Source organism: Mytilus edulis, chromosome 14 (genome assembly GCF_963676685.1).
Source record: "Mytilus edulis chromosome 14, xbMytEdul2.2, whole genome shotgun sequence".
NCBI lineage: Eukaryota > Metazoa > Mollusca > Bivalvia > Mytilida > Mytilidae > Mytilus > Mytilus edulis.
In genome coordinates, this window is record NC_092357.1 from 6,405,953 (window position 1) to 6,478,041 (window position 72,089).

Genomic DNA, 72,089 nt, shown 5'->3' on the forward strand with positions numbered 1-72,089 from the left:
TATACGTTCTACCTTTTAACTGCTTTATGTCCGTATGTTTGAAGATGGATCTTGGTTCGACGGGATGAAATCACCGTGTTAGCGCTTGCGTAAAAACGAAGATGTGGTATGATTACCAATGAGACAACACTCCACATTAGACCAAAATGACACAGAAATTATCAACTATAGTTCACTGTACGGCCTTCAACAATGAGCATAGCCCAAACCGTGTAGTCACCTATAAAAGGCCCAGACATGACAACCTCATACAATTCAAACAACAAAACTGACGGCCGTATTTCATATACAAAAAAATAAACGGAAATATGTAACACAAAAACAAACGATAACTACTTAATTTCAGGCTCTTGTCTAGGGACAGGCACATACTTACATAATGTGGTAGAGTTAAACATGTAAGCAGGGTGTACATCGTTTCGGAGCATGCTATTACCTTGTTTAATTCGTTCCATCACTCGCTTATAATTCGCTTATGATACGTGTATCTTACGTTGCACCTTTTAAAACATGATTTTCAATTGTTTTGTTGTCTCTGGTGGAAGTTTTGGGCTCTTAGAGGTGATATAACTCTATAAGTGCATTTGTATCCGTTCCAGCGGTCGGATAATACCCTGTTAAATATTCGTTACTAATTCGCTTTTAAAAAGTTTGTTGTACGTTGCACCTTTTAGAAAAGGATTTCCAATTGTGTTCATATCTCTGGTGGTAATAATGTGTTCTTATAGATGAAATACCCCTATAAGCGCATATGTACTCGTTCCAGCGATCGGTTAATACCCTGTTACCTATTCGTTACCTATTCGTTACACCTATTCACTTATAGTACGTTTGTTGTACGTTGCACCTTTTAGAAAAGGATTTTCAATTAAATTCATATCTCTGATGGTAACAATGTGTTCTTAGAGATGAAATGACCCCATTAGAGCGCATGTACCCGTTCCAGCGCTCGGTAAATAACCTGTTACCTATTCGTTACTTATTCGCTTTTAATGCGCGGGGTATACGGTGCACCTTGAAATAAATCGTTTTTTAATTGTGTTCAGGTCTCTGGTGGTAAGAATGTGTTCTTAGAGATGAAATTACCCTATTAGCGCGCATGTACCCGTTCCAGCGCTCGGTTAATACCCTGTTACCTATTCGTTACCTATTCGTTACCTATTCGCTTATAATACATTTTTTTTATACGTTTCACCTGTTAGAAAAGGATTTTCAATTATGTCCATGTCTCAGGTGGTAACAATGTGTTCTTAGAGATGAAATTACCCTATTAGCGCTCATGTACCCGTTCCAGTGCTCGGTAAATAATCTTGTTACCTATTCGTTACCTATTCGCTTTTAATGCGCGGGGTATACGCTGCAACTTGAAATAAATCGTGTTTTAATTGTGTTCATGTCTCAGGTGGTAACAATGTGTTCTTAGAGATGAAATGACCCCATTAGAGCGCATGTACCCGTTCCAGCGCTCGGTAAATAACCTGTTACCTATTCGTTACCTATTCGCTTTTAATGCGCGGGGTATACGGTGCACCTTGAAATAAATCGTTTTTTAATTGTGTTCAGGTCTCTGGTGGTAAGAATGTGTTCTTAGAGATGAAATGACCCCATTAGAGCGCATGTACCCGTTCCAGCGCTCGGTAAATAACCTGTTACCTATTCGTTACCTATTCGCTTTTAATGCGCGGGGTATACGGTGCACCTTGAAATAAATCGTTTTTTAATTGTGTTCAGGTCTCTGGTGGTAAGAATGTGTTCTTAGAGATGAAATGACCCTATTAGCGCGCATGTACCCGTTCCAGCGCTCGGTTAATACCCTGTTACCTATTCGTTACCTATTCGTTACCTATTCGCTTATAATACATTTTTTTATACGTTTCACCTGTTAGAAAAGGATTTTCAATTATGTCCAGGTCTCAGACGGTAACAATGTGTTCTTAGAGATGAAATGACCCCATTAGAGCGCATGTACCCGTTCCAGCGCTCGGTAAATAACCTGTTACCTATTCGTTACCTATTCGCTTTTAATGCGCGGGGTATACGGTGCACCTTGAAATAAATCGTGTTTTAATTGTGTTCATGTCTGGTGGTAACAATGTGTTCTTAGAGATGAAATGACCCCATTAGAGCGCATGTACCCGTTCCAGCGCTCGGTTAATACTCTGTTACCTATTCGTTACCTATTCGTTACCTATTCGCTTATAATACATTTTTTTTATACGTTTCACCTGTTAGAAAAGGATTTTCAATTATGTCCAGGTCTCAGACGGTAACAATGTGTTCTTAGAGATGAAATGACACCATTAGAGCGCATGTACCCGTTCCTGCGCTCGGTAAATAACCTGTTACCTATTCGTTACCTATTCGCTTTTAATGCGCGGGGTATACGGTGCACCTTGAAATAAATCGTTTTTTAATTGTGTTCAGGTCTCTGGTGGTAAGAATGTGTTCTTAGAGATGAAATTACCCTATTAGCGCGCATGTACCCGTTCCAGCGCTATGTTAATACCCTGTTACCTATTCGTTACCTATTCGCTTATAATACATTTTTTTATACGTTGCACCTGTTAGAAAAGGATTTTCAATTATGTCCAGGTCTCAGACGGTAACAATGTGTTCTTAGAGATGAAATGACACCATTAGAGCGCATGTACCCGTTCCTGCGCTCGGTAAATAACCTGTTACCTATTCGTTACCTATTCGCTTTTAATGCGTTGGGTATACGCTGCAACTTGAAATAAATCGTGTTTTAATTGTGTTCATGTCTGGTGGTAACAATGTGTTCTTAGAGATGAAATGACCCCATTAGAGCGCATGTACCGGTTCCAGCGCTCGGTAAATAACCTGTTACCTATTCGTTACCTATTCGCTTTTAATGAGCGGGGTATACGGTGCACCTTGAAATAAATCGTTTTTTAATTGTGTTCAGGTCTCTGGTGGTAAGAATGTGTTCTTAGAGATGAAATGACCCTATTAGCGCGCATGTACCCGTTCCAGCGCTCGGTTAATACCCTGTTACCCATTCGTTACCTATTCGTTACCTATTCGCTTTTAATGCGCGGGGTATACGCTGCAACTTGAAATAAATCGTGTTTTAATTGTGTTCATGTCTCAGGTGGTAACAATGTGTTCTTAGAGATGAAATTACCCTATTAGCGCTCATGTACCCGTTCCAGTGCTCGGTAAATAATCTTGTTACCTATTCGTTACCTATTCGCTTTTAATGCGCAGGGTATACACTGCAACTTGAAATAAATCGTGTTTTAATTGTGTTCATGTCTCAGGTGGTAACAATGTGTTCTTAGAGATGAAATGACCCCATTAGAGCGCATGTACCCGTTCCAGCGCTCGGTAAATAACCTGTTACCTATTCGTTACCTATTCGCTTTTAATGCGCGGGGTATACGGTGCACCTTGAAATAAATTGTTTTTTAATTGTGTTCATATCTGGTGGTAACAATGTGTTCTTAGAGATGAAATTACCCTATTAGCGCGCATGTACCCGTTCAAGCGCTCGGTTACTACCCTGTTACATATTCGTTACCTATTCGTTACCTATTCGTTACCTATTCGCTTATAATACATTTTTTTATACGTTTCACCTGTTAGAAAAGGATTTTCAATTATGTCCATGTCTCAGGTGGTAACAATGTGTTCTTAGAGATGAAATGACACCATTAGAGCGCATGTACCCGTTCAGGCGCTCGGTAAATAACCTGTTACCTATTCGTTACCTATTCGCTTTTAATGCGCGGGGTATACGCTGCACCTTGAGATAAATCGTGTTTTAATTGTGTTCATGTCTGGTGGTAACAATGTGTTCTTAGAGATGAAATGACCCCATTAGAGCGCATGTACCCGTTCCAGCGCTCGGTAAATAACCTGTTACCTATTCGTTACTTATTCGCTTTTAATGCGCGGGGTATACGGTGCACCTTGAAATAAATCGTGTTTTAATTGTGTTCAGGTCTCTGGTGGTAAGAATGTGTTCTTAGAGATGAAATTACCCTATTAGCGCGCATGTACCCGTTCCAGCGCTATGTTAATACCCTGTTACCTATTCGTTACCTATTCGCTTATAATACATTTTTTTTTATACGTTTTACCTGTTAGAAAAGGATTTTCAATTATGTCCAGGTCTCAGACGGTAACAATGTGTTCTTAGAGATGAAATGACCCCATTAGAGCGCATGTACCCGTTCCAGCGCTCGGTAAATAACCTGTTACCTATTCGTTACCTATTCGCTTTTAATGCGCGGGGTATACGGTGCACCTTGAAATAAATCGTGTTTTAATTGTGTTCATGTCTGGTGGTAACAATGTGTTCTTAGAGATGAAATGACCCCATTAGAGCGCATGTACCCGTTCCAGCGCTCGGTTAATACCCTGTTACCTATTCGTTACCTATTCGTTACCTATTCGCTTATAATACATTTTTTTATACGTTTCACCTGTTAGAAAAGGATTTTCAATTATGTCCAGGTCTCAGACGGTAACAATGTGTTCTTAGAGATGAAATGACACCATTAGAGTGCATGTACCCGTTCCTGCGCTCGGTAAATAACCTGTTACCTATTCGTTACCTATTCGCTTTTAATGCGCGGGGTATACGGTGCACCTTGAAATAAATCGTTTTTTAATTGTGTTCAGGTCTCTGGTGGTAATAATGTGTTCTTAGAGATGAAATTACCCTATTAGCGCGCATGTACCCGTTGCAGCGCTCGGTTAATACCCTGTTACCTATTCGTTACCTATTCGCATATAATACATTTTTTTATACGTTTCAACTGTTAGAAAAGGATTTTCAATTATGTCCATGTCTCAGGTGGTAACAATGTGTTCTTAGAGATGAAATTACCCTATTAGCGCTCATGTACCCGTTCCACCAGAGACATGAACACAATTAAAAAACGATTTATTTCAAGGTGCAACGTATACCTCGTGCATTCAAAGCAAATAAGGAACGAATAAGAAGCAGGGTATTAACTGAGCGCTGGAACGAGTACATATGCGCTAATAGGGGTATTTCATCTAAAAGAACACATTATTACCACCAGAGATATGAACTGAATTAAAAATCCTTTTCTAAAAGATGCAACGTACAACAAACGTAATATAAGTGAATAGGTAACGAATAGGTAACAGGGTATTTATCGAGCGCTGGAACGGGTACATGCACGCTAATAGGGTCATTTCATCTCTAAGAACACATTGTTACCACCAGAGACATGGAGACAATTAAAAATCCTTTTCTAAAAGGTGCAACATACAACAAAAGTATTATAAGTGAATAGGTAACGAATAGGTAACGAATAGGTAACAGGGTATTCACCGAGCGCTGGAACGGGTACATGCGCGCTAACAGGGTAATTTCATCTCTAAGAACACATTGTTACCACAAGAGACATGGAGACAATTAAAAAGCCTTTTCTAAAAGGTGCAACATACAACAAACGTATTATAAGTGAATAGGTAACGAATAGGTAACGAATAGGTAACAGGGTATTCACCGAGCGCTGGAACGGGTACATGCGCGCTAATAGGGTAATTTCATCTCTAAGAACACATTGTTACCACAAGAGACATGGAGACAATTAAAAATCCTTTTCTAAAAGGTGCAACATACAACAAACGTATTATAAGTGAATAGGTAACGAATAGGTAACGAATAGGTAATAGGGTATTAAACGAGCGCTGGAACATGTTCATGCGCTCTAATAGGGTCATTTCATCTCTAAGAACACATTGTTACCACCAGAGACATGAACACAATTAAAAAACGATTTATTTCAAGGTGCAACGTATACCTCGCGCATTAATAGCAAATAAGGAACGAATAAGAAGCACGGTATTAACTGAGCGCTGGAACGAGTACATACGCGCTAATAGGGGTATTTCATCTAAAAGAACACATTATTACCACCAGAGATATGAACTGAATTAAAAATCCTTTTCTAAAAGGTGCAACGTACAACAAACGTATTATAAGTGAATAGGTAACGAATAGGTAACAGGGTATTTATCGAGCGCTGGAACGGGTACATGCGCTTATAGGGTCATTTCATCTCTAAGAACACATTGTTACCACCAGAGACACGGACACCATTCAAAATCCTTTTTTCAAAGGTGCAACGTACAACAAACGTATTATAAGTGAATAGGTAACGAATAGGTAACGAATAGGTAACAGGGTATTAACCGAGCGCTGGAACGGGTACATGCGCGCTAATAGGGTAATTTCATCTCTAAGAACACATTGTTACCACAAAAGTCATGGAGACAATTAAAAATCCTTTTCTAAAAGGTGCAACATACAACAAACGTATTATAAGTGAATAGGTAACGAATAAGTAACAGGGTATTAAGCGAGCGCTGGAACGGGTTCATGCGCTCTAATAGGGTCATTTCATCTCTAAGAACACATTGTTACCACCAGAGACATGAACACAATTAAAAAAACGATTTATTTCAAGGTGCAACGTATACCTCGTGCATTAAAAGCAAATAAGGAACGAATAAGTAGCAGAGTATTAACTGAGTGCTGGAACGAGTACATACGCGCTAATAGTGGTATTTCATCTAAAAGAACACATTATTACCACCAGAGATATGAACTGAATTAAAAATCCTTTTCTAAAAGGTGCAACGTACAACAAACGTATTATAAGTGAATAGGTAACGAATAGGTAACAGGGTATTTATCGAGCGCTGGAACGGGTACATACGCGCTAATAGGATCATTTCATCTCTAAGAACACATTGTTACCACCAGAGACACGGACACCATTGAAAATCCTTTTTCTGAAAGGTGCAACGTACAACAAACGTATTATAAGTGAATAGGTAACGAATAGGTAACAGGGTATAAAGCGAGCGCTGGAACGGGTACATGCGTGCTAATAGAGTCATTTCATCTCTAAGAACACATTGTTACCACCAGAGACATGGGCACAATTGAAAAACGATTTATTTCAAGGTGCAGCGTATAACCCACGCATTAAAAGCGAATAGGGAACGAATCAGTAACAGGGTATTTACCGAGCGCTGGAACGAGTGCATACGCGCTAATAGGGGTATTTCATCTAAAAGAACACATTGTTACCACCTGAGACATGGACATAATTGAAAATCCTTTTCTAACAGGTGAAACGTATAAAAAAATGTATTATAAGCGAATAGGTAACGAATAGGTAACGAATAGGTAACAGGGTATTAACCGAGCGCTGGAACGGGTACATGCGCGCTAATAGGGTCATTTCATCTCTAAGAACACATTCTTACCACCAGAGACCTGAACACAATTAAAAAACGATTTATTTCAAGGTGCACCGTATACCCCGCGCATTAAAAGCGAATAAGTAACGAATAGTTAACAGGTTATTTACGGAGCGCTGGAACGGGTACATGCGCTCTAATTGGGTCATTTCATCTCTAAGAACACATTGTTACCACCAGACATGAACACAATTAAAACACGATTTATTTCAAGGTGCAGCGTATACCCCGCGCATTAAAAGCGAATAGGTAACGAATAGGTAACAGGTTATTTACCGAGCGCTGGAACGGGTACATGCGCTCTAATGGGGTCATTTCATCTCTAAGAACACATTGTTACCGTCTGAGACCTGGACATAATTGAAAATCCTTTTCTAACAGGTGAAACGTATAAAAAAAATGTATTATAAGCGAATAGGTAACGAATAGGTAACGAATAGGTAACAGGGTATTAACCGAGCGCTGGAACGGGTACATGCGCGCTAATAGGGTAATTTCATCTCTAAGAACACATTCTTACCACCAGAGACCTGAACACAATTAAAAAACGATTTATTTCAAGGTGCACCGTATACCCCGCGCATTAAAAGCGAATAAGTAACGAATAGGTAACAGGTTATTTACCGAGCGCTGGAACGGGTACATGCGCTCTAATGGGGTCATTTCATCTCTAAGAACACATTGTTACTATCAGAGATATGAATTTAATTGAAAATCCTTTTCTAAAAGGTGCAACGTACAACAAACGTACTATAAGTGAATAGGTAACGAATAGGTAACGAATAGGTAACAGGGTATTAACCGATCGCTGGAACGAGTACATATGCGCTTATAGGGGTATTTCATCTATAAGAACACATTATTACCACCAGAGATATGAACACAATTGGAAATCCTTTTCTAAAAGGTGCAACGTACAACAAACTTTTTAAAAGCGAATTAGTAACGAATATTTAACAGGGTATTATCCGACCGCTGAAACGGATACAAATGCACTTATAGAGTTATATCACCTCTAAGAGCCCAAATCTTCCACCAGAGACAACAAAACAATTGAAAATCATGTTTTAAAAGGTGCAACGTAAGATACACGTATTATAAGCGAATTATAAGCGAGTGATGGAACGAATTAAACAAGGTAATAGCATGCTTCGAAACGATGTACACCCTGCTTACATGTTTAACTCTACCACATTATGTAAGTATGTGCCTGTCCCTAGACAAGAGCCTGAAATTAAGTAGTTATCGTTTGTTTTTGTGTTACATATTTCCGTTTATTTTTTTGTATATGAAATACGGCCGTCAGTTTTGTTGTTTGAATTGTATGAGGTTGTCATGTCTGGGCCTTTTATAGGTGACTACACGGTTTGGGCTATGCTCATTGTTGAAGGCCGTACAGTGAACTATAGTTGATAATTTCCGTGTCATTTTGGTCTAATGTGGAGTGTTGTCTCATTGGTAATCATACCACATCTTCGTTTTTACGCAAGCGCTAACACGTTGATTTCATCCCGTCGAACCAAGATCCATCTTCAAACATACGGACATAAAGCAGTTAAAAGGTAGAACGTATAAAAAACAAGTAAGGAACAAATGCGTATCGAACATGAAGTAAAAGGATCGGTTGAGCACAAACACATATAAATAGGTCATAAAAAGATCATTTTACCTCAACCAATTCAGAACTATTACCATATGTAAGACTATTAACAACTGGATTTGTAATTGCTAGCAATAACGGAAGGTACCCCTTCCCCCTATTACCAGGTGAGCGACAGCCATTTTGACAATTCCAAAGTCAAAGAGAGCATCTACAGATGTCTAGTAACATTTTTGCAAAGTTTCATTAAGTTTGAACATTTTGAATTTTTGATATTTTTGCTGTTTCCATGGTTACGGCGGCCATTTTGAAAATTCTAACTTCAAAATCCAACTCTGCCTATGCCAGTTACCATTCCTGTAAAGTTTCATCCAGTTTGCGGAAAATTCTTATTTTTGAAATTTTTGACCTTTTTGCATTGTTTCCATGGTAACAAGACCTATTTTGGAAATTCCAACTCCAATGTTGCTCATCATTACTGTGAAGTTTCATGAAGTTTTGAGCATTTTGAGAATTTTGAAAATTTTGGTGTAGTTTCCAAGGCAACATAGTAGTTCCAATGATCGCCAAAATCATCCAACACCTGTATATAGTGGGCACCTACATTGTTTTAAAATATGATGATTCTGAGTTGAAGCATATCCAAACAGTTCACCAAAAACCAAAAGCTCATTTTTTTCACAATTGTGCCGTTTCCATGGTAACGGCAGCCATATTAAACTATTCCATGCCATAATTAAAAAGGGGGAAGGATATTAAAAATCAAATAAGTAACGAATAGGTAACGAATAGGGAATAGGGAATAGGTAACGAATAGGTAACGAATAGGGAATAGGGAATAGGTAACGAATAGGCAACGAATAGGGAATAGGGAATAGGTAACGAATAGGTAACGAATAGGGAATAGGGAATAGGTAACGAATAGGTAACGAATAGGGAATAGGGAATAGGTAACGAATAGGCAACGAATAGGGAATAGGGAATAGGTAACGAATAGGGAATAGGGAATAGGTAACCAACTTGACGCCCATAAGTTGAAGAGCATTGAAGATCCAAAATTCCAAAAAGTTGTGTCAAATACGGCTGAGGTTATCTATGCACTAAATTGTTTTGTGTTCATATGAAATTGTAAATGTCTTGGTATTTCTTTGCTTTTTATTTACAATATGGTACTGTCAGCTTTTAGATAATTAAATAGTTTCTATGTTAAGCTTTTTGACCCAGCTTGTAATGGAAAAAATAGCTTTCGTGTATTTGGCCTTGAACAATAACACTTTGGCAAAAAGTTACATCTACTCTATATGCAGGACAAATCAAAACATCATCTTCAATATTATTCTTTTTGCAACATCTACAAATACGATTGTCTAAAAGAAGATTGTTTGTCCTGAATTAAATTTCTTGAAATACAATTCGGGAAGTGCCCGGGGTTCACCACATGAGAAGACAATTGGTACAGTTAAACCCATTTAAAAGTAGTTCAGTATATATCGACAAAAACGATTGATGATTATATTATACATCGTTATTCCGATGAAATCCCTTCACATCAAACGCATAGTTCAGATTGGATACACACATACTATTGAATAAAAACGCTGTTGTCTTGGACCAATGCATACTCTTTTCATCGAGTTGATCAAAGGCGATAGAGCTCTTGCTCCTTGTTGTGTCATTCTTTTTTAGTTTTTGTTAATTCCAGGCTTCCAACTATTTCTGAATACAACAATTTTTGCTGGTGCTGGTTAAATAACCATTCATATAGAAATATGCCTGCTTGAATTAAGATATTTAAATCAGTGCCGGAAAATAAAACTGCTAAAAATATATATTTTCCTGTTGATTGATCATGAAATTTATTTAATTCACTAACTAAACCCATAATTTTATATAGTTGTGAAACCCATACTGGTGTATGGAAGTGAAATTTGTGGGCAAGGTATCGTTTAAATTTATAAAAGAATCCATCTGAAATTCTGTAAATTTCTTTTGAAACTGAAAAGTTCCACACCTAGCTATATGGTGTACTGGGAACTTGGTAGATATCCTTTAGACATTGATATTAAATTAAAAATAGTATCTTATTGGTGTAAATTAGTATCTGCTAAAGAGACTAAATTATCTTCTATCGCATATATATACACGATTAAAAACACTATTTTACTGTTAATAATGTATTAACATTTTTTGGGAGTAAAGTTAAAAAATATATTGGATGACTGTGTTTTTTCAAATATTTGGACTTCTCAATGTTTTGGTAATGACATATAGTTAAAAAGAAATACTAAAGTTGCAATTATAAGACCAATACAAACAGTTGTGGAATACACAATTACAAGAGTCTACAAAAGCAGTAAATATATAATTTTTAAGTTAGAATTTAAGTTTGAAAAATATTTCGAAATCTTGGATATGCACGAAAGTATTAATTTATGTAGAAATATAACCACAAGGCAAAGACTCCCAATAGAGACAGGGAGGTGCAATAATGTTAATAGAAATGATAGAAAATGTTATCAATGTATATTAGTAGCATTGGAGACAAATTTCATTATCTGCTAGTATGTGCATATTGTAACGACAGTAGAAAATTTTATCTTGATAAGTGCTAGTTGGCTCGTGTTAATACACGTAAGTTTAGAAAATTGATGAGCGAATTGAACAAAAAGTAAGAGCTTAAAAGATTATGTAATTTTATAAAGTGTATAAATAAACATGCGGGTCCTCCTGGCTAAAATGTATATTATTGGAACCAATGTATTGTATATATGTTTTATAAATAGATGTTCTTAGAAAAAATAAAACACGCATGTAATATAACTGCAAAGTCTGAGTGTGGACGGTTTCCACTCTACTCCTTTATAAAAACTCAAGTTTTATTATATTTTTCTAGAATAAACTGCCATGAAAAAAATTCTCTTGTTAACAAAGCATTCAAAGTAAATAAGTCTATGTCTGAAACTTGAATTACTTGGTACACTTTTGCAAAGCACTTTTTAAAAGAATTTGATATTGACGAAGAAGAACATGGTGATTGTGTTAACCTTGTAAACTTACAAAGAGTTCATTTAACTTTTAAACATATTGTGAAAGAAAAGTATCATTAAATCACTCTTGAAAAACTTTCAAATATCTATAACAGTTCAAAACTAAACCTTTATAGTAAACTTTAAAACGAAATTAAACTGGATGCCTACTTGCACAATTTAAACAATTTTAATAGTGGTCGGCTGTTAACAAAATCAATGTAAGTGACTCTAACTTGGAAACTAAAAAAGGTCGATATAAAAAATATAACGAGAACACAGAGTGTGTAAAGTTTGTAAAATTGAAGATGACGAGGAACACTTTTTGCTTCATTGCCAAAATCAACAGTAATATTAGAAATCCCGTAAAAAATGCAACTAAAACCCATAATCCTTATCTTAACTAGCTTGACTCAAACTCTAAACTTAAAACTATTTTAGATTCCAATAAGGTCTTAAATCACTAGTGGATATCTGCACTGTGTTGTCGTTTTTCAAATACGCGACAAACACAGCGGTGTCGACTGCCATGTTTACATACAAATATCCGGAAATGCACGAAGTTGCATGTGATAAACCTCACGGAAAATAATGGAAAGGCATGTGATAACATTCCGGATGCAATCTGGTTTTAATAAACATAGTAATACTTTCCTTTTAAATGTTATTGAACTGTAAAATTATGTTATATTTTATACAAGTATATGATAAGGCGACCCGGATTTGTGCCTTTTATTGCATTTCTTTGTAAGATATTTGGTTTTATTTTCATAGTGATTAAGATCATACCACAATGTTGACTGTTGTACCCCTTTGTCTACAAGTTAGAAGTGTAGCTAGCTATCAAAATAGGCTGAGTTCACCCTTTTCTACATAAGGAAATGCCTGTACCAAGTCTGGAAATGACAGTCGTTATCCATTCTTTTGATGCGTGTTAGCTTTTGATTTTACCATTTCATTGTGGATTCTCCACTTTCAATTATCCTCGGAGTTCGGTATTTTTGTGAGTTTACTTTGATCTATACTAAAGGTCTTCAGTTCGATATATTTCTTTTTCATTTATAAAAGCACGGAAATAACATGTATTAATTCATGACAAAAAAATCAGAGAAATATTCAAAACGATTAGCAACTTTTTTGCATTCTTCATTTAAAAGATAGTGTGAAGCCATCAACATGGACGAAAATGCTCACTTCACTGTACTTTCAAGCTTAATTAATATTTTTTTGTTGGTAAATTGGATCTTTGAAATTGTTTATGTCCCTATATATTTATAATTCTAATATGACATGCTTCTTTCGTTTTGCAAACAACACCGTGATAAAATTCTCCATAGATCGATTCTTAGCGCAGACTCAGAGATGAGCATATCGGTGGCTGTTACTATTTACCTCCTACATAAATTCACATTGTTTGAAACATATGAACAATCACTATATCCATTTCGTCATGTTCAAATTGAAAAAAAACCAACAAAAAACAAAAAACAAAAACAAATGGAACTGTTAATCACATTCTAAAGCATTACAAAAATTGAATGCACAAGAGCGTAAAAAACGTATAAAATCAAATAAGATAAAATTCTGCGAATATTCTCTGTGCATGAAGGTTACGTTACGTTTAAGTCATAAGTTCGGGTAATGTTGCATTAAAATGGAGTTTTGAAGTAGGTGTTGTTTCAATTTCTGTTCTTTTGCATTATTCAAACATTTATATAATTCAGCAAGTCAGCATGGTTGATAATAATAGTCATTTTCAAATTAATGTTTATTGTAATTTTGGCTAGTTCCTTCTGTTACCTCTTCTGACATACGACGTTTTTTGTATTTGGTATGCGGTCGCTTAGCTAAACTAGTAAACATTATTGTTTATGAGCCGGCTGAAGCCCGTCTTTCGGGTGAGGGATTTTATCGCTACGTTAAAGATTAATTGGTAGCCTTGGATTGTTTTCTGCTTCTTGGTCAGGCAACTGTATCTTTGACACATTCCCAATTTTCACTATCTATTCTTTCCGTTGAATCATGTCTTACAAGGAACGGACAAAAAACTCAAATCCTTTAGTCCTTTATGTTTGTGCTGTGTTTCTGTCACGTAGTGTTGTCATTTAAGCGATACCTTTTCTTTTTTAAATTGTCATTGTTTGGTTAACCATAAAACCAGGTTTAATCCACCATTTATTCTTAAGATGTCCTGTACCAAGTCAGGAATATGGCAAATGTCATCAAAAAGATCATTTCTATGTATGTTTGCGCTTTTTTTGGCTGCACTTCTGTGTTCCTATTGTTCCTTTGATTTCCTTTTAAAGCTGATTTTCCCCATCGCTTTCGGTTAATGACCCTGATCTGTTTTTTTTCAATCGAATTATGACTTTTGAACACGGGTATACTACTGTTGCCTTTATTTACGTTTATTTGCATTCTGTTTACTGGTAACAACTTTTGAATTCATTCTCTTATTTTGATATGATAAATGTATGTTTGATCTGATATGGATCGGTCCCTTGTCGTTAAATCTATTCTGCAATGAATAAAGGTGAACACTTTTTTTTGACAATTTTGCAACAAAAAAGAAAACGACGGCGTTTATCATCTTCATACAAACAAAAATATAATTACATGTTAGTCGACATATATATATATTTTTCCGATTATAGTTCGAGGAATTGACTTTTGTAATCATGTATAACATCTGTAGAGGTATATCTCGGTTACTTATCTATCTGATATTTGAAGTATTAATTTTGAAAAAAATGCCACGACATAATTTTGATATCAGTTTAAATAAGATTTGGAGCTTTATGTCAGTAACTGCTATAGTGTGTGATAACATTGTGTGAGGGAATTCGACGTTTGATGTACCACTGTTCACTCCAGTGCAATGTATGACAATACCACTGCATCAATCAGAATTAATTTTTTTGCAGTGTTTTAAGAAATGATTTTGCTTTGTTGTCGCGTATTATTTGTGAAACATTCAATGTTTTAAAAAGGCGAATTTTCTTTATAAAGTCAATGATTATGTTGACTTTTGAAGGCCAAACTTTCTACAGCCTTAAACACGCTAATGAAAGATCCAAAAACTATACCAATACATAACGACATGTTTATGAAATTATAACAAATCTATTGGTTAACAAATTTTTACTCGTTATTGCAAAATAATGAACTTAATATATCTGACATTTGCTCCCTACCCAGTTTACCCCTATACATTTTTATGATGTGGACTGGTCATTGTTATTAAATCGTAGGCAATTTGATTGGATTAAGTTGTTATTAGTTTACCTTCAAACTTGTTAATGCTTTTCATACATGACTATTGATTAATTAGAACGTGCATGAAATTGTACGGTAACTAAAATGACCTTCAAACTGGACACTGGACGAGTCAATATTATGTTTTATCAATGAAAGTTAAGGTATGAAAGGTAAGAATTGCCACTTTTCGATTTTCACAAAATTTTCGGAATATACAGTTGAAAGGTTATGTTTTAAAAGCCTTTTGTGAAGAGCAAAGAGAAATTTTACAAATAATACGTTTTGTTCCATTAAACAAGTCATTTTCGTAAGAGAAATACCGAAATATATTTTACGCACGACTACGGCAGGTAAAATAATTATTTTTCATAATAAAAAAAAGCATTTTTCAGTCTCATTGGAATATGTTGATTACAATTAATCCCAAACTTAAGAAGTAAGTAACTAAAGTCAAAATATGTCCGATCTGCCTATTTCTGCACATCAAAAGTCAATACGATCGTTTTAAAGTCAATTTCGTCTACCTCACAAAATCTTGTTAGGCACTATAGCAGTCATGTTAAATTTATGTTTATTTATTATTATCAATTTGTTTAGTTTCTCCTGTTACCAATACTGACATCGGACTTGTATGTTTTTTTTCATTTTTTTTCTTCATTTCTTTGTTTCGGAGTTTAGTTTATCGTTCATGTCGATGAACTAGCAAACATTAAGGTATGAGCCAGCTGAACCTATCGCTATGTTAAAGATCAATTAGTGGCCTTGGACTGTTTTCTGTTCTTTGGTCAGGTAATGATTTCTTTGACACGTTCCTTGTTTGCACTATGTATTCTTTCAATTATATTATGTCTTACCAAGTAAAGAGTTTAATTAAGTTTAATTGTATATGTAAAAAAAAAATCAAACCCTTTATGTTTATTTACATTCTGTTGACTGGTAACTACTTTTGAATTGATTCTGGGTTTTTTTCTCCATTCGATGTATATAATATTTTTATCTTTGAATTGGGTCAACACCTTGACATTAAATCTAGTCTGCAATGAATATCAATTTTACAACAAATACGAAGGCGTGAATCATCTTCATATTTACAGCAATATAATTATATATTAGTCGACATACACAGTTTGTTATCGGTTATAGTTCGAGGAATTGATTGTTTTAATCATTTATAACATCTTTCAAGATATATCTCGGTTACATATCTACCTGATATTTGAAGCAATAGTATGGGGAAACCTGCAGTTATAATGATTACATAATTTTATATCAGTTTAAATGAGATCTTGAACTACATGTCAGTAACTGCTAGCAGTCATTTCAAATTTATGTATATTATTTTCATTTTGATTAGTTTCTTTTGATGTCTATTAAGACATCGAACTTGTATGCATTTAAAAAAAATCATTTGTTTGCTTCGGAGTTTAGTTTGTAGTTCATTGCGCTGAAACATTGTTGTTTATGAGCTAGCTGAAGCCCGCCTTTTTGGGTGAAGGATTTTATCGCTACGTTTAAGATCAGTCAGTGGACTTGTTTTCTACTCTTTGGTCTGGTAATGATCTCATTAATTCGGTCCCGATGTCCACTATTTTTTTGTCTTACCAAGAATAAAGCATAATTGTATATGTGAAAAAAGGAAAACCAAACCCGTTACGTTCATCTACATTATGTCGACTGGTTACCACTTTCGAAGTCTTTATGCTTTTTTTATTCGATATATATATATATTTATCTTTGAATTGGGTCAGCTCCTTGACATTCAATCTAGTCTGCAATGAATGTCAATTTTAGAACAAATACTACGGCGTGTGGTATCTTCATATATACAGAAATATAATTACATGTTAGTCGACATATAAAGTTTGTTATCGGTTATAGTTCGAGGAATTGATTGTTTTAATCATTTATAAAATCTTTCAAGTTTTTTATCGGTTATATTTCGAGGAATTGACTTTTGTAATCATGTATAACATCTGTAGAGGTATATCTCGGTTACTTATCTATCTGATATTTGAAGCAATAATTTTGGGAAAATTACAGTTTGCACATTGCAAACGTTAAAACATATCTTCACAGAACAACGAAAATCTGGGAAATAACATTGAATGTTGTTCGTTCTGTTGTTCTTTGTTTGTTCATGTTCACGTTTCGTTTTGCAAAACTGAATGTTGAAAAACAAGGTTTTATCAATACAAAAGAGAGACAAATTATACCAAGCAGTTTAACATTGAGGATAGAAACAGCTCCATCAACTATTGCTTGTAGTACTCTGTGTTGCCTGCTGGAATCATGTTGCTACGCTAGTAATAACAAGAAAACTAGACAGTGTTTTTTTTAGAGGAATCGTGCTGCCCACAAAGTGAACTTTCAAGAGATGCACTTATGATGAAGAAGTCCACAGGGAGATTATTTTTGCTTTCAAATTAGAATTTTAAACATTTATCTAAATTTGATTTTCTTCTGTTAATTTCCCCCGAACTTAATTATCCAGTGAAAAAGGCAGAGTTAACATGACATTTATCAATATTATTAAAAACATAGTGTTACTGTGTAACTTACATGGCCTTTGGCTGTTGTTCGCTCTTTGACCAGGTTGTTATCTCTTTGACATATTCCCCATTTCCATTCTCAATATTATAGTACTGTTTCTACCATAAATAGTACACTCAATACATACGATGACGTATTACAACTTCACCTTAATATATGAGACTATTTGCTTTGCTTTTGTAGGTGCATACCATCACCCAAATATTTATGAATCTATCAAATCAATTTTTCGAGTTCAAAGAAATGTTTTTTTTTTAAGGTAAGTTTATTCTTTAGTAAAAAAAGGCATATATTAAAAAAAAGAAGTAAAAACAGGCAAATATTATAAAGTAGTATAGTGATTCTTTTTTTTAACATCAATATACATATATACGATAGTTTATATTGTTTGACACTTCGTACATGTAAAAAGTTATATAAAGTGATTTCAAGATTTTGACGATGTTTAATATTATTAGTAATGGAAGAAATTTAAAGCCCAATTTCTAATTATGACTATCCATGTATATAACAATGTATCAGAAAAAAAATTAAACTGCAAAACCATCTGTAATTTTGATTGACACGTCTGAACTAATGCTGCCACTGCTTTTGTATGATTAAAAAAAACAACCAAACAAATCTGAAAAGTTCGAATAAATACAAAAAGATTTACTATGAAAGTTTCTTCTAATATTTTTTTTAAAACAGAGGTATTTGACATTTCGGACAACACAACATCTTTATGGCTTCGTCCATTCAAAATCAGTATTTTGACTTTTGTATTGTCCACTTAATCTGTTTCTGCTGAGCAATTCTATACAGTGTTCCTTTATCTTTGAACGTGCTTTTTCAAATAATTATCCCTCAAACGCCAAAAAACAATTTCCTTTAAAGATATAATATGCAATTATTTATGTTTGTCATATAACATACCACAATACGCCAATACATGGTTACAAGTATACGTGTTAGTGAGTTAATATCAGGTCTTGTATATAGAACTCAATTTATTTCAACTTTACCTTTCGCTTTATGCAAAATTTCGATTAAATTTCTTGTCCAAACGGATAGCATAAGAACGACAATAAATGCTACTACTTCAGTGATGATACAACAAATTGGAACGATGCCAAGGTTTGTACTACTTCATTTAAACGAAAAAAGTACCTAGTGAGGAATATGTGGTTTATTTCCAAGCAATAGCTAGCAAAATTCGAAGACGTGACCACCCCATGTATCAAACCTGTTCTTGTAAACAATATTCTATTGTGAAAATAAATATATATATATATATATATATATATATATACGAGCCTTCATCTAAAGCTCTGAAAACGAATAATATAATATAACAGATACGAATTTTTATTATTTCTTTAGAAATGTTTGTTTTATAGATTAAAAAAAATAATGCACAAATCCCTTTGTTTAACTTTAATTAAGATATGAAGTCAGAAAAGAGTAATGCAATTGTGATACCTTGATTTGAAATATCAAATATAGTCTACATGCGGAGACTATGGTGCTACGCTTGTAGAAGTAATATCAAGTTGTGAACTGGACTTTGTAAAGACAAAAGCAGCTGCATATGCTTCATGTACGTATAGCTAATGCAATCAAATTGAAAAAAAAAACATATTTTACATCTCAAATTCCTTTTTCTTGAGATTAAAATCTAAATGAAGTATTACACGTTTCAAGTTTAAAATAAAGGCAACAGTAGTATACCGCTGTTCAAAATTCATAAATCGATGAAAAACAAACAAATCCGAGTTACAAACTAAAACTGAGGGAGACGTATCAAATATAAGAGAACTACGACACATTAGAGACACAAAAAAAGGCAACAGTAGTATACCGCTGTTCAAAACTCATAAATCCATGGACAAAAAACAAATTCGGGGTAACAAACTAAAACTGAGGGACAGCATTAAATATAAGAGGAGAACAAAGACACAACATTAAAATGTAACACACACAGAAACGGACTAAGCATTAGATAAAATCCAACAACACCGACATGTAACACTTACAGAAACGAAGTATAATGTAACACTGGCATTTTCCTGACTTGGTACAGGGCATTTTATGAAAAAAAAAATGGTGGGTTGAACCTGGTTTTGTAGCATGCCAAACCTCCCGCTTTAATGGCAGTGTTAATTATAACATGAAAATGACAACATAACACGACAGGGTTACAATAAATAAACAGATAAATGGGAGAAAACGTGTTCGTGTACACAAGATATATGCATTACTTAAGATACATGTAAGTTATCAACTATTCGATATTTTTCTATCGAATCAATAACTAATGATTTATTTCGCACTTTTCCTCACTCGGTTTTGAAACTATAGGTTTCCGATAACTCTTTTTAAAAATGTCTTAGACTTTAAACGTTTTCAATCAAAGTCACAAACAAAATCGTCATTTTTAAGAATTATTTTTATTATGAAAATAAATTAAATCATAATTTATAGCCTTCTGGTTAGGCGGCACAAACATAGACAATAAAGACGATTGGAAATGGTCCACCAGTCAGACTGATATCACCTATAATAACTGGGATGTCGGACAACCAAACAATTTAAATGGAAATGAATATTGTCTTCAGATGAAAGTTGAGTATGGTCTGACTTGGAATGACAACCCATGTATGCTAGGAACGCGCTTCATCTGTGAAAAAGTAAGATTTGTATTTCATCGGTAGTCAACATAATTACAACATATATGTTAAAATCGTAACCCTTTCTTGAAAATGTGTACAATATAGATCAACATATTGTTTTAACGATACCAAGTTTTACTAGTAAGATTTAAAAGATACATTCCGGAATAAATGGCATTGTATCAAAAATATGAAAAACAAATCTTAAATTTGCATATTTACTAAAAAATATTTCTAATCATTGTTATATTTCAACATATTACTTGTTTTCTGTCAATTGACCTATTGTGTATTATTATCACTTATAGATTGAAATATATTTTGTTTTGATATACCGAATTTAACGATAACTTCAAATCCGGCAGAATTTGATACTTAGAGTACTAGTTTAACATGGTGCAATTTATAAATTTCCTGTAAATAAACACGCAAACAACACCGACAGAAGCAGATATTCCTTGTATATTATTACATGATACTTGGTTAATAATTATTTGATAGATTTTTTTCGTACCAAAATAACAATCGTGTTCCATTGATACAACCTTCAGAACGAGATATTAAAGATACACCAAACAGGACTTCCTCTGCTTAATATTCAGACTACATCATATCATTACCAGAATTTGTGACTTTTTTTGAAGTATTATAAACTACCCCCACATTGGCACCAATTTACCACTTTTCTATTTGTATGCATCTGATGAGTGCAGCCTTTTTCAACTGAATTTTATAGTTCGTTCTTAAGATGTACTGTTACGCCATTGTTCCAGGTTAAGGGAGGATTGGGATCCCGCTAACATGTTTAATCTAGTCACATTCTTTATGTATATGACTGTCCAAAGCCAGGAGCCTGCAATTCAGTGGTTGTCGGTTGTTGCTATGTTACATTTATTCCCGTTAATTTGTGTGTGCATTAACTTTGCTGTTAGTTTATTGTTTGAATTATTTTAGATTTGTGATTTCGGGTTAAAAGAATGACAGAAGTTTCGTTGGCAGGATATGGGGACATTCTATAATTACCAGTAAACAATGATGTTGTGAGTTCGAACTCTACTCGTGCAGGAGCACTCGACCCTAATCTTAATTGACTAGGATCGTCAGTTTTCCGATCGAAGGTCGGTGGTTTTCACCGGGCACTCCGGCTTCTTCAACCAATAACAACCGACTGCCACGAAATATCCCCAAAACAGTGCTTAAAAGTGGCGATAAAACATAAAAATAAATAATCTATACAACTTTACACCACTCTATGCTTTCAGTACGCTTTACTGCAAAGAGTTCTAGTTTTGATAGCATTTTTAACTAGTTTATCTGCACATCGTGTGGTCTTCTGCCACATATATAATTACTTGCTAAGAATGTCTACTTAGTATTTGAAATGTTGGTAATGGGAAGTCTTTTGTTATCAGCTTCAGTTGAGATATTATTCAATTGTAGCTGATAATATAATATGTTTTAAACCTAATCATACCTTTAAAACATTGAGCATTGACATGTCTTCTTACAGGCTTGTTAAATTGAAAGGAAGCAGTTCTAGGACACATATATGACATTCGTCAAGACAACAATGCCTTGGTAGAATACAAATGTTATTAACAGAGTTTGTAAATACTATTGATTACTGAACTGTACTCTTCACACCATGTTATTGATTTGTTTTATATTTACGATTTATATTATTGGTAGACGTTTTATAGAACTTTGTGTAAAACAATTTTATATGTCTGTTAAAGAGAGGCTAAATAAATAACGGAATATTTAAACTCATAAGAATTTTGTTATATTCCTGGACTTATATCTTTTCAAACATTTAAAGGAAGTGGACGCCTCTTTTGGAAAAAATGTTCCAGCGGTCCTTTCGAATAACAGTAAACTGATATTAACTTAAAAAAGAGGGACGAAAGATACCAAAGGGACAGTCAACCTCAGAAATCTAAAATAAACTGACAACGCCATAGCTAAAAAAAAAAAAAAGCAAAACAAACAGACAAATAATAGTACACATGACACAACATAGAAAACTAAAGAATAAACAACACGAACCCCACTAAAACTAGGGGTGATTTCAGGTGCTAAAGAAGATAAAACAAGAATACCTTTAAAAACTAGTAACTACTTCAAAGACAATATGAATGAGTTTTATAATAATGTTGAAATTAGAAAAATAAAATTATCGATGTTTTTTTCTTCTACATACTATACAATTTGTGATTGATCATTTCTATCACATGATATGTTTACAGAAACTAACACTTTCTGAGCAAGAAAGCAACATTTGAAAAACAAACAGATTATCAAGAGCTACGGGTTTCTCTCTATTGATTTGTATATATTCGTATATCTAAATGTTATAAACTAGGTCATTAAGTTTCTTGTTTGGATTGTTTAACAGTTTCAAGTCGGGTTGATTTATAGCTGATTATGATACGGTATAAGTTTGGCTTAATGTTGCAGACCGTTAGTTGACAGATCTTTCCTTGTCAATCATACCAAATCTTTCCCTTTGTATATATATATAGCATATTCGATACTTAAAGGGTCCGAAAAAGACTAGTTGTGAATTAACAAGTAATGATTACAACAGGATGCTGTTACGAAGATATTTAAACCAGAGCCTTTATATCTCAATAATTCTTTTATCTGTTAAGCAAGTATAAATACTATTTGGGCATTGCTTTTGTGGTGCATGGGAACTCTTTGGGAGCCCTATTAAACAGAAGCCCTCTCAAAGCTCTAGGTCTGAAAAGCAAAAAATTTCCAAATACGGGGTGTACTTATTTTTATCCTCATCTTGTTTGAAGGATACAATGATGAAAATGGAAAATATTAGGATTACAGCCAGAGGTCAGTTGTATATCAATTTTTGTATGGTTAGAGTGGTTTTGATCAGCAATGAGAATCATGCACTTTTGTTTAAGTTTTTTATGGTTATTTTTCTTCTTATCTATGGTTTCTAGGTCCTATTGTAAAAGTCTTCCTTTGAATGTATAAGAAGACATAAGCATCCAATAGGTGGTGTTTTAAGTCAAATGGTCATATGGAGTACAATTTAATAGACAGTTTCTGTATCCGCTAAAAGGGTTGTTTGTGTTTATTTTAAAAGTGATCAGTTACGAAAATTGATACGATATTCCAAGGCTTGTAGTTCCTATCATGATTTCCTTGATGGGGTGTTGCCGCTCACAAGAAAGCAAGATTTCCAAAGAGTGAAGTTGAAATCATCCCTACGGTAATTTTACGGAAGCAATCACGAGTTAGTTGATCGTTATGGAATATCTGTTCCACATATGATAGCGAATATGTTCATGAAGTCGTAGCTACAATCTCGTTCCCTCTTCACTAATGTGATCAACCGAATGATACTATTTATCAGGTTTGTAATAACATAAGCAAAAACGACGGGTGCGACATGTTGAGCAGGATCTGCGTACTCTTTCGGAGCACCTGATATCATCCCTAGTTTTTTTGGTTGTGTTTGTGTTGCGTAGTCTTTAGTTTTCTATGGTGTGTCTTGTGCACTTTTGTTTGTATGTTTGTCTTTACCTTTTTTTTCCCTGACGTTGTCAGTTTATTATTTTTATCTATGGGGTGGAATGTGCCTCCGGTATTTGTCGCCCCTCTTTAATGACAATATGATTTATTATGGTTAAATGATTTACAAAAGTGGAATAATAAAATAGTTATTCGCTTGTTGCAGCCAATTTGGCTCAATTTTGTAAAAATAAGCGAAGACACATCACTGATGAATCAGTCACTTGGAAGTGAATACATCGACCTCATTGAATTTGTATTCATATGACCGTTAATTTAACACATTGGCTAGAGGTTGGGCACGCATGTATTAGATATATGCAGCCATGAATAGAAAGAGAAAGACAACATTCTCGTTTTAATTGTTTTACATTTGTGATTTTGGGGCTTTTATAGCTGTCTATGCGATATGGACTTTGCTCTATATTGAGGACTGGAAAGTGACCTATAGCTGTGTGATTATGTCTCTTGTGTACAGTTGTCTCATCAAACCACATCTTCTTTTTATATTTAAAATGAATCAAGGTGAATCATTACTAATTTCATAAAAAAACATCAAATTAAACAGACATGGAAAAATCAAGCCACAGAACTAATTCATAATCAGAAGAAAAGTGTTGATTGTTTTATTTTCTACGCATGAATCAAAATGATAAGAAAGTTAAATCAAATGTCAATTTAAGCAACTTACAAACCACTGTTTAGTTAAACCCTGAAACTATTTTGTTAATTCAAATTTTTACCAGTCATTGTCTTAAAATCTACGTTAAAGTGCCACTATAATATTGGTTTTAAAAAATGCATCAACTTATACCAATGCTCAGTATATTTACATTTCCATACAGCGTGGAGGTTTGGCTAGTCATAAAACCATGTTCAACCCACCATTATTTTTCACAAAATGTCCTGTATCAAGTCAGGAATATGGTAGTTGTCATCTGATAATTCGTTTTTAAGTTTGCATTGTCATTTATTTTTTGTTGCACTTCTTTGTTCTTTTGTTTTCCTCTTATAGTTGATTTGCTTTTCTCGGTTTTCGTTTGTTACTCGGATTTATTTTTTTTCAATCGATTTATGACTTTTGAACAGTGGTATATTAATTTTGCCTTTATTGAGTATTATTGCATGTCATCTATATTTTACCACTCAATAGTTTGAAAAAGTTTTGAAATATTATAGAAAAGAAAGACAGGCTCTTCTAAGTTCATAAGCGGTGAACAAAATAAAGAATTTATATTTACGTTATCGAACAAATTCTTAAAGACATTCATCGCAATCGCTTTAAAATGTCTTTTCATGCATAATCCAGGTAGAAACATGGACCCTTTAAAAAGTTGTAAGAAATATTATTTTCAAGGTTATAGATACGTTTCATGGACCACTGCCACATACGCTCTATAAGTACAGTCTTTCTGCCCGTACCAAGCAAGTAAATAATAATTACAGCTTGAGAAACAAATGTAAACAAAATAAAAAAACATTGTTCATTTATATTTTTACACTGTTTTTGTAGATATTGGAAATGTTTCTGTAAGATATAAAAACTTTGTTTGCATAATACTGAAAAACGAATACATGCGAGTTGAATATAAAACAGACTACTTATATCGATAAGAACAATGGTGATCATATTCATCAAAGGGACAAAGTTCTTTGATTTTAACAATTTTGCAACCGATAAGAAAACGAAGACGTTTATTATTGTCATCTATACAGCAATATAATTACATGTTAGTCGCCATAAATAGTTTGTTCTTTAGCCTGTTATAGTTCTGTGAATTGATTTTCTAATTATTAAATACATCTGTCAGGATGTACCACGGTTATTTGTCTGCCTTACATTTGAAGCTATCATTTGGGAAAGTGGTTTGTTGCACATTGCAAACGTTAAACATAAATTCAACTCAGAACAATGAAAAGCTGGAAACTAATATTGAGTATTGTTCGTTCTGTTGTTCTTTTTTTGTTCATGTTCGAGTTTTGTCTTGCAAAGCTGAATATTTGTAATTTAATCAAGACAAACGACAGAAAAATTACACCAAGCAGTTCAACATTGAAGATAGAAACAGCTCCATCATCTATGGCTTGTAGTATTATGTGTTGTAATCTGGAATCATGTTGCTATGCTAGTTATGACAATAAAACTAGACAGTGTATTTTAGACGAATCTTGCTGCCCACAAAGTGAACTTACAGGAGATGCCTTAATGATGAAGAAGTCCACAGGTACAATTATATAATTTTATTCAAACAATAGAATTTTATACATTTATTAAGAGGATTCTCTTCCCTGATAAATTTGATTAATAATTGCTACTTTTCTCCAGATGTAAAATGATCAGTTTAATAAGCAGAGTTCACACGGCATTTATATAAATATAATTTAAACACTGATGTTTGGTCGTTTTACACTGGGAAGAGAAAATGTATCAATGTGTCTACATTAAACGGACAAATCATCTGAAACCATTATTGTCGATTTGTTTAAAATGAATCGAGAACGAGGTTTTTAGCCTGATTCATGTAACTTATTTCATTTTCATGTTTAATCTTTTATTATCATTTCCGTAAGGTTGGGGTAGGGTGTCCGACACCAATTTTGGACCCCTCTCCCTTATCTATCGCTTTGTTTTATATTGTATATGTAAATATCTTTATCAACGTTTTATTGTGGATTCTAGTGTTTGCATAGTTCGTCCACTTGTAAGTTTATTGAAATTATGGGAAATTGCTGCAACCAATTTTGTTTTTAAATGATAACAAATAAACAAAAATATAATGGAAAGCTCATACAAATGTATCGGAATCCATTATACTATATAATTAAATACTTAAAGTTTTCCTTAAAAAAAGACTTTTTTAAACGTTTGAATTTAGATAACGCGGCAAATAAAACCATTGCGTTTTATTTTGTACAAAAAATTATTCGTACGAAACTTATTCATTGAGTGTTGTTTTCATTTAACTTGTATTTTCCCTTTTTCATTTCTCCAACGTCCTTAAAAGATATGTTGATGTAATTTTTTATGTGTTTTCATATAGTTGTGCGTTATGGTACGTAAATGTAATATGCCAGTACATATCTAAACAACTTAGTAAATTTACTATACGTTTTGCTTGTATTTTACTATTAGAATTCGTACAAACATTTTAGGTTCATCACAATGTCTAAACGGATGGTTTCAGAACCAGAATAAATGCTACTTCTTCAGTGATGAACACAGGAATTGGAACGATTCTAAGGTTTGTACTCCTGCATTAGTAAAAACAATAGGTAATATCAAAGGTCCCGCTCATTTATTTTGTTATTGAAACACAATTATCAATTTATATTATGCATTATTCGAAGAGGTGAAATCATAAGGTGTCCATAACATTCTGGAATACTAACATAAGATTTATAAACATTCGAAAGGAAAATGCACGATTGTGAAACTGAAAGTCAGGACAACATAAATGCATGATTAAAAATACATGTATGTTAAAATCCAATTTTTTTAAAATGAATGAAGGTACTCAATGAATTTCGACCAGGGGCCGTATGCATTAAACATCTTAACTGAAGTATTCCTTAAACTAAGATTTCACTAAGAATTTCCTCAGTTGAGTCAAATTCTTAAATGGTATGCATAAACTTACTTAAGACTTCACTTAATTAAGGAATACTTAAATCGGAACCTTTCTCTAGTTATCGAATGATATGTATTAGCTCCTTACATGTACCCATCCGTATACAGTTTGTTATGATTATTTACATTTATTGATTAATGCATGCTTTTATTTTAAAGAGCTGGGGTTAAATTGATATTAGTATGTAAAACAATTCAACAGTACGTAACATAAATAATGATGAAAAATTGGCGCTTAAAAGACAACGCTTTGTAAGGTTGATTTTTTGACAAATGAGCATCGGAAGAAAAATATTTCGGTAATCCAAAACTTTTCTCTACTAAATCTTTCATCATCGTTCATGAATGTACTATTTTCTAGAGACAACACTATGTTTTAAACTCTAACAAAACATGATCAAGGTTTCAATGGCGTAGCATAAGACTTAGTGTAGCATTGTAAGCATGTGCTAACAAATAATTTATAAAACACTTTTTTCAATAAAATTTTTACCATTCGTTCAGCTTATTATGTGCTCCCTTTCCAGATCCCTTGCTTACATTTGCTTATGGTTAAAAAAAATCCATTTTAATGTGAAATTAACCTTTTTATCACTTTCCTTTTACAACCAAAAAGGGGGAGGGTAAATTTTTTTTTCAGGAACCCATATACAAACTAGGGCATTTTTCCTACAATCTTTACTTGAGCAAATTATTACAGTAAGTATACTCTCAAAATCCTAACGTACTTAGCAATATTTTCGAAACCGCACTATATCTCACTGAATATATATAAGGAAATATAAAAGATTTTTTTTAATACGAGTTAGGTATCATAGATACCTTATATAAACTTCGAATTCTATGGTGTGTAGCAGTGGGGATGGAGGACTACCGCACCAGTGATTCCATAAACAATCAACCGAATAGTTTCAACAAAATGGAGGTTCATGCATACCCCCTTTTATGAAAGAAATCCACCTCTGGGTAGGTCTTAAAACTTTTCGATTTAGCCAAGTAAGTGAAACAAATTTAGGCTATGTCCAATATATCTTTAGAATAAAACTAAATTGAAAATTCAAATGACCCCCCCCCCCCCCCTAAAAAACCCACTCACACAAACTTAGAAAATGTGGTTTTAATTTGCATGCTCGAAGTTGTTCATCTCTTCATTTTTTCATTCTGTTTTAACTAACGGTTACAATTGATACCACGTGGTTATTTCAACAATTTAAAAAAAAAACGTGTACGTACAGAGTAAACAAAAGAAAAATAGTAGCATGAATTACATGAGTATAAAAACTGAGTACCTTTCGGTATACATAATAACGAGATTGGGAAATAAGGGTAGAATGAGTTTGAAACTACCCACTGTTATCACTTGATTTGTTGATTATACGTGATTTTAAGAAAATTACGATGATCGTTAATATTTAGCAATAAATAAACGAATAATTAGTATTTTATTTCTGATATAATCATTAACCAATCAAATTGTATGTAACCTATTAATGTTCTGCACAAAACGCATACTTTCGACTGATTTTTAACTATTTTTGAAAATTTAAGGTAGCTTTCTAGGTACCTTAGACTTAAGTGTTATATTTAGCGTTTCCTTAGTATAAGGAGTTTTATGCATACCACTTAAGTTTTGTGGGCGTGACTTCAAACAACTAAGATTTTAAATAGGAAATACTTAGTTTAAGATTTTTTATGCATACCACTTAGATGAAAAGGGTGGAGTTTCCTTAACTTAAGTGTTTACTGAGGAAAATCTTAACTTAAGTAGCTTTATGCATACGGCCCAAGACCTGTCTCAGTATCAGGCATGGGGCGAATTACATTACAATGTAATGCATTATATACAATTACCTTGACAAAACCATGCATTTAAGTGCAACTACAATTGCATTCATTTATCAAAGTAATGCATTATATAACAATTACTTTTGCAAAGTAATGCATTAAATGACACATTATATTTGTAATTTGTATTATCAATGGAATAGAAATATCAAACAGTTAAACATTAAAAGGATTTTGAAGGTTTTATTCTGCATGCACATTCTATGTTTTAAGGTATACATCTCTGTCTTTTCTCTAAAACAAACTTACAAAGTAGAAGTTAAATATTTATTTTAACTTAATGTTAACTCTACTATACTTTTTGGTATTTTGATTTCAATCAAAATATGTACTGAATTTCTTTAATTATATAATAAGCATGAACAAGTGTTAAATGATGAAAATATTGATTGTAAAACAAACTAATTAGCGTTTTTTTTTTAACAGTCTTCAATTATTTTTAATTTAATCATGATAAAGCACATTGTTGTATGTTTTGATCTTTTGACAACAATGGAATACAATAATACTTTTCAAATGTCAATATTTTTTTATGCAGGAAAATTTATGAAAATGTATGAATTAAATAAAATAAGAAGAAAAAGAAATCTGATATAGAGTGTTGTATTATTCATTTTGAATTGTAATTTGGTTATTCCGGTACTTATAGTTATAACTAGGTGTAAACAGTAATGCCATGTTATGCAATGTAATGCATGAAATTAAACAACCTTTTGCTAATAATGTAAAAAAAAGTAATGCATTATATTCAATTACAGGTTATGCACAATCTACTGCATTACATGCAGTTAAAATTTGCATTACCCCATGCCTGCTCAGTATGTTATTGAATTTTGTATGCAGTTTTCTTTGTATTTTACGTCCATATTTCTAGTGTGTGTATTTACAGAGAACAGTAAAATTTGCTTTCACCTAGATCACTTCAATCGTAAAATAAATGCAGAATAACTGGAGGTCTGACTTTAAACTGGTTTTGAATCGGGTTTTGCCCTTTACGTCGATAGATTACCCTTCGCTGTTGCCCGTCATAATATTTTAAGCATAAAGGGCAAACCCGTAAGAAATGTAGTATAAATAAAGTCCAATAAATTGCTTTCTAATAGGAAGAATTGAAGGCTTCGTTTTATGATTTAATTGAATTGTAAAAACATTGATTTTGCCACGTTTTCAATATGAGTTTTCTGAATGTACCTTTACTCCTGAGTAGATTTTTTTTTAAAGAATCATTAACTTATTAATTCCTCAACGTGCTCTGAACACATATAACATAAATATTAAGAAAAATCGATAAGAATTTTCACATATTTTTAGGTTTTATTAGAAGAATTTTAAAACAATTATACAGACACTCTTGACCTATTGAACCTTAATGAAATTAAAAGACAGAAATCAACATTGTGATATCATGATATATAATATCCATTTTAGTCTATTTGCGATAGTTACGGCAGTATGCTTGTAGAAGTAATATCAAGTTGTGAACTGGACTTTTTGAATACAAAGGTAAAGGATGTTGGTATGTATATATAATTCAATTATATTTTATAACAAATTTTAAATCAGAAATTCTAATTTTTCAATTTATGTTAAAATAAAAAGCTTACATCTTTCTGACCCGAAAGTACCCGTAGGCACAAGAGACATGCAATTGTTCAAATAAGATACAAAATAGGTGCGAAAGATACCAATTTATAAATTGAAAATAATTAGAAATAGATATAGAAATATGGTATGAGTGCCAATGAGACAACTCTCCATTCAAGTAACAATTTATCAAAGTAAACCATTATAGGTCAAGGTCGGAACAACACAATGGCTAAAAAAATAAAAAGATAAACCATCAAACTATCAAACAAAAGTACACAAAACACATCATGGAAATAAGACTAAGGACATGAACCCCGCCATACAACTGGGGTGATCTTATGTGCTCCTATAGGGTACAAACTGATCATTAGTTAAGTTTAAATCAAGATTTTACTAACTGCAACACCTTGTTTGTATGAAAAAATCCTGTATCACCAACAATTTTTTTCGCAAAAAATGAAACCACAAAAATACTGAACTCCGAGGAAAATTCAAAACGGAAAGTCCCTAATAAATTGGAAAATTAATGTAGAAAATGGTGAGTTGAACCAGGTTTTATAGCTCTAAACCTCTCACTTGTACAAAAGTCGCATCAACTTCCATCATATTGACAAAGATGCGTTAACAAAGTGTCACAAATAGGGGTACAACAACAACACAAACCCCACCAAAGACAGGGCTTTATTTCAGGTTCTCCGGAAGGATGAGCACCTTGTTCCATATGTGGCACACATCGTGCTGTCCATGTTACACGAAACTGGTAAATAGTCTAATTAGATAAGTCACATTTGTGAAAAGTGAACGGAATGTAGTTACGACATAAGTACCATTTCCGAACTCGTCTGTATAACGGGTATTCCATAACGGTGCACCAAATAGTGATGTCGTTCGTGAAATATACGAAGTGATGACTGCAACTTCATCATTTGGAACTCTTGGTTAAAGATGAAAAGGTCAAAATTGGGAAGCTGAAACCATCTCTTTTTTGTCGAAAGTTTTGTTTTTAACCGACCCTCATAGTCAATTTCTAGATACAAGTCATAATCAAATGGCAAAATCAAAAGCTCACAGATCAAACGAACGGATAACAACTGTCATATTCCTGACTTGGTACATGCATTTTCTTATGTAGAAAATGACTGATTGAACCTGGTGATATAACGCTTAACCTCTCACTTGTATGACAGTCGCATCAAATTCCATTATATCTAAAACGATGCGTGAATAAAACAGACATCTCACTATTTATTTGTAAGACCTATAGATTACTATATTTTTTTTTATATACATATTAGACAAAAAAATTGTTGACCTTAATAGTCGTTCACAAATATTTCTTTTGGTTATGTTTTCTTACAAACAATTTCAGATGGTTTCATCTTCTGGTTAGGCGGCACAGACATAGAAAAAGAAGGCGATTGGATATGGTCCACTAGTCAGTCACATATCACCTTAAATGCATGGGAAGTCGGACAACCAGACAATTTCAATGGAGAGGAACACTGCCTTTCCATGAAAAAAACGCTTAACCTGTTTAATTGGAGTGATAAGCGTTGTACATCCATAAGGCGTTTCATCTGTGAAAAAAGTAAGATGTATTTTGTATTTGTTGTCAACTTAATGACCAGAGTATTTACAATATAAATAGATTAACAAATTGTTTTACCATGACAATTTAGATACAAAATGATGATCGCCAAAACTACGTTTTATTAATTGAGAATTAACTTTTTCTGTTTGAGTGGCATTTGCCTTTTCTTTGGTGATGTCACTCATACTTCGACTTTCTATTTTGGTTACACCTGTTGCACATATTGCACATGTTGTATTATATCTATAACCTTGCTTCTATAATTTTTGTCGGTCAATTGTGACGTTAACCGTTAGCAACCCATTTCTGTAGTAGTTTGTCTGGCTATGAAAACAAGTTTAATCCACCATTTTAAGCATTAGCAAATTCCTGTACCAAGTCAGGAATAATACAGTTTTTGTCAATTCGTTTGATGTTTGTGAGCTTTTGCTTTTGCAGCGAGTTTCTACTGCAACCAATGGAAATCATTACCTCGTGTCTCCGAAATTCTATCACAATCCGCCAAGGGTGGAGAGGTGGTAAGTGGATCGTAACCCTTGGCTAGCAAAGATGGCTTTAATCATGTGATCAAAAACTTTCTGTTTTGAATTGTATGTGAAGTAACGTTTTGCCAAGGAAGAAACAGTCATTGACATCATGCTTCATTTGGTTATTCCATACTTTGTTTGGCGTTGTTCTTTAAATAGATGTTTTACGGAAAATTAAAATGACAGGCACACGTTTGTAATGTTGGTTATATGTACCTGTAGTCATTAGTAAACATCCTGATTTATATATTATTCGTTTCCAATAGCTCATAGTATTACATTATGTACATGTTTGTTAATTTAATCATTCGTTAAATCAAATATATTCTTAGTAGATATTATACATTGACATTTTTCTTACAGACTTGTTTAATTGAGTGGAAAACAAACAAACAGAGGAGACAAAGATGACATTCATTTAAACGATAATGCTTTTATTGAACTAGTTGTTGTATAATGGAAATTTTATCAGCAGAGTGTGTAAATGTGTAGCCATAACACCAGGTTCAACCCATCATTTGTTTTAAAATGGCTTATATCAAGTTAGGATTATTAACCTTTTCTTCTTTTTTTTTTTTATCAAATATGCCGTTTCTATGTATGTTGATGTTTGTTTTTGCTGTACACTAGATTTTTGTTGTCCCGTTTTTCCTCTTATAGTTGTGTTTCACTCGGTTTTAATTTGTGTAACCCGGATTTGTTTCCTCTTATCGATATACGTCTTTTGAACAGTAGTACAATACTGTTGTACTAAATTAGAGATTTTATAAACTCGTTCACTGTTACTGCAGGCAATATATATATATATAACGTTCTTGTACTACCTGTAATCACACCTGGTATTTTAAACGCTATGTTTTGTAACTCTGAAATGCTGATAAATACAGATGAGGTAGAATGTCAAAATCAGAAAAGCAAATGTTTGATTTTGCCATTTGATGTGGGACGTTCTTGCTTGATTTTTCCTCGGATTTAAATTGTTTTGTGATATTACTTAAATACCAGGTATGTACTAAGATAGGCAACACCAAGGGTGATCACCACCAGTTTTTTTCGTGGGGTTCGTATTGGTTTGTCTTAGTTTTCTATGTTGTTTTGTGTACTATCTTTTTTCTGTTCTCTGCCTTTTTTCAGCCATGGCGTTGTCTTTTCTTTTCGATGAATGAGTTTGAATGTCCCTATGGTATCTTTTGTCCCTCTTTAAACGAAGGTTAATGAAAAGAAGACTTGATTGAGTTAAGCCTTCTAACTGATATTTTATCGTGTGGTTTTCTATGTTGTGATGTTATGCTATTGTTTGAGAAAAAGGGAGAAGGTTTTGTACCATTAAAATGTTTAATCCCGCTGCAATGTTTGCACCTGTACTAAGTCAGGAATCTGATTAACAGTAGTTGTCATTTGTTTATGTAATTTATACGTGTTTCTCGTTTCTCGTTTTTTATATAGATTAGACCGTTGGTTTTCCCGTTTGAATGGTTTTACACTAGTTATTTTTGAGCCCTTTATAGCTTTTTGTTCGGTGTGAGCCAAGGCTCCGTGTTGAAGGCCGTACATTGACCTATAATGGTTTACTTTTATAAATTTGTTATTTGGATGGAGAGTTGTCTCATTGGCACTCACACCACATCTTCTTATATTTATTATAGATTTAAAGCTACAGAACTGCTTTCTTGCTATACCTTTGTCCTTGACGATCAATGCCATGAACATTTAAGGCAGGAATATATAAATTATATTCTATTTTTAACTCTATTGTACTTGGTGTATATAATGTTTATCAATAAAAGTAGTAATGGTTTTTTGAATTGTTTATCTAATAGTGCCCGAAGTACAAAGTATCATATGCACAAATAAAGCGTCGAACATGTGTTTAAAATTTTGGATGCACTAATTATTGACATCAGGATCAATTTGCTATTAAAATCCAGGAGAACTACTTTCAAAGATAATAACAAACTGTTTTACATTGATAACTAATTGCCTGTATTAAAAAACGACCTGTTTCATTCTTGTCACAAAGTACTGTATATTCATTACTTATTCCGCGTTTCCACAATGAAGCTAAAAATATACAAATATTGGCTCACGAAGTTAAATATGTCCAAACAAATAAATATCATAATTATTTTTTATGATAAATTGGTAAAAAAAAGGATACCTTTAAAAACTAAATACTATTTCAAGACACTATGAGTACGTTGTAATTATCTCTTTGATTTTTTTCTACATACTATATAATTTTGAATGATCATTTCTATCAGATTATTTGTTTACAAAAACTTTCTGAGTAAAAAAGAAACATATGAAAGACAAGCAGACTTTTTAGAACTACGGTTTTGCTAGATACACATATTTTAGCTTTAAACTTTAAAGGCCACGTTAATCAATATAAACAACTGAAAGGTGATGAATAGAAACACTATTGCATGATCAGTGAGTTTGTCACCACTAAATAGCCTGAAAATGTTTTAAAATATTATAGAAAAGAAAGAAAGGTTAAAAAAGTTCACCAGCAATTTACCAACATAAAAATAGAAGATACATAATTATCGCTTGAATTCTTTAATATAATAAAAGTGCAAAAATTCTGAATTCAATGGCTTTCACTATAAAATGTCTTTACATAATCACTGTTTTTCTGTCCGTACCACATAAGTAAATAAAGGCAACAGTAGTATACCGCTGTTCGAAATTTATAAATCGATTGAGAAAAAAAAAAAAAATAAATCCGGGTAACAAACTAATACTAAGGGAACCGCATCAAATATAAGAGGAGAACTACGACACAACAGAAACACAACATTAAAATGTAACACACACAGACACGAACTTTAATATAACAAATAAAACAAATAAATGGGAAAACATAAAGTACAGAGAAACACACGAATAATAGCTAACAAAAGGTACCAGATTTGAAATTTAATAAGCCAGACGTGCTCTCGTCCACACAAGACTACCCAGTGACGCTCTGATGAAAAAAGTTCGAAAAAGTACAAAGTTGAAGAGCACAGAGGACTGAAACGTTACGACCAACACAGCTATGATTCTACCTGGGTTAAGAGCATCCTTATTATTTAGAATAATTCATACTTTTGCAAACAGTAAATTTTATAAAATGACTATATAATATATATACATGATAAAACAGAAGTGGTGACTAACTGCAGAACTAAAAAAACATAAAACAACTTAAACTAGCACATGGAAATACACAGCCGAGTTAGCCAAGGTCATGAACGCAGTGACGTCACATTTGAATTTCTAAGAAAATTTACCAAAAATAAGATAGAATAAGGACTATGTTGAATAATTGAAAATTACAATACAAATTAATATCAAATGGTTGTAGTAATTAGATAATTAATTGTATTATCTAGCTATGTCGGTGTTTCTTCTGAATGAAACTGTAAACCAAATTTATCGTATAAATTTCGTTGATCCACACTAAAAAAAATCTAATAAATTAACTGGATAATTAATTATCTTTACCATAACACACGAATACAACAGAAAAAAAAAAAGATTTACATCTACAAACGTTAAGACATTTTACAAAATCCGATGAGAATAACAAATATAACATCAAAACTAAATACATGAATTTGTGGTAGAAAAGTACCGTGATACGTCTTATAGCAATGCGAATTCACACTCAACAAAGCAACCACAATAGGGAATAAGTCACGTTCTGATATTAAAAAATCAGACGACATAATGACAAAACACAATCTAACACTTGGTAAAAATGTCCTTAGTTAGTATGGACAAAGACAAATCGTATGGATCAACTATTCGTGATGGTGTCCGTGAAATTTCCGGAGTTTTATTTTTAATCTGTCCTCCTCAAAACTTTGATGGATCAGTTCCTGTCTATGAAATCCATATAGTGTGAACATGCACGAGAATAACGTATCAATTGAGATATGTAAACACCATACGAAGGGGCAGAGGGTACGTTACTGCTGAGAAATGGGAAATTGATAATTGGGAAGTTGAAATCGACCGTTTATCATAGATTTTCGTGTGAAGTCGTCCATCTGTGCCAAATTTGAGGAAAAGATCAAGGTATGAAGTAGTGGCTGAAATATGGTTATTCAATGCTATGATATCATCAATATAGCAGAAAGTAAAATTGAAGAATTTCGCAAGGTGCTTTTTCTTTTTTTGTCTTTAAGAAGGTTCTGAATGAATTCTGCCTCATACGAGAACAAAAACAAATCGACCATTAGGGGTGCACAATTAGAACCCATTGGAATACCGACTGTTTGTTGAAATATAAATCTTCCAAACTCAACAAATATATTGTCGATCAAAAAGTCCAGCATATTGATAATATCATATTCAGTATATTTTTTTCTGGTAGATTCGGTGTGGTTCTTTGCAAGCTATGAGTTATTGTAACCCAAAACAAGAAATATGTATCTACGATTCCCATTTTTATAGAAAAAGCTCTGTTTAATGAGATGGTGAAGTCGATCTTTCAACTGAGCATTGGGAATAATCGTGAAAAGCGTAGAAAAATCAAACGTCTTCATGTTGCTGCAAAATTGCAAAGATTGTGATCGAAGATTAAGCAGTAAATATTTTGATTTTTTGAGATTCCACATCTGGTTAACACTACTGGTAGAATATATATCATCACAATATTTTTGAAGCCCATTTTTAACTGTAGAGAGAATAGTAGTCAGTACTTTAGAAAGATGTTAAGTCGAACTGCATCGTTCTTCATATGGAGTTTTATGTAGTATTGGTATCCAGTATAGTGATGGTAATTGTTTATGTTTTTTTTTATTGTGATACCAAAAGAAAAAAGGACAGAATTGTTATTTTGTAAATTTCGTCCTCTGTAAATGATGTTCAAGAATATGTAGGATTACCAGTAGTTCTATTTATTCCAAGCTCTGTAGTGAGACATTGCAAATAATGGTTTTTACATATGAAGACAATATTATTGAGGCTTTATCTGCTGGAACAACGACACATGTGTCATGCAAAGAGGATAAAGCATCCACAACATCAGGATTCTTGAAAAGGTCAGTAACTCTTGTGCTCATAGTTCATCGTAGTTTTTAAATGCGCTTCTGAATGCATGATCGAATAGCTTTGATCCATTCAGACAAAGTGTCAAGTTTTGATTCGTCTTGTTCGCGCTTTATCTATTTTCTTCCATAGTCCTCAACTGCATTCATCAGTAACTTGAAGTACTTTTTTCAGTTGATGGGCTGTGGAATTCTATATTTTGGTTCCTTGGTGTACAAGTATAACTCAGGAAATCGTTTTCCTAAAAACTTGCATAAGTAAAAACCTTGACCACATACTCTAACGTCATTTAATTTTTGCAGTTTTGGAAGACATCTAGGCCTAATGTGGACATATGACACTTAATACCAAATGAAGAACAAAGTGTCATTTTTTCTGTAGGCATACATAAATGTATAGTTGATACTGAGTATGCGGGATTGATAGAAACACAGAGAAAGAAAATAATTGTGAAATAAATGTGTTTGAATTTAAAAAAAAAATAAGCAAATGCAGAGCAAAAATTTAAACACAATATAAATATTGTTCGTTTTTAAATATACACTGTGGTTTATATATAAGGAATTTTGCATAAATTGCAAAACTTTATTTAGATTGAATCAAGTAGTGAATACATGTGCAATTGAATTACTTTTGAGAAGAACAATAATATCAATAGAAACAATGTTAATGGCGATCTTTTCACTCATAGCATGCATAGTTAACAAGCTCTTTGGTTAAAACTATTATGCAACAATTAAAAAAACGAGGTCATGGATTATGTACAGAAATGTTCCTTCATCCAAGCATATCTTGGATGTGCAGGATGAAGGTCATTCTTAGAATATGAGCCTGAGGCTCGAAAGTAATAAATTAGCTTAACTTCTCTATGAGGGGTGAAGCTTACATGTAATATCTCTGTTTAAAGAAACAAACTATAGCTGGCCAGTGACCTTGACCCTAGTATATAAGCACCTGTTCCACAATAACTTGTCATAATTTAAAGCAAGTTTGTGTCGACCAAATATAAAACCCATTGGAAAAAGGGTGGGTCTGACTGATAATCCCTAGGGTGGGAATTAATTACTTTCGAGCCTCAGGCTCATATTCTAAGAATGACCTTCATCCTGCACATCCAAGATATGCTTGGATGAAGGAACATTCTTATTCATATTTCGCCTTCGGTCTCAAGTAATAAATTAGCTTGTTTAAAGTGTAGACACAAACTAAAAACAATTTTTATATAAATGCCAACATTTAATAAAGCATAGAAATCACAAGATAATCCAGTAACTACAACTGAAGAAAAGTGTTTTAGTACTGATATTATTCACTTTCCCTTTTATAGAACTTATAAAAAGTTTTACCATATGTCCAGACTAAGCTGTTGCCATAATGTCTTTAATAGAACATCCTGAAGCTAAATGCACTTATGAAGAGGTTCCTCTAAATGAGTAAACCTTAAAACCTCGGCTAAAATTAGAACTCTCTCTAACTATCTAAACTTTACAAAAAGACTTAGATGAATTCTCTCACATATTTTGTACACAAAACATGATAAAACATTGTCTTAACAACACAAAGTTTTGGTTTATCAAAACCCTTGATCACCTCATTAGGTAGACTAACTAACAGATCTAGTATTTTTCAAAAACTCATGTATATGAAAAAATAAAGTGCCATGTCTCTGAATGAAAAACATAGAATGTAAATCTACAGCTGATAAAGATTGTACTTTGGCAGTTGTAGTCAAGGCAAATAAAGACACAAGTATAAAAGACAGTCTTCAATGTAAAATCCTCTAATGAATATAAAGAACTTAAAAAGATAGCACTAAATTCATCTCCATAGTGAAAGAGTATCGAACTCTTCAATTGCAGATTCAGGCTTAAACAACCTTTCACATATGCATGTAGTAAACAAACAAATTTAGTAACATCTAGCTACTTCTTAAAGGATCAAGTCTGTTTCAACATAAAACAAGTAAAATTCACATTAAACATGCTGAATATGAAAAGCTTGTGTTTTACAAAAAAATTTAATAATCAATAACATCCTTTTGAGATGGTGATAAGGAATTGGTTCTCTTTGAACACACCAAATAATGAAATTTCTCAAAAAATATTAATAATGCTTGATCATAGATGCATGATCTCCAAGATGAAGTGTAAATATATTTTACAAATGATTCTGAAATCTCCTGTTTATATGAAAGTGATTTCTGAATAAATACACACATTTTTACCCTACCGCACAATCAACCATTCAGGTGTTGGTCACTTATACTTTTTACAATACACAGTTAAATCAAATCTCTTCCTGACGGAAAGGCATTCTTCAGTATATAACATTGTTACTAACTTTTATGTTTAGCAGAACTTTTAACTGTCAAATAAACTAAAATTGGTCTTAGCAAAGAAAACAACTCTGAGCAGACCAAAAGGAATAATCAAAAGAGCCTTTTGAACTTTATCACTAATAATTTTCTTTATAATTATCCCCAACAATGAAAAAGATGGGAAAATATAAGGTCTTAAATCTGACCATGAAAAGTACAAACATCTTGTTGGTCAAAAGACAACGAATCAATTATCTACAGATTTGAAAATGAAAACGTGATAACAACAAAACAAATATATCTTCTTTCAATTGCCATCCTGTTGAATCTGTAAATTTTTTAGACATATGATAAGCATCAAAATTTTCTTACCAGGAATATATAGAGCTGTGATAAAAATGTTCTTTCTTGAACACCAAGCCCAAATAATGAAATATTTGTAGTAAGCATGTTTTAAAAGTGACAAAGAGGTTATACCTCCTATTGCATAATAAATGCTACTGAAATTGTATTTTCTGATTGTATAACTCTCTGTGACTAAAAATTTCTCTCCAAAAGAAAAATATAGCCAACAATTCTAAGAAATCTATATGAAATGAGCGCATGTTCTTAAAGAAGCTCCATCTACCAAATCAAAAAATTTTCTTCAAATTTGGATCCCAAATCCTTCTAATGAGGCATCTGGTCCAATCCAAAAACTTATTTGGATGGGTCTAAAAATCAATTCTTAATTTCTGATTTAAATCGTTAAAAATTTCACCTATAGATTGATGATAATAAACACTGTAACAACTATAGTGTTTCAACATTATTTCTCGCCATGTTTCTGCAACATTCCCACAGATACTGCATTAAAAGCATGTGCCACAAGACCAATATATGATGCAAATCATCTATAATACAGTTACACAATTCTATTTAAGAAGAATTTCCCAAGGGAGATAATTTTAACATTTCACATCCGTCAGAAAAAACTTAAATAGCTCAGTATCAATAATGAGACAAAGGAAAACAATATGCTTCCAAGGAATGAGTACCAACTTCTCAAAATTTATTCCGAAGCACAGCTTATCAAGCATTTGCACCACTTCTTCTGTATTCACAATACAACCATCTAAATTCTGATCCATAATAAAAGAATCATCAATGTATAAACTATAGCATGTATATACTTCAAGTGACATTATTTCATAAAAATACTTAGACAGGTTTTAAAACCTTAGTAAAAACTCTTGATGCAGAAGCCAATCCAAAACAAAGAACATAAATATCATATCAATGTCCTTTCCACATAAATCAGGCAATTGTGATATAATCATAAATGATACTTAAATATGCACCTGTGAGATCTATAGATGTTAGCTCTCTCTCTATATATATATAGATAATCATCCCTAAGAATTACATCTAAACAAAAGATAAATGGTCCTGCTCCAAATGCTGATTAGCCACAAGCTAAGTATGTTTGAATTATTCAAATAGGTAACAGGCCTTGAAGACCCATCTTTCTTAGGAACTAAGAAAATATAGGAAATAAACTGATTTTCCAATGATCGATCAACCTCTTAAATAGCTCCCTTAGCTATCAATTTTTGGACTTCTGAAATTATTTCATCCTTATGAAAGGTGAAATGTATTTTATTCAAATATGTGGTACATCATTAAAAATAATTTTATAACCATTTCTTAATAAATCTAATTTCAATAGACCATTAGTAACATTTTCTAAATCATAATATTTAAGTTATCTACTGTATATAGCAACTGGTTGAGAAATGTGACCTCTTTGAGATTCTCTGTTCCCTTTTGGGAAACCTCTTCCTCTCAATGAAGTGAATTGCCTACTAGTATATGCCCTGTTAACCAACAGAGCCTCCACAGTTAAAAGACTGATATTGCCTTTCCCATAACAGCTGGGAGTAAAATAATTGCTAGACCTGGAACCTCTTCCAAGGAATCTAGAATTTGCTTAAGAATCTTTGTATAATCACCAAGTTTGCTTCATGCAATCATAACTAAAAACGTAATAAATCAACTATCACATCAGAATTACAAATAAGTTTTATCATCTAGATATTTCTGAGGATCTCCTATGCGTTAAAATAGAAACCCATGGTCAAACAAACAAATAGAATTTTACAATAAAATCCTCAACAATAGAGGTGATGATCAACCCCTTAATAAAGTATCTCTGGGTTTCCTGCATCTTTGAAACCACATAGTGGGCCTGTCTAGGCAGTGCCATTTCAATCTTGTTATTTATCCTAGACACACTACGATTCTCACAGTTCTCAGGGTGATAGTATTACTCCTCTATGAACTTGATATTTTCCTGATTTGATATTTACTGACATGGTAGTATTATTAACAGTCACAGAAAGTCCAGAAGAAAACTTACACAGTTTTCTGCCTTTTTAAACAATTTTGGGATTTTCCAAGCAAAATCATGATTAAACTGTTCAACAAACAGGATGAGATAATGGACCATTAATCTCATTTAGAGAAGCCTTAAAGGCTTCTGAAAACCTTAATGCAGGAACAAAAGACGTATCAAAATTCAGTTCCGGCTGGACTATCATCAGCCATGGCACAAACTCCAAAAGGAGGTACATGAACAGTATCATTACAGTAGTTCAGATCAAAATTAGAACTAAATCTTCATTAAAGTAAGCCTCTAATGGCAAAATTCGAATAAAGCAGCAGGTTTCTCTACAAACTCTGCTTGAGTTGAAGGCAGAGAAACTGTCTCAAACCTCATGATTCATACATGTTCTTTACTACATTAATAAAAGAGTCAATGCATCAATATGTATACAAATGTACATGCCTATCTTAAATCTCAACAGCACTATCTTAAGAAAAATTCACAAATCAAGGAGATTTTGAAGCTATACAAGTAGCACTAGATTTAAAAACTTACTTTTGACTCGTTCTGTTGCTTTGTCAATTATTTCCAATTGCAATGCCATTATGATCTTTATAAAACTACTAGGTTTTATAACTGTTTAAGAAGAGGATTTATTCAAAATACCTCTTGTTTTCCTATTAAATTTATCATCTTTAATTTCTAAAACAACTGAGATGATGAAAATCATAGCCATCACCCTTGTAAGTGTAAACATAATTCTATACATCTTGCAAAAGCAATACATTTGCATAATCAAATTCAGCCATTGTAATAAAATAATGTGTACCTGTGCAGGTAAAACACGTGTAAATTCTGAAGAGTACTCACGACCTTCAGGTGAATAGAAATACTTTTAAATATCTACCTGTTTAACAAACAGGTGTATGAATTAAGAAACAAATGTGCTGTACATCGTACTAAGGCAAAAACTTAATGAATATATAAAATTGTCATACATCGTAGACAATAACATTTTTTTTTTTTTTTAAATTAATTTCCATCGACACTTGTCATACATCGTAGACAAGAAATTTAAATTCATTTCCATCAACACTTGTCATACATCGTAGACAATTGAGGAATTATTATTTCTAATTAACAAAATAACATTAGAACTTGTCGTACATCGTACACAAGTTAAATGTAACTTTAGTAACTTTCCCCTAAATCTAAAATAAAAATAAATTAACTAAAACGAATTCAAGTGAAGTGTTCACTTCACCCCTCTAGAAAAATAATGACAAGTTATTGTGGAACAGGTGCTTATATACTAGGGTCAAGGTCACTGGCCAGCTATAGTTTGTTTCTTTAAACAGAGATATTACATGTAAGCTTCACCCCTCATAGAGAAGTTAAGCTAATTTATTACTTGAGACCGAAGGCGAAATATGAATAAGAATATAATTACATGTTAATGGACATGCATAGTTAGTTTTGAAGGCGGTTGTCGATCTGTAACTTGATTTTCTAATCATTAATTACATCTGTCAATATACTGGCTATTTGTCTACCTGATATATAAATCAGTCATTTGGGAAAAGTGGTAGTTTGCACATTGCATACGTTAAACAAAACATCAACCTAGTGCAATGAACATTTTGGAAATAACGTTGCATGTTGTTCATTTTATTGTTCGTCTTCTGCTCATGAACACACTATGTTTTGCAAAGCTGAATACTAAAAAACAAGGTTTTATCAACACAAAAGACAGTAAAATTATACCAAGCAGTTCAACATTGAGGACCGAAATCGCTCCATCATCTATTCCGTGTAGTACCCTCTGTTGCGTGCTAGGATCATGTTGCTACGCTAGTTATGACAAGAAAACTAGACAGTGTATTTTAGAAGAATCTTGCTGCCCACAAAGTGAACTTTCAGGAGATGCATTCATGATGAAAAAGTCCACAGGTATAATTAGACAATTAAAAAAAAAGCATTTGTAATTCATTTATTAAAAATTCTATAAAAAAACCCCAAAACTTTCTGTAACCGGAATAGGATCTAACAATGTCTAATGTAAGAGTAAAATAATAAGAATGTGTTAGTTTCTGCTGAGAAAGCAGCGAACTCTGATCTGTTTATTATATGAAAGTATTACATCGACGTCATACGCTTTTTTCGAAGACTTTGAAACTTTTCCTACACCATAACATATAGAGCGGAAAATAATGTAATTTCGACGGATTAAAATGAGTTTTCCCTTATAAATTTTATTTTTTTTCTGCCACTTTTCCTTCAGCATGAAAAGATAAACAAGCAGAATTCATGTACCATATACTTGTATATAAATTTCTTTTAAGGTAGATCATCTGGCTTCAACATCTTGGATTGTATAATAGCAGAACACAATCAGCTTAGGTCTAAGACTATTCAACTATGTAAAGAAAATAACGGGGTAAAAAATATTTTACGACTGTTTTTTAAAAAAAACTGTAATTTTTTCGGATGATAATTTTTTTTTTATCTTTGCAATATAGGGAGAGACAACTCTAATGACCTTGCTTTAATACAGGAATGTGTTGTGAATTTAACTATTTTGTTTTGTAGCGAGAAAACAAGTACCCTGAACCCAATTTTTCTATTCATTTTCCGAAAGTAAATACTTAATAGAATTATCTTCCTTAAATTTTATCGATTCGTTTTCTCTCTATCACACAATGTGTTTTTGCATGTATAATCTATACAAAATCCGACGATTTTTCACGTTCTGTAGCTTAAAACAGATTCGTGATCCATTTTTTTATATTATTTTTTTAAAAGCATGATATCAACTACATTTTGGCATTTTGTGTTAATTTAAACCTTTGATCTACCTGAATTTTAGTCATGTAGTCAGTTCATTGGTGACGACAGGATATAAAGCAATCCATTCTTAAATTATCCGGTTTTCCGGTTATGGATCCAGAAAGCACTCCGAACGCATCGAATTTATAAAGTAATGTTTTCATTGTTCAAAAAAGGTAAAAATTATAAACCCTTGATATTGACACTGATGGACAACTCCAAACTATAGTCTATAACAAACGAGATGATTTCAGTTTTCCCATTGTCAATTTCTCATTTCACAGCCTTACCATACTCTGAGCTCCTTCCTACTGGGTATACATATCTGTTTTCACTTCATATTGGCATGCATGTGTGCATTATACTTATTTCATATACAGCAGGCTCCTTACAGAAATCCCGGCTTCAGTAGGACAATGCAGAAGAACTACTGAAATCAATTCTCCTTAAGTTTCACGGTCACCATCACCAATTGGTTGACCATGGCGACGTGTCTGTGGCCCAAATTACGAGAATCATGTTTTCGCGGTCTTAAATATTTAGATACCAATATAACAACCTGATGTTTAAATTAAAGAATCCTGTCATATTCTACATTGTGCCCTAACATGTTGATTGTGTGTGGATTTGCATGGCGGGTGATGTATTCGTATGAAGTCACACATTTTCCTTTGATACACCGATTCACACTCCATTCACGCGATTTTCTCATTTCAATTTTATTTCATCTTGATTTGTATATTCTAAAATCTGATCATCGATAAATCACGGGTACTTCTAATTTTTTAACTGTATCTAGTTTTTATTCAAACATTTCACTGCTGAGAAAACTCTTCTATATAATACTTTTCATAGCTTGTTTTGAAATTTTAGATTCGACACAATGCCAAAACGAATGGTTTAAGAACGAAAATAAATGCTACTATTTCAGTGATGACAAAAGCAATTGGAACGATTCTAAGGTTTGTACTTCTGTATTAGTCAATTAGATAAGTGCACGCATGAGTAATTAAGATCAAAACAATTCATTCACTTGCAGGAAAGGTACCTATAGTAATACAAAGTTCATTTTTAGACTATGAGATGCTTACTTCAAATATGTAACCTCATTCCACGAACATAAAAAGTTAAGAATCCTTGAAGTCAAATCTTTTTTTGTCTTCTTTCTGTTTGCTGTTTTAACTAGTCTGCACAACTTCCGGTAAACATGAATACTACATTTACTGGTTTGATATCCTAAATAAACTCATCATAGATACCAGGACTAAATTTAGTATATACGCCAGACGCGCGTTTCGTCTATAAAAGACTCATCAGTGACGCTCGAATCCAAAAAAGTTAAAAAGGCCAAATAAAGTACGAAGTTGAAGAGCGATGCAAATATTTTTTAACATTTAAACGGATGTTTTAATTCAGCATAAGTTTTTAATAAAACATAAAAAATTGAGTCCAGAAAACATTTCAGAAAAGAAAGACCTATTCTTTTTCACTCAATGTTTTGAGAAACTAAAGTTGTAATACAAGACCGGTCCCTTAAAGTGGGTAGATAGGTATCAGTCTAAAGTGGGGATGGAAGTGTAAACTTTATGACGAAGACGTGCCAAACAGCTTCATCATAAAAAAGAAAAGAAAACAACAAACTAGAAAAAAGTCTCCAACTAAACAAAACGATTGATAAAAATAAACCCTACTTTTTTCAATCATCCCTGACTAAAGATAAAACACATTAAATGCGCATTTGGTGGAGTAAATTTGATACTATTATTGTTTAAAAAAAAAACCCGCATGGAACGCGTGTAAAAATCGGATGATGAACCGTATAAATAGTGGATTTTTACGTTTAATTTCAGTCTGAGCAATTTACTGTCAAATTAATAAATCATCCGCATTACTAAATTCGTTTTCCTTTATACATGACGGAATTGCATAACTTTAAAATGAAAACACAGTTCCGTACAAAAGAAAAATAAGACTGTTCCGATAAAAGAAAAATACATTAAAAGATTACAAAACACATCAACGAAAGCTAAAAGAATTCAGAATATGACTTTTTTTGTCAAGTTGATTACAATTCATGCCCCGACCACAAATAAAATGTAATCAGAATAGTTGAAAAGTTCAAAATAAGTACAAATAGCATTGCCGACCAACAATTCCGATTTCCCCCTTATAACAGCTAAGGTAATACAGATTTTTCAACACAAACTCCTGTCTTATTAGAAGAGAGAAAAAGGTAATAAAAATCCTGATACAATGATACTTAATATCCATTGTAGTCCACTTGCGAAAGTTACTGCAGTATGCTTGTAGAAGTAATGCCTAGTTCTGAAATGGACTTTTTGAAGACAAAAGCAACTTTATGTATGTATATCTAATGAAATTATAAACACTTTGCAATATTACAAACAAAAATGCTTTCAGCATTTAACTTTTATTGCACAAATTGTGGTACATTTGTGAATAATGATAACTTTTTTTGGATCTGAATGCGCAAAATAAATTCATCTGTTCGAGAATTGAAACGGGTGGAAATGAACCTGCTCACAGAGTAACAAAGTTTTTGATTGGATTTGTGTTGCTATTCCTTTAGTTTTATTTGATATTTCTTTAATTACTGGTTGACTTTCGCATTTCATTTGGCCATTTTGTTGTCATCTCCTATTCAGACTATGTATTTTGATTTGGTTCCGTTGTACATATTTTAAATATATTTATTTCCTGAGATCACCAGCACAAGGTTATACTGAACTAAACCTGTACGTCCTTTCAGTAAATTCGTCCGTTTGTCCGGAACACATTTTATGTAGCCATTTTTCAAACAAATACATGTCATACGATTTTTTGCTGCTTCGTGGTATTCCATTTCGTGTGACGTGTTTTTATTTCATCTGATGTTTTACTGCTTCTTCTTCTCATTTTCAAAAGAATGTTTATCTTTAAATATCACGTACTTTTGATAAAAGGTGTGCATTTTAGACAATGATCATTGGCAATTCTTCTTACAGGGTTGTTTAAGTAAATCGAAAACGAACAGATATATGAGACAAAGATGACAATTGCTAAAACAGAAATGTATTTATGAAACAGTTGTGCTATAATACAAATGTTATTCATCGATTATGGAAATGATATTGAGATTTTGTGCTTATATTTTTAAATATGATAATTATCTAACTGTACAAATCAATTCATCTCTCAAATAGAGTAGAATTAATAAAATACATTTCATCTCTCAAATAGAGTTGAATTTCATATATATTCATTTCATCTCTCAATTAGAGTTGAAATAATTATACAAACAAACAAAATTGTTTTGTCACAAAAAAATTTTATACAAATAAATTACTATGAGTAATAGAAAAAGATCTCTCAGAAAAGGGGATAAGAAAAAACGATTAATAAAATACAAAAGTAAACTCCGTATACATAATAATAACCAAGGCCATCATAAACGCACAAAACACTTTCATGAAAATGTAAAAAAAGCTTTAAACTATATAGAAGTGTTTTCACGTGAGAATCTCACAAACTATGAAATATTAGTTCTTGCAAAGGGATTAAAATTTATTCCCAGTCCAGATGTAAAATACATTAAACAAAATCTCTTACGAGATTTTGACGAACTAGGTAGAAAAATGCGATGCAAATATCACTTTAGTGATAAAACTAATGCGGACACCAATCATCCTTTTAGAATCAAATCGGGATTTAAACCCTCTTTAGCAAACAACACAATAGAAAATTATCTATTTGCCACAAAGATGGAAATATGCAGACTTAAAATAAACAAAGTTAGAAATAATCTTTCTAAACATGAGAGAGCGGCACTCAAAACCTTACGTTCAAATAATAATATAATTATTAAGAAAGCTGACATAAATTCATCTACTGTTGTTCTGGATAAAAATCTATATATTAAACAAACACTGAATTTCCTGAACAACAGTATATGCTATGAGCAAATCACAACATAAAAGACAATAGTTATATCAAATCATAAACTGATTTAATTTAGAATACAATACATCAATACAAAGTTACCAGGTGTCAAAGTATCCCGGTATGCAGAATTTTTAAATTCTATGCGTATGGATGCTTTGAACTTTACTTTGAAACTGATTATTTTATTAGTTAGAGGCTTGGGATACCTGATGAAGAAAAGCCTTGGTAGTTAAACCTTAACCGAAACACCTTAAAAAACAACAAATATTTATGATAAAATATTGAATTGAACAAAATAGATTATGAAATAAAGTCAAATACTAAGAATATGTATTGGTATATATAGGATTGGTTCTGGACTCGTTATATCTCATTCTGTTTTATTTTTAAGAATAAAGATGTGTTTTGTATAGCTTTGTAAAATCAATCTTACTCAATCATCAGGCTAGTAGTCAGCATATATGTGTTTACATGTATTATCATTCATATATATAAAACTATAAATGAACATTTCAACAAACCTTTTCGAAATACTATGGATGTTTTACCTCAGAAGTAGATTAGCTTAGATGTATTTGGCAAAACCTTTCAAAATTGTAAGTTCTCAAGGCTCTTTGACTTTGTACTTTATTTTGCCCTTTTAACTTTTTCTCGATTCGAGCGTCACTAATGAGTCTTTTGTAGAAAGTCAAAAATGAGTTTATTGGTAGGTCATTAAATTTGAGATTTAAGAAGCTTGTTCACTATTACTATGTTAAATATTACAAAGTCCATTTCCTTATCTTTAATCACACATGACATTTTAAATGTTTTGTGTATGTCTGTACTGCCGAGAATATGTAAATCATTAATGGTAAAATATTGAAACAGCAACCGCTCCTGCACACCCAAAAGACACTCGTTACCTGAATAAAAGTGTCCTATAGGCAAAAAAAGAAAAAATGGCATCCAATATATTACATGTTTGACCTCCATTTTCTTTTGACAAGATACATATTTTTCACTGATAAAGGTAAAAACAGAATTAGCACGAGTGTTCGTATGGTCTGTTTTTATTTCATGTCATGCCATTAATATCTTACCACCATGGCGCTGAAATTGACTAGTAGTTAAATATTTAGTTATCACAAAGTGTTTAACATGTTAGATTCTGATAATATATACATGGCAAACAATTTGAGTCGTGCTTCATTGGTACACATGTGCACTTGCATTACTTTCTGAACACATTTCATCGAAGTTCATACATTGCTATATTTCTGAAATAATTAATTCACAACAAAAGAAAAATAAATTCATTCAAGATGAAATCATTCGACATTTTAAAAAGTGAAAATTAAATGCGCTTTAGATTAACCTCCAAAATCCACTCCCAAATTCATAAACACAAAAGCCAAGGTTGCATAGATACGCATCTCATTGAAACTGTATGCATTAAACTTCCTTTAATTAGGGGTAAGTTGATCGTGTGTCAATGAAATACTACAGTAATTGCTTGAAATGTTAATATTTTTTTTTCAAAATTTGAAATTATGAATTTGTTTTTATATTAGGCAAGATAAATTTTATATAAAAGAACATCAGTTAAAATGACCATAGAATGATGGAAGTATAATCAAATTCACGACAGGTACACACTATTTGCATCATGCAATGTATTTGTGGTCATTTACTGGAAACCGGCCAATATTATAGCTAGGTCGACTGCTCAATTAGTGTCTAAACGAATAATACGTTTGTTGAAACAACAATTAAATAAGCGCAACAACTGTATACTTTCAATTTACATGACCAATATAACTGATGATTTTTATGTACGTTATTCATAATCAAAACCAGGTTGGTTATTAACAAGAGAGATATTCCTTCCAACTAACTACAATTACCAATCTTACACGGGAAACCTCGCTAAAATTATTGCAATACATTTACTATCTTGGATGTATTAAGTATAAAGACATTGTTTTCAAAGGTGCTTTCTATCTAATATTAACACATTTTGCAGTTGTCAGCTTGAGAAAAATAGACAGTTTATTGACTAAACTGAAAATTAGCGAAAAGAAATGTCTACAAAAAACTACTAGTACATGGAAAAATATATTGAGATACGAGAATCCTACAAAAACCGAGATCTATGTCGAGCGCTCCGTATAAGTATGCAAATGTATGAACATTAGATTAAACAATTATAAACTTGAACAAGAAAGGATAGAAAGGTTCTCGTCTTACGCTCAAGTAATTATAAATTAATAAAAATAAAAAGTGAGGTCAAATAATGTTTTAATTCTTTCCTTGCAGTAATCTTAGCATTCCGATATCTATGAAAACTATTTGGGACTTAAAAAGCATAACTCATTTGTAAGTTGTTCTATACCTCTTGCATGTCTAATACATTTTAACATTGTTTTTATTGATTTATGGAAATTGTGTTGGTATAACAACCTTTAAGTAGTTTGGGTTATTTCCAAAATGTCTTGACTCTGAAGCATTATTGACTAAAAACTATTCTATTGTTGGAGACCGTATATTTCCATCTGGAAGATTTGTGTTGTACTGGCAGGTGTTCTTCATTGACATAAATTAATTTTATGCTTAATAGCTATTTATTAATGAGTAGCAACTTCCAATGCAATAGAACATTTCCATTTGATATTCTATTTATTAATATTTTTTTTTTTAGTATAATTAAAATATTCGATTTTCTAGATTAAATTCAGTTGTGATATTTAGAATGTATTGTTTCATTTCCTCAGCCATTGACAAAATATTAATGTCTGCATTTTGTCCATATTTGTAGAATAAAAGACAATAATATACAGATATTGGCTCAAGACGTTAAAAACTGCTCATGACATGGAAATTTTATAATTAGTTTTCATGATTTATCGGTTAAACCAGGATATCGTTAATAACTAAATATTTCAAAAAGACGCTACGAACGAATTCAACAAAATTTAATATGGAAAATAAATTTCCCGCTTTTTTTATATAGTTTTTATACGTAAACACATAACATTTTTAGCTATAATAAAGGTGTATAATCACTCGATAAAAAAAGACACACTCGAAAAAGCCCGGACATGAAAAACTGAATTTAGTCTCAAAACGTCGTTTTCAATTCAAAACAAAAGTTTGTATAAAGCTTTTGTATATCTAAGGATATATGTCTGGCGTATAAAATTATAATCCTGGTACTTTTGATAACTATATACATAGATTCCTTGTATGCATTTCCGTCGACATTTGCATTGGTATGTGTAAGAAAATGCCTTTATTCGGTATTTTGGATTAAAAGCATTGGACAAAAATATTAACAACATTCAGGTTGATGTTAATGATTTATAGTGGAAGTTTTTTTCTCATTTGCTTTTCCCCGACAAATGAGACTGTAAACATTGGGGCCCCCTTAGTTGCTTCCGTGGGCAACTGAGGGTTGATGTAACAGGTGATTGTTAATAAAATATGTTTAATATTAAAAAAAAAAAAAAATATTAACAACTATAGGTCACCGTACGGCCTTCAACAATGAGAAAAGCCCATACCGCATAGTCAGTTAGAAAAGGCCCCGAAATGACAATGTTAAACAATTCAAACGAGAAAACTAATAGAATTTAATTCAATAATAATTAAATTCAGTTATTGTAATTATATAACTTGGTATGCCTATTATTGATTTAAATTGACGGTGTGTTCGATTCATTTTATACTGGTCACTTTAATTGCTAATTAGTTTAGCCCGCGAAATGTTAGTCCGTGCAATTTACCTCGTGTGGTTTGGTCATTTGAATTCAAACCTTACACGGAGCTTGACCAAAGCTATAGAATTTAAAACACAGAAGAAAAGATGAGTATTCTTTTTTAGTTTTAGAATTAAGCAACATTTTATAAAAAATAATAGCTCAACAATTTGAACTGTTAATCTGGTTTTTCTTTCTTAAATAATTTTAACTTTGTTAAATGCTTTAAATAGTCGTGAACTTTTTCTTTGGTGTTATAACTGAATTTAAATTCTATCATTGTGTAAATTGTCAATCTTTTCTTGGATATTATTTTATATTTATATTTGTAAATTGAGCAGATGGTTATACTTATTGTGCGAGTTGTTATATCTAATTGTTTAACTGTCTTAATACGCTAATGAACATTTACCATGTTATTTATTCTTAATCCAAATCCAAATCTTGCAGCGCGAAGTAACCGGTGAGTAAGCCACATACTAATTTCAACATAAATGTATATATAAATTCTTTAAGTCCTAAATATGCATGAAATAGGTGCCACTGGACATAAAGAAAAACAATCTATGAATCTAGGTATGGCAACGAATGCTATTCACATTCAATGCATTTTGAACTTCAGTCCTGAATGAGATTGGTTTACAGATTTCACTGCATAAATATTGTAACTGATATACAGATGAGTTTACTTTACTTTTATACATACAAGAATTTTAATACAGTTATCTGACATAATTATTTGTTTGAAATTTCTGGAATAAGAATATTGTTATATTATTTTCATTGTTTTTCAGTGCAAAAGGTATTTTAGTCCAGTAGAATAATTGTTAAAAGGTTGTTGTTTATCTTTATTTATAAGCATTCACTATACATGCTATATAAGAATAAGAATATTTCATTAAATGTTAATGAACATTCTAAAACTATCATGACAGTACAAAGACAGATGACATATTTCAAAACTTTTCTTGTCTCTCATGGTACAACTGATTTTTATAGTTTGTTCTTATGTTGTACTGTCACAGGTCAAAGGGAGGGGGGTGGATTGGGCGCCTGCTAACATGTTTAACCCCACCATGCACATTCTGTATGTATGTGCCTGTCCAAAGTCAGGAGCCTGTAATTCAGTGGTTTTCGTTTGTAGATGTGTTAAATATTTGTTTTTCGTTCATTTTTTGTACATAAATTAGGCCTTTAGTTTTCTCGTTTGAATTGTTTTACATTTGTCATTTCGGGGCCTTTTATAGCTGACTATGCGGTATGGGCTTTGCCCATTGTTGAAGGCTATACGGTGACCTATAGTTGTTAATTTCTGTATCATTTGGTCTCTTGTGGAGAGTTGTCTCATTGGCAATCATACCACATCTTTTTTATACACACACACAAACATATACATTTGTATATAAAGAGTAATATTTCATATTTTGTTTCTTTACATTCAAATGTTAATAAAGTTTTACTTTACATTTTCAATATACTAACTGATGCTCTGAAAAAAGGAATAAACAAAAATCGTCATGTTCTGTGACTTTGGACGATAGAATTTCATGAGAGTGGTTGACATTTTCATGCTTTAAGCTTCTATTTTGACCAAAAAACTTAATATGGAGGATCGAAATTGACTAACAAGATGTAAAAGAAGCAAAATAAACAAAAGCTATAACCCAAATGAAAAAAAAAAAATATTATTAATTTTTAAAGAGGCAACAGTTTTTCCAGAGTAGTAAAAAATTACCATTTTGAAAATTTGCTATTTCTTCGTTGTTATTATGTGTATTGATAAAAGTGAAACTGTTTTGAAAATGTCTGACTTCACAATGCCTTTAAAATGAGGTCAAGTTTTCTTAGATTAGAGCCATCAAGGATGTTAGTTGACTATTTAAATATATATACTTTTCGATTTAATTGTTTCATAGTTTTCATGTATTATAGTCGATTATAGGATAGGAATATTTCTCATTAACGAAGGCCACTTCAATTGATATTCGGTAGATACAATAATTATTTTATTTTATGACTTTCGTTATCAATATGATATTATCATTATGAGTATACTTGAAATATCTGCCACTGGACATTGACAGCCACAATCAAGCATTTGCGGCTTTTTCTACTTTGGTTATTGCCATTGTATCTTAATACTAATTAGTCAATGGTAAAAATTGAAATATTTGTATTTCAATATTGATTGAATTGTTTGATTAAGGGATATAACATTGACAAATGATATAATATTTTACTAATGCATTGACTAACATTGTAATTATTTGTTTAAGCCAGTATGCCGAGAGGAAAAGGGGAGAGGGTGCTGCCAAATCGTGCTGTACGTAGGCAAAATCAAATAAAGCTACCGGTAAACAGAAGGCTTCGCCCAAAGAGAGCTGAAATTGTAAAACAAAATATAACCATTCCACAACAGCCGTTAATACCACCACAACAGCCATTAATACCACCACAATAGCCATTAATGCCACCACAACAGCCATTAATGCCACAACAACAGCCATTAATGCCACCACATCAGTTATTGCCACCACATCAGTTATAACCACAACAGCAGTTATTACCACAACAGCAGTTATTACCACAACAGCCGTTTGTACCAATACAGCCAATTCTACAACCACAACTCATTTGAACTTCAAACTTCCTCTGCAGCCCGCTGAACAACAAGTTCCTGATCAGGGATGTGTACACCCAGGGCAGCCCACAGCTCGTAATTCTGTACAAAACGGTGAGATTTTAGTTATACCTACTAGTAATGATGTTGATGTGTTTGTACCACAAAAAAATTATAAACCAATTATGAAATTTAGAATATGTTGATTTGGCACAATTACTTTACAAAAACATTTTGTTTCAAAAATTGATCAACCGAAAAAAGTGCTCGGTTTTGATGAAGATGGAGACATTTTAATTGACAGAAACAAATATTCAAAAGTAAATCATTATCTAACTTAGGTGAGTGGACTGAAGGGTTTTTAAATTATATGAAAATTTTATTGCAAAGATTCCCGGAATTGGCAAATGAATTGATTAGCTACATGACGATTATAAGGGGGTGTACCTTTTGAGAACGTTTATAAATTTGACATGCAATTTCGACTTAGAAAAGCTCGTGATCATATGCGTACATGGGACGGCATTGATAGGCAGCTATGGCTTCAGTTTATTGCAGTAGGCATAAATCATGTTCCACAGACATCTTCTTATACTTCTCACACAGTTATTAGTCCTTGCTACGATTATAATTTTAAGGCCGTTTGTACTCGTATGAATTGTGTATACAGCCATGAATTCAGGTATAAGATGTAGCCAGTTCCATCCTTCGCTGTACTGTACAAATTATTCATATAACAAGAATAATCCTCGAAGTTCTGTAACTTCGGACTATTCTGCTCCTAGGTATTAAAACTACCCTAGGGCACCTGATGCAAACAATTTTGCACCAAGGTATCAGTCCAGTGCTAGAGCAGTCAAACAGGTTTTTGAATACACATGGAAATTTTAACCCAAATACTCGTTTTTCGATAAATAATTAAAGATTTCCCTGTGAGCAGGCAAATGTTCCACGGATGCAATTTAATCATTTCAAATTTTATAATTTTGTTTACAGCTTGCAATCACCGTATGATATTTGGTATTTTTGGTTGTTCCCCTGTTAATACTACGGTTTAAAGGAATATGTTGACTGACTACCCCGTTAAAATGTTGGCAAATTTATTATATAATGGTTTTAAATATGGTTTTCGAGCACATCATACAAGCAAAGTATTAAAGTCTGTTTTACAAGATCCAAATTTAGCTTGGAAAAATCATGAGTGAATTGAAATGGTAGAATTGCGGGGCCTTTTTATTATCGACCTATTTCTAATCTACGTGTTTGGAAAATAATTTTAGAAATTATAATGGCATTTCTTATATTTTGAGTGACAAGTGGTTGTCGAGTTCTGTTTTAAATCTCTTTATCGGTAGTGCAAGAGTTATTCAAATACTTGGCTTACGTATCAAATGGACTAAATTAATTTCAAAACTTTAAACATAAACTAAACCTGTATGACGTATGGCCATGCCCCGTTTCACATTTAGTTAATAGTAGCTGACATGTTTAAAGATGAATATTCTTATTCCACTGGGAATGCGTACCTTTCAGGCATTAGGTTTAATCATAAGATCAATGGTTTATTGGACAACACTCATTCTTTTATTGTTCAAAAGATGCTCAGTGACATAAGCGACACGTCTGTCGTAAGCATATTACTATTGGTATATTAACTAGACTTTTAGATGCGCTTAATTTAGTTTGTTATTCAGTATATGAAACATGTTTATTCAAAGCTTCATTTTCAGCTAGAATTTTGGGTTTCTTAGTTTTGGAGTAATTGCAAATTCAAATTTTAATGAAAATCTTATTGTAAAACGATCCAAGATATAATTTGATGCTTATTCAGGGTCACTTAAGTTATTATAAAAGTTCCTTCTTAGCAAACAGATCAGCTGGGTAATTCAGTAACGACAATTCTGGAAAAGAATAAACTACTTCAATTTGTCCTGTCCGGTTGATGTCGGACTACATTGCTGAGACACAAAGACGATGGACATTTTCATACACTTTATAAAAGGTTATGCAAAAACAAACCTTGCATTGTATAGTTGAAACACTTTATTTCAGGGTACCTGAATGATATTTGGGTAATTGGCTCTTTTATTGTTATAGGAGCTGTCATATTAAGCTTATATGTGCATCGTTTGGATTAGAGATAGTTGTGTGTATTCCTAAATCAGATTCAAGGAGCTCTGAAAATGTTATGTATATATTTTCTTTAAATTTCCTCATTGTTTGGTTTTCCCTTACAATGAATAACATAGCTTAGATGTTGACAGTATTGCATTTTAGCTGAAGTTTATGTTGATGTTGCCACATGAATATCAATTTAATGAAGTTCAAAGTATTGAATTTAAGTTGATATTGAAGTTTTTGATGTTTGTGTTGAAGTTGATAATAATGTTGTAGTTGATAATAATGTTGTAGTTGATAATATTGAAGTTGATAATAATGTTGAAGTTGATAATATTGAAGTTGATAATATTGAAGTTGATAATATTGAAGTTGATAATAATGTTGTAGTTGATAATAATGTTATAGTTGATAATATTGAAGTTGACAATATTGAAGTTGATAATATTGAAGTTGATAATAATGTTGAGTTGATAATGACATCGAAGTTGATAATGATGTTGAAGTTGATTGATGTTGATTCTTGCTGTTAAATTTGTCATGCGGTAAATTTTATGGCGGATTACAAGTTGTGCAACTAGTTACTCAACTTGTAATTTTGGCGGAATTTACTTTAAGCTGCTATGGACTACCCAGTGGCTCCTGATATAACTTTGTTACTGCTGGATCGCCCTTCAGTAATTCAATCGTCATCAAGTTTTGATTGACAAGTTGATTGTGTTTCTTTCTTGCAATAAATGCCATGACAAATTTACAGCCAAATAAAACATAATTTCTTTAGTGATTTTGATTTATAGTTTATTCGTTGGATTCATTAATTACATCATGAGGTCAAACAATGAGAATACAGATTTAAACAATACAAGTACACTTACATTTTATCTAGGCCCCCCTTTCAATCTATGTGTGTATATATATATATATATATATACAATAATAGAATTTAATTCAATAATAATTAAATTCAGTTATTGTAATTATATAACTTGGTATGCCTATTATTGATTTAAATTGACGGTGTGTTCGATTCATTTTATACTGGTCACTTTAATTGCTAATTAGTTTAGCCCGCGAAATGTTAGTCCGTGCAATTTACCTCGTGTGGTTTGGTCATTTGAATTCAAACCTTACACGGAGCTTGACCAAAGCTATAGAATTTACCCGCCCTCCCTTTTCCCCATTATGAATATTTTCTGCTGCTTTTCATTTATCGTTTCAGTTTTGGAAGAATGATTATAGAACCAGCGTCATGGCATATATAACAGACTGAGTTTGGAGCTTTTTTGTATTGTGAATGGACAGGCGGAATTTACTTTAAGCTGCTATGGACTACCCAGTGGCTCCTGATATAACTTTGTTACTGCTGGATCGCCCTTCAGTAATTCAATCGTCATCAAGTTTTGATTGACAAGTTGATTGTGTTTCTTTCTTGCAATAAATGCCATGACAAATTTACAGCCAAATAAAACATAATTTCTTTAGTGATTTTGATTTATAGTTTATTCGTTGGATTCATTAATTACATCATGAGGTCAAACAATGAGAATACAGATTTAAACAATACAAGTACACTTACATTTTATCTAGGCCCCCCTTTCAATCTATGTGTGTATATATATATATATATATATACAATAACGGCTTTATTTATGTACAAATATGAACAAAAAACAAATATGTAACACATTAACAAACGACAACCACTGAACTACAGGCTCCTGACTTGGAACAGGCACATGCATACATAATGTGGCGAGGTTAAACATGTTAGCGGGATACCAACCCTCTCCTAACCTGGAACAGTGGTTTAACAGTACAACATAAGAACGAACTATAAAAATCAGTTAAAAAAGGCTTAACTCATCAGATGGAACAAATATACAAGTGGACATATATGTATGTATGAGGGAATTCTCCCTTAAACCTGGGACAGTGGTGTAATAACACAACATAAAAAAACTGTAAAATATCCAATGAAAAATGCCTCGACATATAAAGATTTGTAGACAAAAATGTTACAAAGTGAGAGCTTTACTAGCTATAAAACCATGATTAATCCACCATTTTCTACATAAGAAAATGCCAGTAACTAGTTAGGAATATGGCAGTACCTTTCCGTTCGTTTCATGTGTTCGAGCTTTTGTTTTTGCCATTTGATTTGGAATTTTTTCGTTTTTAATTTTCCTCGGCGCTCGGTATTTTTGTGATTTTACTTTCTACAACTAACAAACGGACAATAAAGAACGTTCCGTCTTCATACCAATCAACAGTTGGGTTCTTATAAAAACAGTTGAAATATCAAATGCCTCAGTGTAGACAAACTTAATCGCGTCAAATGATAATAGTGTTCATTACATGAAACCTATTGTACAAAAGGCGACGTTTGGTGACACATGGCATCAAGACGTTTTACTAATTGTAAGAAAGGTCGGCCTATTTCAAGTATATCTGCGTATACACTTAATTGATAGACGAGTAAAGATGAAAACGTACAAAAGAAATACCGAGTTTTTGCAGCATGCAATCAAAATTGTAAAGACATTACGGATAGTTGATGTAGTTGACAGGTGTTACAAGGATGAATCTAGAAAATGTTGTTAAGTTGTTTATGTACCAACGCAAGCGCTCTTATAAACAATATCCTCCTTGACAAAAGGACAGTACTCACCATTAAACCAATTTGAATAAAAAAAAACCGGTCGTTTTGATCTGAATTGCTCTTAAAAGACTGAACATAGAAATATTAAGTCATGTTTAGTTTTTCAGTCATTTGTATTAATTTATCAAGTCCCGTAAATGTATTACTGTTCAGATAATACCTTTACAGTCAATCGTGCACAACTATCTGAACAGAACTGAAATCACAACAAAAAAATAAATTGAAAAATTAGTTAAACTCTTGAAGAGACTTAGGGTTAAAAAGTGTTGTTGCAAGAGTTCTAAACATTCAGAGAGCGTGATACCCTCTCTTTACATGAGTCATCAGATTTAACGTCCGCATTCTGACCAGACGTGGCTGCGTATTTATACATCCTGCATATTGGCAAGGGTTTTACTGCCTGTCGGATAGACAAGGACCATATTTCTATAGCTCAGCCACCGTTGGGGTAATAACGCAAAGAAATACAACTATAAATATGCAGGACTCTAAAGTGCGATGGGGACGCTAAAGTACGATGGTCAGGCTAAAGTGCGATGGTATACGTTAAAGTGCGATTCCTCAATACGCTAAAGTACTATGGTCTGCGAAAGTATAGGCGTATGAAACGTAGTTTGATTATGACGTTAACAATCGTTTATACAAACTTAAACTGACTAAAGCAAAGATGTTTTATTTTGGTACATTGTGTAGCTGGAAGAAGAACTTTAGCGTGATACACCATCGTAATTTTAAGTACAAAAAAGAATGTGCAAATCTTTGAATTAAATGCATATAAACAGTTTAATCATGTTAATTAAGGAACCTCTTGTTTGATTTTTGAAAGTAACTGTTTGTCTCAATATGGTTAGGTTCTCTTTTGGCTATATGCATATTTTATCATTTATTTGTTATTTAATGTGGTATCCAAGACAAAGACGAAAGACGTCAAAGGGATATTTGACTGATATTTATCATTCTCAAATAATAATTTCAGTAAAGTATAGAAGTTTTAAGAAAACTGCAGAACTCCAAAATAAATAAAAAAAAAAAGAAGTTCATAAAAAATGACAAAATTAAATACTATTGTTCAAGATGTGGCATTAAATTTTCTGATTGAATTTGCTCTTTTAACCTAGTGATCATTCTAAAAAAATCATTAAAGTATAAAAGTTTTAACAAAACTATCAGACTACAGGGTAAATAAAAATAGTCGAAGTTCATAAAAATTTACAAATCAAAAGCTATCAAACAACGGAACAAGTAAAAACAACTTCAATATTTCTGACTTGCTACAGGCATTTCCGAAGAAAAAAGAGGGTTAATTTTTATTTCATTGCTAGCTAAACATATATATTTCACTAACATTATTAATAACAACAATGTACCTTAGTTATAACGAAAGAGACAAAATACAGTTCTTCCTTAAAGTTTTGTCTGCTGGATCTTAATTTATGTCATATTAACCTTTTTATGTCTGCTTGGGTTGATTACCCTATTTTGTTAAGAAAACTGTCATTCAAGTAGGATGTTTAGCTAGCAATGAAATAAAATTAACCCTATTTTTTCTTCGGAAATGCCTGTAGCAAGTCAAAAATATTGTATTAATGTTCCGAACACATAATAAATATTGAAATAAAAAATATTAAAATTTAAAAGCGCATGCTTGTTGAAAAAGAAAAATAACTACAATTCTGAAGTATGTGTGCAGCAGAAAAAAAAAAATAGAATAAAATCTCAGCAATTACTCGAACGAAATTGAAAGTAATTGAAAAGTATTTCGTTATTACATGACAAAAGGTCTATGTATCTAATTGCTTTCAATAACATGTAATTGACAATATCCTCAATTTGACTTACTTTAAATTACTTTTGTAGTTTTAATTAATTACGAGTAATTAGAATTTATATTTTCATTACATCAACCCTCAGAGTTATTGCTTGTCAGCTCTAGTTGGTGAACGAATGTCTTTGCGTACGGGCATTCAATTGTGACAGGGACAAATTAGAAGTATATTTTAATGTCAATTTTTATGTATTTGTAAAAAAGAAGATGTGGTATGAATTCCAATGAGACATCTATCCACAAAAGACCAAAATGACACAGACATTAACAACTATAGGTCACCGTACGGCCTTCAACAATGAGCAAAGCCCATACCGCATAGTCAGCATGCATCAGTTGTACTTATTCCCGAGATTAAGTCAGAAGCCCTTTAATGGATTTACCAAATCCATCTAAGGTCAGCTATGACTGAGGGAGTAAACACTTAGTGTCATAACATTATCTTAATTTATAAACGATTGATTTCAGAAAGGTTGGTGATAAGTCATATCAGTACCAGATTACAGTCTACTGAGTTCGCCACACCCTCCGGGACTAATAGTCCACCATCATAAGTATCAACCAAGGGCAATAAAAATCTAAATAAACACTTTATAAATTCCGTGCGAGTGAATTGCTTTCTTGGATTAACCATCAGCAGGAACGCTCAAAGTCGAATAATTGAAAACCACAAATGTAAAAGAACCAAAATTAGTTGAAGAGTTTTATAAAAATAAAAGACCCCAAATAAAATTGAGAATGGAAATGGGGAATGTGTCAAAGAGACAACAACCCGACCAAATAAAAAACAACAGCAGAGGGTCACCAACAGGTCTTCAATGTAGCGAGAAATTTCCGCACCCGGAGGCGTCCTTCAGCTGGCCCCTAAACAAATATATACTAGTCCAGTGATAATGAACGCCATACTAATTTCCAAATTGTACACAAGAAACTAAAATTAAAATAATACAAGACTAACAAAGGCCAGAGGCTCCTGACTTGGGACAGGCGCAAAAATGCGGCGGGGTTAAACATGTTTGTGAGATCGCAACCCTCCCCCTATACCTCTAACCAATGTAGAAAAGTAAACGCATAACAATACGCACATTAAAATTCAGTTCAAGAGAAGTCCGAGTCTGATGTCAGAAGATGTAACCAAAGAAAATAAACAAAAATTTATCTGAGGGTATACTTAAGTTTTTTTTATAATTTCAAAATGTATGAACGGACAATTTCTGAAAGGTTTGTTGTAAATCATATGAGACCCGACGTACTTACTACTGAGCTGATGATGTCCTCGGATAGTCCATCAGTAGAGGTATTGGCCTAAAACTGTATAATTATATTTGCAAATACGAAATAAAAAAAAAAATATTCATGTTATTAATAAAGGCAACATTAGTATACCGCTGTTCAAACTCATAAATCCATGGACAAAAAACAAAATCGGGGTAACATTGACTTGAAGTCTACAAAACGGTAAACAGGTAAATAATATGAAAAACAATAATGATTACATCCACAGTTCATTTTGAATCCCTAATGTTATAAATGTGCCAATGTTTGAATATTTCCAAGTTGAATACTGAATTATAGAACAGAATATTTCAACAAAATTATATAGTAATCTTTATGTAACCCATGACCACTATTTTCTGCGGATCATCATACTTTTTTTTTCAACGAGTAGTAATATCCCCTCCAATCAAACCAATTAATACCATCTGCATAAGTAGAGTGTGTACCATTTAGGTACTGACCATTTAAGTTACTATGGTGACATCCATTATACCACCATGCTCCTTGAAATTCCATAGCGCAATCGATGTTATTTCTGTCTTTTGTAGAAAATTGCTTATCATTGTGTTCCGCCAATGAATCCCCTGCAAATGAAATCATTATATTTACTAGGTATTATTTTGTCAGTATTGAAAAACTATGACAACAAGTAGAGCAGATAAAGTACACCTTCAAAAATATATCCTGAACTTTTAAACATTTCTAAAACTCTATTATATGACAAAAGTAAAGCAGATTAAGTGCAACAAGGTTTAGCTAGCTACATAACTAGATTTACATGATTTAATCCATCATTTTCTATGTGATAAAAGGCCTTTACCTATTTCAGAATATACCAGTTGTTTTCCGTTCGTTTCATGTATTGAAAAGAAGCCCGAGTACGATGGCAGAAAAGGTAACAAAAGAAACTAAGCAAATGATGAAGCCAATAATACATAAATTGACAAAAGACTACTAGCAGTTACTGACATGCCAGACCTTAATTAAACGTATTGAATAATGTTTCATCATTTGAAAATCAAGCACAATCCCCCTCCTCCCGTTAGATGTTTAGCATCATATCATTATAATATATGAGAAGAAAGGTATCCGTATCATAGTAATATCTGGTTTTAAAATAAATGAGTGTTTTCGATTCAAAGACACTTTGAGTGTATCAATACTTATAAGTATCATGACTATATGTATATCATTCTGAATATTTATGTCTGGTTTAGTCAGATTTTGAGGTGAATTCCGACATTTCGGTATTTGCTTTTCTTCTTAATAAGATTATGAGGCAAAGTGGTATATGGTGTAACACAATCTATTCTTTGAACGACATTTGAAGTCATTAATATAAGCATGCAGTTGATTAAGTTCTCCCAACATGTTTTTGACAGTTAAAAAATCAAATTTGTTTTACCTGCATTTCCTGAATAACCGGACACTCGTAATGTGTATTCGGAATTTGCATCTTCAAGTATAAAGTTGCTATATAATGCGTACCGCGTCTCTCCTTTTAAATCTTCTAAGTCTATCCTCAACATGTAATTTCCGTCTTTTGTTATTTCATGTACAAGTTCGTTCCCTATGAATGTTAAGTAATAAAGGCTAAATAACACATAGAATTATTATATTATCATTTTCAGTGTTTTAAACAACAGCATTACTGAAATAACGTGTATTTATATGTTCCAATTGCATTGCTGTTTCATGAGAATTCCATCATTTTATTCATTTGTCATCAAATACTAGGTATTGTTAAGTCACACATTATTTTTGATTAAGATACAACATCAGCCATTGGACGTATTCTCCTTCACAATGTTGCACGAAATTATAATATGAATAAATCAACTAAACTTACGATAAACTTAATTCAACAAAGCGTTTTTTACAGCACTTGGTCAAAATTCTAGGTTTTTTTTATGGATTCAATTCCAACAAATAATCAATTCTAGCCATGATAAATATCTTTTTTGCACAATGAATGTGATAAAGCATTATTAAGGAAATAAAAAAAAATGTAAGTAATAAATATTTATTTGATTTTTTATAGTAGGACCTCTATGTTTATTAAACAGGTGTTTATTAGGACTTAGCTATTTTACCAAATTTAGGACCTGCAGAAATGCTAAAATATAGAAAAGGTGAAGCTGTAATTAAAAGATGAATACATCAAAATGAACTACTATGATATCTTAAAGAAATATAAAACATCCAACCACGGCATTATTTAGAAATATATTTATTATATATCACTATACGGCTATTTTTTTATAGTATTTTTATTAAAAAAAATCATGAAACAAAATATTTTTCTTAACACAAAGCCACAAATCAGGGTGCAATCCTTGTCAAAATGAGTAATTTTGTACTTCAACTGCTGTTTCTTATTAATTCAAAGCAAAATCATAGTGAAAACGATAATCAAAGTACTAAAAGCTCTCACGAAAATAACAAATACAAAAAAGGGTTTGATTCAAAATCCAAATTCTCAAATTTGAAACTGCTAATTGCATGTTATGTCTTTAACCATGAGTATATCTGGCACCTGCTTTTATAAGAACTTTAATAATCATAATGAAATATAAGCACAGAAAAGTGCTGGATCCGTATATTTATGTAAATGTAATGTTGTCGGAAATCTTACATGCTACTCATGAACATTCATTTGTGTGTAATTATGCATGTTATTCAGTATTTTGGTCCAGCAGTACCTGATACTGAGGATGTTAAATTAGAAAAACACAAATCACATCATTAGTTAAAATGAAAAAAAGTTTGGTAACATGTGCAGGTCAGGTTTGAAAGGTGATGACAGAATAATTTGTTGTAAATTTTTAACAAAATAAAAACCTTCAGAACATTTTTTCCAGTGTAAATTTCACAAAATGTTAGCATTTTTTGTTTGTTTTTATACAAGAAGACACTGAATCATTTACATTTCTTTTTAATAGCCTATAATGACATTCAAATCATTATCCTGATGATATAATTTATAGTTCATAAAATCCTTGATACCAGCTGACTCGGCAAAAACTTATCAACTTTCAGTTTACAGCAAAAGTACTAAGTAATCTACCAGGAATAGCTTAATTCTTATTGTGGGTAGGTTCCCTCTATCATCACTTATTCACTTTCATCTTCATAAACTAATTGTTTTTTGGTTGAGGTCTCTGATTTTTCTTACATAAAGCATGCATTTTAGTTTTTGTTAAGTTGTCACTCGGTTTCCTCTTTAACGAAGTATCCAACTTAGGCAACTATTGTAGTTTATGTAATTTGGAGCTTCATTCTGACTATATCTAATTACCATGATAACATAAAATTTGATTTTTCCAGCTTCACAGATACATGTACATGATAAGTAGTTTAGGACTTGCAGTGTGACTCTACTTTTCTCTTACTGTGATATACGCCACTGCTAAGTTCAATATATCGACCATATCTACACATCAATATTTGCACTTTAAATCCTGGTAATTCAGTCTTGTCCTATCCTATTAAACATGTACTTTAATTTTTATCCATTTGACACATTTTGTACATGTTTTTGTTTCAAGTTTAACATTTCTCCACAACTTCTATCATGATTTATGCCGATTAGGACACGAACAGAAAAAAACATGTACGTCATGCTTTGACTGCTGAATTTTCATTCATAGGCGGCTTGTTTTCTTGAACATTGTAGATATGGGTTATACCGCAATAGCAAAGAATAGCTTCAGAAGTATGTGCTGACTGAATAGCCTGGATGACCTGAAACATGAAAAAAATACAAATATATCCCTTTTGAACAGGAACCAAATTATGACAGAAAGAAACAACATCTTATATATAATTTAAAACAATTTAATACAATCAACAATAATGCTGAGTTGCTGTCCCTATGACATATAATTCACATCTCCTTTTACTCATGTGCATGATGTGAACAAAACAATGATGTACATAACTTTATACATGTACAGGTATGTACATACTATATCATGTTAACTTTAAATAATTAGATATCCAAATTTCAACCTTAAAAATACATGTATTCCGGCCCTGAGAATAATTTATATTTCGCCTGCATGGTTAAGATTGTAATGTAAACATAATTGGTTAATTAAAATAATGAACTTCAATCATGACAATAATTATGAGAGTGACAGAGTATAGTATCATGCATGGCAATATATAGGCCCCTCTCGGTTAAAATTTTTATTATACTGGAACACAGTTCTATACTTAATTTAATCTTTAACTTGGCATGATGTATTGTAATAAATGTCAAGTCATTATCTACAAGAATGATAAAAAAGGTGTGGAAACTGATAATTTGACATGTTTGAGTGAATCAGACCGGAACAAGATTTGTACTTGATCTGTAACCTGTCATTATAAAACTGCACACATGCACTTGTACCAATTATCAAAAACAAAGGTGGAAAACTGATTATCTGGGTGAATTTTGTAAGAACAAGGACAATTATTCGGCACAATCTGATAATAAATTTCTAACTTGATCTCTAACTTGTCATGATTCATTTTTTAACACTATATACCAATTATAAAATCAATATCTTCAAGAAAGATTAAAAAATGTGCGGAAACCTGAATATTTCAATGAATTTATTAAGTCTACTCCCTTGACCATAACTATGGACAAAATCATTGTTCAGAACAAAATTCTAATTTGATCTGTAACTTGTCATAATGAAAATAGATACCAAATATCAAATCTGACAATAATTTCAAGCCGAAAGAAAAAAAGGGTAGAAAATTGATTTTCCGAACAGACAGACAGACATTTTGCTTTCAACAATGAGAAAACCCCATAGTCATACAGAATAGTTAGTTATAATGAAATCCTCGACATGACTAACAGTATATTTTCATATCAAAACAACCAATATATACATGATATATATTGACAGACAAGAAGCAATGACAACCACAGTTTCTGTTAAATTTATTCCCAGTTCATATGAAAGATTTTATGTATTTGATTGTAACTTACTTGAGCCCTTTTTATACACAGACAATCTTGAAACATTATTGATCCAAAATTATACTGAAATGTAATGCCTAATATTGGTTTTTGGTACCTATGGCATGTATGTTTGCAATGTAATAGGCACATGAACAGCTTCGCCATGAGTGCATGTTGCTGTTTCAAAAATGAAAGTTCAATATATAACTTCTCAATGGCATATCAGACAGACAAAGTTATACCATAATAAGTCCCATAAACAGGCATATATAAAGTATTGCTTTTTGGAAATATATGTACAATGTAGATTTACATGTATTATTATATATTATATGTTGCCAGATTTTTTAAAATTTTTGTTTAAATTAATTTTTGACTTGTTAAGTTTGTAGGCGCACACCAAACAATGACAGGATAGTCAACCTTATGCGAAGTCACTTAGTGGTAGAAGTAGAAGTAGAAGTTAAATTACATTCATTATATTAATATTAATGTACATACATGATGGTATATAGTTATCAAAGGTACCAGGATTATAATTTAGTGTGCCAGACGCGCGTTTCGTCTTCATGAGACTAATCAGTCACGCTCATATCAAAATAGTTATAAACCAAACAAATACAAAGTTGAAGAGCATTGAGGTATATGTATTTGTCACTAAATACATAGTGACTGTATGCATAGGCGGATTTAGGGGGGGGGGGGGTCAGTCAATGGGTTTTCCTTATGAAAGGTCCTGGATCCGCCACTGGCATGGACTTTCTATACCAACAACTTATAGACTGTCCCTGTTGATTGTTACCCAGGAAATACCATCCTGGGATAGATTTTCTAAATTTGGTTTGTCAGAGACTCTTTACTTGGAATCCCGAACTGTAGAATGATTATATAATTACAGCTGCGGTTAAATTTCATTAATATTATAGATATTTCATCACAGGCAACTGCCCTGAGCCAGGAATTTCCAAGGGGGAGGCTACATGGACTTGTGATATTCATCAAGGAGGAGGGGGGTAGGGTGACTTTCGTACAAATCCCTCGATTGATTGGTATGTATTGCAAACCCTTCTTTTCATTAAATATGCACAGTGATTCAATTGTTATATTTTATATATTATTATTTACCTGCTGTACATGGTGTTTGCATCTGATTATTTGTCTGTACGAAAGTTAAAGACCTGCTTTAAACCTGACGTTCGTTGTGGTCATAATAGCAACAGCAAACTTAATTCCTACTCCACTTAGCCTCATAATCTCTCGGTGTCAGATCTACGTTTCTGTAATATCTCATTATCTGACACTCAGTCTGTCAGTGTCAGTGACAGGACATTGTCGGGCTGAATACACCTTATCGCTAACTTTTGACGCATACAACAATCACTTTTCCATTATGGCGTCAGATATTTTGTTTTATGACGTCAAAATTTTACGGGAACCTGTGTGATATCAAGTAACGGCGGACAATAGCGATAAGGTGTATTGAGCTGACAAAATGTGAGAAAACTCCAGACTTGTCTCTACATATTGCAACATTGACAACAATACAAAGTAAGATGTATCTTTATGCCACTTAAAGAGCTTAGGTAAGGTCCTACTAACACAAAGAGCTTAGTTGCTAGTTTCAGGGAAGTCTGCATCTGAGCAGTTACCTTCTTTATAGTAGTGTGGAGAACAATTTAATGGGAGATAACTCATGATAACAATTATTCAGTGAAAGTTACAATATCTTATTTATTCAGATGTTATATATTCGCAAAGTATATTATATTAATAAAATTTTTAATAAAATAATCAAAATTGAACATTTAAAATGATAATAACATCATAATTTGTTCAATATATACCCAAAATTGGTTTATTAAATAATGTGGGAAAAGGCTTGAGGTGGGGTTTTAAAGAAGAAAATAGGGATATTTTTACTAATTTGCCATGGGTGGATTTTTTATGTTTTTTAATCCAATAAAAATTTGTGGAAAGAAATTTATTTCATTTATTTCAGTCTTCACCTTTTCGAAAACCAGCGACTTGAACTTGGCCAGGAATTGACATATACAAAGTAAGGCATTAAAGAGAGCACCCTTTAAGGATGCACAAAAAGAAAATGCTTTATAAATGCATAATTTATTATTTTTTACATATATTTCCACAATATAAATGGCTAGAAACCCAATAGAACTAATTTGGTGACTTTTAAAGTACTTTCAAATAAACATATATTTGAATGAATTTTTGGCTAATTTTGTCCAATTATGCAAATGGGCTTGTTTCTATAAATAGACACAATTCAGTGAAGTCTCAAATATATTTTCTGGTTTCCATTGAACCTAAAATATGAAAAAAACTACATTAGCTGGAAAAGTTCTAACCATCCTCCTGGACGATTTTTCAAATGCTGCATGGTTTTCTGTGAGACAAGCTCTTAAAAAGCACAATCAACAGGTGCCCATTAATCTATTTTAGTACAAACTATGTTTTGGTAAACGTTTAAACACCCTAAAAAAAGTTTGATTTCTAAAAGAATTCTGATTATTCTAATGCATGTGGGGAGCAGTTTTGAATAAATTAATATATTTTTTTACCATTTGTAGACACGAATTTAATTTATTTGTATAAGTATTAATTTTCTTAAATGGAGCAAAATAAAGGCAACAGTAGTATACCGCTGTTCGAAATTCGTAAGTCGATTGAGATAAAAATCCAATATCCGGATTACAAACTAAAACGCATCAAATATAAGTACAGTTGGGGCAGACCAAGCATTACATAAAGTAAACGCAATTAACGCGGCGTGCTGCACATTTTTCTTTAGTTAACTGCAATTTTCATAATTACGTTAACGCAGTCAACATAGAAATTTCTCATGTCTACCCGAGTAAACTCTATGTCCGTTTAGTCAGTAGTAAACGGACGTTTACCTTAGATTTCACAAAATTATTTTTACGTGCACTTAAAAGTAAACGGTCGTTTACTACATATTTCATTAATGTAGCAGCAGAAACACAACATTAAAATGGCAATGTTAAATGTAACATTAAAATGACAACATCACATGACAGGACTACAATACAAATAAATAAGAGAACTTATAGGACAGAAAAACACCCGAAATATAGCCAACAAAAGGTACAAGGCTAAACATTTAATACGTCAGACGCGCGCTCCGTCCACACAAGACTAACAAGTGACGCTCTGACAAAAAAAGTTCGAAAGCCAAAACAAGTACAAAGCCGAGGAGCATTAAGGACCAAAAGCTCCAAAACGCCGTGTCCAATACGGTCAGAGTCTTCTGCCTTGGATAAGAACAACCATATTATTTAGGATAGTTCA

At 32.4% G+C, this 72,089-nt stretch overlaps 1 protein-coding gene across 1 annotated transcript; it reads left to right on the top strand.

Moving 5' to 3' along the window:
• Window positions 1-25,971: 25,971 nt before the first annotated feature.
• On the top strand, window positions 25,972-56,125 carry LOC139503434 (integumentary mucin C.1-like). The gene is made up of 3 exons (XM_071293214.1): window positions 25,972-26,116; window positions 27,045-27,164; window positions 55,719-56,125. Exons 1-3 carry the CDS (start codon window positions 25,972-25,974, stop codon window positions 56,123-56,125), a joined length of 672 nt encoding a protein of 223 aa, XP_071149315.1.
• The last annotated feature ends 15,964 nt before the right edge of the window (window positions 56,126-72,089 follow it).

Excerpts from the sequence above, each read along its gene's own strand:
- LOC139503434 (XM_071293214.1), top strand. The coding sequence starts at position 25,972 with ATGGCTTGTAGTATTATGTGTTGTAATCTGGAATCATGTTGCTATGCT. Across the intron at positions 26,117-27,044 it reads AATGATGAAGAAGTCCACAG|GTTCATCACAATGTCTAAAC; the intron begins GTACAATTATAT and ends CAAACATTTTAG. Across the intron at positions 27,165-55,718 it reads TGCATTAGTAAAAACAATAG|CCGTTAATACCACCACAACA; the intron begins GTAATATCAAAG and ends ATTCCACAACAG.